The sequence below is a fragment of the Hyaena hyaena genome, unplaced genomic scaffold (genome assembly GCF_003009895.1).
Source record: "Hyaena hyaena isolate Hyena2069 unplaced genomic scaffold, ASM300989v1 scaffold_562, whole genome shotgun sequence".
In the NCBI taxonomy this organism is placed as follows: domain Eukaryota; kingdom Metazoa; phylum Chordata; class Mammalia; order Carnivora; family Hyaenidae; genus Hyaena; species Hyaena hyaena.
Window position 1 is genome coordinate 589237 of NW_024081198.1, and position 72089 is coordinate 661325.

Here is a 72089-nt window from a genome sequence, read left to right on the forward strand (position 1 = left end):
CTCTCAAAAAATAAATATTTTAAAAAATAAATATAAATAAAAATAAAATGTGAACCTATTTAACTTCATTTAGTAAAAGCAAAAATACAGGAATAAGGCATCCCCAGTGGCCTCATTTATTAGATGCAGAGCAATTAAAAAACATTAAGTTTTCCAGTTTCAGTTTTTAGGGTTGGAGAAGAAGGGAAGTTAAAAAAAAAAAAAAAAGAAAGAAAGAAAAGAAACAAAAAGTTAAAAAAAGGAAAAGAAAAGAAACCAGAGCCCTCAGTACCTTGGTAACCGGAGTATCTGCCCAGTCAATGCCCCACTTTCACGGTCAAGGATCTTGGTGGCACAGTTCAGCCCCAGGCAGACCCCTGTTCCCACTAGGTTTAGCAATCTCTGGCTAATAAATCACTCTGAATGCCAGAGGGTGCCACCTGTTCCTTCTCCCCTGGCAGCGACCGAGGGAAACGTCCTCTGCCATGCCCAGTCACCCTATACCTGCCATATCCAACATCAGGAGATGCCCTTTCCAAAGCAGTGTCACGCCCGTCACAACTCTGGAAGTTCTGTACTAATAAAACTGGCTACTATTCGTTAAGCATTTCCCACGTGCCAGGGATTGATCTAAGCCCTTTTAGTCCATGCCTTCAAGAATCTTCCCAGTACACATATGTGATAAGGATTACTATGAATTTCGTTGCATGGCTGAGGGCACTGAGACAGAGAAAGTCTAGGCAATACTACAGACATAGCTTTTTACAAGGCAGAAAAAAGTCTGCTCTTCTGAGACATCCATCCATCCAATTGGGACTACAGATGACACCATTACACCCATCCCCCGCTGAGGGATGAACCCAGCAGATGTGACCCTGAAGCTTTTATTCAAAGCCACTAACTAAGCTGTCCCACCACCTTGTCAGAAAGCTGTCGCTGCTCACCGGCCCACACCTCCTTTGAAGAAGGTAGAGAATCTTTTTCCGCCACACTCTCTGGCTACCTCCAAGACACAGGTAACCAGATGGGAGACAGACCTCTGACTCAGGGTTAAATATCCAAGGGCTGGGGGCATTCATTCAATATTCTTGAAAATCTGATTAACAAAACTGAAAGGGTCAGATGGTCCAGTGCTTAGGCTGAAGTCACACAGACTGGGAGCCGGCTGGACACCATGTAGAAACCAAGTGGCTGAGAGCAGAAGGCAGACCACAGTGACTCAGAACAGCAGGGAGCCCCCCACCCCGGCAGTGAGGCCTTGCTCTCCTTCAACAAGCCCGCTGTTCACGTAAGCTATTTTGAGTGGTCTCTGTTCTTTGAAACCAGAAGCTCCTAAAGAATATTACTCTACTAAGCTCCAATTGCAATTTCAACCCTTTAAGTCTTCTGCTACTTCAAGCCATTTCTCATGAATTTCCTGATAATTCCTTTTCTTTCCAAAAGCAGGTACCCTCATGGAATTACTTGAATTTGTTTAGATATTCTTCCAATAAGGTACTCATTGAGTTTAACATGCATTAGGCCTATCCTTTATACCCACCTACAGACATATATATTTCCTACCTGAAAGACACGGCTTTTTATTTTTTTAATTTTTTAAAAACCTTTAATATTTTTTTTGATGTTTATTTATTTTTGAGAGAGAGGGAGACAGAGTGCAAGCAGGGGAGGGACAGTGAAAGAGGGAGACACAGAATCCAAAGCAGGCTCCAGGCTCCCAGCTGTGAGCACAAAGCCCGATGAGAGGCTTGAACCTACAAACCACGAGATCATGACCTGAGCCAAAGTCAGACACTTAACCGACTGAGCCACCCAGGCACCCCAAGACACAGCTTTTTATAAGGTAGAAAAAAATATTTTCTTCTTGGCATACATACATCCAATCTGGGCTCCAGAGAACACTATTTCTTTAATGCCCATATTGAACAAGGAGCACTCTATATGCAGTCAAGTTCCCAGCAAAGCAAACAAGGGTTTTATAGTAATTACTAAAGATGTTTAAAACCTTTTTTTCACTAATGAACTACAGTAATAAATCAATTGTTCGTTTAATGAAAGGAGGGATAGCAAAGGAAGCACAGGAATGATTTTATCACATTGGAGAAGGTTAAGAGTTTCCTGAGTCAGAGAAGGATGAACTGGATTGGGTCATCTGTACAGTGCCGTGGGAAGGAGTTGGGGAGGGGAGCAGCCGGGATCATAGTGTTTTGGGTGGAGGGAATGGCAAGAGCAAAGGAACAGAAAGAGGTTCAATATATCATAGAGCTTAGGGGCTCAAGGAGAAGCTAAAGGGAAGCAGGGTAAACAGAGGGGCTCCCCAGGCCATGCAAGGAGCTTGGACTTTATCCTGAGAGCTGTAGGGAATCACTGACAGACTTTCAGCCAGATCTATAACTTGACAACTATCATTCTGACTGTATTGTAATACAGGAAGGAATGGCTGTATTATAATACAGGATGGGAAGGGGTGAGAAAGATCAAGACTGGGGTTAAGAAGAAAGGAAATCAGTCTTCTGGAATAAGGAGTCTTAAGGCACAAGGACTAAGACAGCAGACTCAAGTGAAGAGAAATGGAGGGACCACTGAGCTGTTCAGGAGGTGAAGGCCACAGAAGCTGCTGACTGGAACTCAGGTCCAGGGCTCCTACGTGGTCTTTGTGTCCTTCAGGTAAGGAATAAGAGAGAGATGGGTGCCTGCGTGGCTCAGTCACTCAATGTCTAACTCTTGATTTTAGGTCACTCACTTCGCGAGTTTGAGCCCTGTACTGGGCTCTCTCTGGCAGTGTGGAGCCTGCTTGGGAATCTCTTTCTCTCTCTCCTCTCTGCTCCTCCCCCATTCTCTCTTTTTCAATATAAATAAACACATATTTAAACAAACAAACAAAAAAAGGAATCAGAGAAGGCAGTTCTTTTTGACCACCCTGATTTTAAGGTATGTATGGGACTGTCATGTGGTCTCAACAAAGCTCAAGAGAGCACAGAAGGCAGGAGATATGGGAATTATCAGGACAGAGATGATCATTAAATGGACAGTATCACCCAGTGACAGACTGTACACGAGAAGGGAAGTGAACAAAACACCAAAGACCCACACCTTTAGGGAATGGGAAGGAGGGGAGGGATGGGGTGTGAGAGGAGGAAGGCGAAGGAGAAGGAAGGGGGAACAGGAGGAGAGGAGGAGGAGAAATAACCTCCACCACCACCCATGGAGGGGCTGAGAAGAAGAGGCAAGGGTGGTAGAAGGAACCAGCACTTCTGACCCAAAAGGGGAGGGAGCCTTTGAGGAAGGAAAAAGTACTCAACAGGGTCAGACAGTGCTTATAAAGAAGGAACAGAGCATGATGCAGTGACGAGGAGATCTGGGGTGACCTTGGGGTGACCTTGACAAAAGAAGTTCCTGTGGCTTGGTGGGAGATGTAAGCCAGGTGCATGGGGCTGAGAAATGATGAGAGATGAAGCAACAAAACAAGTTCAGGTGGATTTTTCCAGCAAATGACATGAGAGGCCCATGGAGTGGAGGGAGGACTTTGTATAAAGAAGGGATTTACTGTGTTTAGACACTGAAGGGAAAGTGTTGGGAGAGAGAGAGAGGGAAAACATACAAAAGGGAGAATGGATAAAGAAGGTCCTTGAGACGTGGAAGACCATGAAGAAGAAATAGCAGGTCCACCCTAAGGATCAAGGAGGACAAAGTGGGACAGAGGCAGACAAGTGTGGGGGCGAGGTGGTAACTGCTGAGCTCTCATTTTATCGAGAACTCCTAAAATCCCACCTGTATGTGGCATACAGAGTAGCCCCTTGAACTGCGCACGTATTCAATAAATACCGTATAGCACTATTAATGTATTTCCTCCCCCTTACGATTTTCTTAGTAACATTTCCCTTTCTCTAGCTTACTGTAATGTAAGAATACTGTATATAATAGATATAATATACAAAATGTGTATTAACTATTTATATTACCTATAAGTCTTCTGGTCAATAGTAGGCTATGAGTAGCTAAAGTTTGGGGAGGGTCGAAAGTTTTACTTGGATTTTTGACTATGAGAAAGGTTGGTGCCCCTGCTCCCATGTTGTTCAAGGGGTGACTGTAATTTATAAATAAGATAAAAGGGGATGAACAAATAATGTCAGAATGACTTCAGTAAAGCTTTGTGCATGGGTGTTTCTTTGTTTTGCTCACTGAAAATGTGTATTCTCATTCTAATTATTTAAAAAAATGCATAGTAACTCCAAGTATATGCTACTAGAATATAGTTAAAACTTCCATGACGAGCTCTTGGCATTCTCAGAAAAACAAACAGTAATATTTGGTACAGTGATTTCATGGCACAAGGTATTCTAAATAAATGGGCTTTCTAGATAACTGAAGTTTAAATCTCTAAGTCACTGCCTACTGTTGCTGAAATCTTGCCACAAATCAGTGATCCCCCTAAATGCTACTGAATTCTACGGTGTCTATCAGCTGTGCTAACAGGTCCCTGAGCTGCTCATTTTTACAAGACAGTGATGCTTCTCAAGAAACTGCTTTAAAACAAATAAATGCTATTACCTCAATGCTATATACCTAAATGCTATGTCCTCACAAATTAGAGCCAGCTCAAGGATCTCTAAAAATCCAGATGAAATGGACAGACCCAGGCTCCTGCTGACAGACAGCAACTGCTCAGGAAGGTTTTTTATTTATTCTTAGATTAGTAGCTGAATTTCAGATTAAATAATCTGGAAGTATGTGTATAGACTAAGAGGTTTGTTAAACGTACAAAAAAAGCTTTTTGTCTGAAGAAATACTTTAGAACACTCTGATTTCCTCTAATTATTCTCTTCCTAAACAGAGCCAAAGTATCCCTCTCGAGTCACCACCCCACATCCTCCCCCAAAAGCTAACTAATTTAATTAACTGTTAGAATTCAGCCACTTTTGTTTCAATGCTAAGCAAAATTCCTTCTATCAAACTGTGGCAGAAATGGAATTCGAGCAGAATTCAGATTCATTTTGAGTTCAAGTTCACAAAATTTAGATGGATACTATGCCGAGTATATTCATGGTTTGTGGTTTCACTGGAAAGTCATTTCTTGAAAATTTGTCATTTTTTGAAACTATATTTTCAATTTGACAAAGCATGTTCTGATTTGGTACTTTTTAAAATACAGAAACAACGTGTCGCCAGAGATTTTTATCATTAGCATCTTGGCAGATTGTGGAAACACTGTTACTGGCTGAGACGGGTTTGGAAGTTCATGTTGGCTTCAAAGAAATCTGAATAAAACATTTCTATTCTGTGCTCAGGGAAGTAATTAAAGCAGTGCTAGTTCTTCATCCTCCATAATTCAGAACCTAAGATTTAAGTTCAGAAGATGAAAATGAAGAAGTTTTAAAACTACAATAGCTTGAAATAATATTGACGCTGAAGTCTGACATTCTTGTCACATTCCTATTCCACTTATTCATATGCCATGACTGCAAATAATTTCTCCAAATTAAGTTTTAACATCAAACTTTTTCTTAATTTTTAGAATATTATTGCATAGATTGAATTCGACCTATTGATTGCTGAATGAACAGTCAATTTCTGTAAAAGATTAACTCTTGGAATTTCAAGAAGAAGGGCACCTGGGTGATTCAGTTGGTTGAACACCCAGCTCTTGATTCTGGCCCAGGTAATGATCCCAGGGTCACTGGATGGAGCCCCGAGTTGGGCCCTATGCTGAGTGTGGAATCTGCTTAAGATTCTCTCCCTCTCTTCCCCTCTGCCCCTCTCCCACTCATGCTTTCTCTAAAATAAAAATAAGTAAATACAAGAAAGTAATAAGTGCAATACAAGAAATAAATACAAGAAAAAAAGAAAAGAGGAAATAGCCTAAACACAATTTATATATGTATATTATATATATATATTTATAATACAAATCACAATATTGTACACCTGAAACTAATATTACACTGTATGCTAACTAACTAGAATTTAAATAAAAACTTAAAAAAATAAATAAACGCGATTTTTAAAGAAAACTCCAAGGGGCAAGGAGATACATCCAGAGGAAGAAAAACAAAAACCGGCTATTACCGTATAGTATGCTTGGGGGTAAGGGAAGTCCAGGGAAACTACGGGGGCATACAAGGGGGCGGGGGCACCATGTTCAGCCTGAAGCTGGTGCTGGGGTCTTCAGGAAGTCCTCCTGGGGGAAGCCATGACTAATCTGATTCCTTAGGCATTCTTCCACTCCAGAAGTCAGTGAAAAAAAAGGAAGAAAGAAGAAGAGAAAAGCCTAATACTGCTTAACTCGTCTTCAGAACAAAGCAGAATCCATAATCTTTAAAAACTAATTTTGAAATTCTGACAATTCAATCAGTCACGTTTTAAAATCACTCACTTCAAAGTTCAACCTTTCCTCTTTCTTACTTTATTTGAAAATTCCTTTTTTGGAAAAAGATCGTGAATTTTGTATAAATTAAGTTAAATTTTGTATAAACTTAAAAAGAACTGAAGTTATTTCCCTAGTAAATAGTCGCAAATCCTTAAAATAATTAATCTGTAAATTTTTAATCAGAAGTTCCTGGAAACATCTATTTTGATTTTTAATTTCTAATAGCAGTGGCTTAAGTCGCTCTACAATTTAAAATTCAGATTATCTCATCATCTTCTAAAAACTCTACGGGGTAATGGTTGATCAGCAAGAGTTCCCTAAACAAATCAATTATTTAAATAATGTATGAAGAGTGGGCTCCTCAAGGAATAGGATTTATAAAAACAAAAAGTAGAGGGCATTATAAGACCTGCCAATTAAGCAAAAATTTAAAATATATGTACTACTCACAGAGTTTCTTAACCTTCTTTTTAATAACACTCATTTTGGGGCACCTTGGATGGTTCAGTCGGCTAAGCGTCTGGCTTCAGCTCAGGTTATGGTCTCGCGGTTTGTGGTTTCAAGCCCCGGGTCAGGCTCTCTGCTGTCAGCATGGAGCCTGCTTGGGATCCTCTGTCTCCCTCTCTCTCTCTGCCCCTCCCCTGCTCGCATTCTCCCTCAAAAATAAAAATAAACATTTTTTTAAAATTTTAAATAAAAACACTCATTTTTTATCATTTTGATACCCCAAAATAAAACTGTTATCTTGGCCTTCTTGCCTCGATGTTGCTTCCTTTTTTTTTTTTTCTTAATTTATTTCTAGGAGAGAGAGAGACAGCGTGAGCAGGGGAGGGTCAGAGAGAGAGGGAGACACAGACTCTGAACCAGGCTCCAGGCTCCGAGCTGGCAGTCAGCACAGAGCCCGACGCGGGGATCGGACCCACGAACCACGAGATCATGACCTAAGCGAAAAGTCGGACGCTTAACTTGACTAAGCCCCCCAGGCGCCCCGCCTCGATGTTGCTTCTGTATGACAAAGTGGCAATGGTACACCTGCAGTGGTGAAACAGGAAACAAGAATGCAACACGAAGATAAATAAACCCCCTTCATCCTCACACTGGTGCCGCACTTAGCACCAACATGCAGAGAAAGCAGGAGCGTACGTGGGGCTGTGAATTCCGGCCACGTCCAGGAGACAACACTTTTATTTCCTAATCCTGACATTAAATGGTACCTGGAAGAGGAACCAACTATTTGAAACCATGCTATGCAGAGATCTGAAAAGGATTATTTTGGTCAAAGAGAGTTTAATGCCTGTCATTTTAAAACATGCTTGGAAATGCTTCTAAATATCAGCATACTCAACAGAGGATGACGAAATGCAGAGTGAGCTGAACTTTAATACTTTGGATCTATTTACTTACACTTGTATCTGATTTGCCTCCCGCCACGTATTAACTTTCACTTATATTGTGCACCCTCCTGCTTCCTCCTTCCCCAGTGAAGGTAAAACTGCTCCCTTGGTGTAAAAAAGAATGTACACATTTACATACCATCACTTGTAAATAGGATTTAGCGTAACATAAATGACTGGCAATTGATCCCTGGGAACCAATCTGATAGAACAAGCCACGTAAGGGCAGCTGAGAGAACATGAGGAAAAGGAAACGGGTATTTGTACCAAAGACAGGAGGGGAAGGCACCCACCAGTCACAGCAGAGTGTTCCGAAAGACAAACACATCAAAATAATTCCGCAAGGATTTTTTCTAATGGAGATATAACAGAGTACATTGTATTATAAAGGCTTTTGAAAGAATTCAGTTGTGGGGCATCTGGGTGGCTCAATTGGTTAAGCGTCCAACTTCGGCTCAGGTCATGATCTCACGGTTAGTGGGTTCGAGCCCCACGTCGGGCTCTGTGCTGACAGCTCAGGAGCCTGGAGCCTGTTTCAGTCTGTGACTCCCTCTCTCTCTGACCCTCCCCTGCTCACCCTCTCTCGCTCTCTCTCTCAGAAATAAATAAAAAATATTAAAAAAAAAGAATTCAGTTGTTTCATAATCCGCCATGGACATTTAATCTGAAAGCCTTTCTAATGCTCTTACATTTTAATTATAAACTGTGAGTAAATGTATTTTAGAAATCTCAATGTCACACTTCAAAGCCTACTGGATACTTCTCATAGGGGACCTTGGAGGGCATCATTCCACACCTGACCTTCACTGCAGAGCCCCGTTCATTGCTGACGGACGGCCAAGGCACAGAAAGGACTTGTCCCGGCACCATGTTCTCTCCTGTGTGGCTCCCGTGTGGCTCTGACTGCTAGGAGCTCTCCTCTAGCTCCTGGCCATCGGTCTGATTCTCCCCCAAACACAACTACAGAGAAGTCTTCTCACCCAAATAATTGCCAATGGCTGCCATCCTGAGACTTCTCTCCTCTAGGGTAAATACACGAATTCAAAGTACAATATGGGGGCGCCTGGGTGGCTCAGTCAGTTGGCCCTCCGACTTCAGCCCAGGTCATGATCTCCTAGTTCCGGAGTTTGAGCCCACGCCTCGCTCTGTGCTGACAGCTCCGAGCATGGAGCCTGCTTCTGATTCTGTGTCTCCCTCTCTCTCTGCTCCTCCCCTGCTTGCGCTCTGTCTCCTTCTCTCAAAAAGAAATAAAACATTAAAAAACTTAAAAACACAAGCAAAGTACAACTACTACACTTTGAAAAACACTAACTCAAAAAATGACTCTCTGAACAAGACAAAGCATTTCCGATGTGGTCACACAAGTATAGTCTCACGTGCCTATTATCTTTCTCCATCCTACATACTTTTATTAATCTTTCTGGTTTTGTTTGTTTTTAGGAGCCACCCAAGCCACCTCAACACTGTGTACAAAGCCCTGCTAGATATGGCTCCTCGCTATCTCCTTGGCTCATCTTCTGCCTTCCTCCCATACCCTTGAGCTACCGTGGGTTTCCTTATAACTTTCTCAGAGCTCCAAGCCTCTGCCTGCCTGCAGGCTCTCAGCAGAGTTGCTTCTTCTTCCTGGAAAGAGACTCCTCCTCTTTGCCTGGATAGCTCCCCATCACCCTGGAGGGCCTCCTCAACGCTAACCAAGCTCACCCTGTTACTTGTTCTCACAGCACTCTATTTTAATGGCACTTTTTCTTTACCAGAATTATAGTCAACCACTTGGAATAAATAGTTTTTAAGCCATGTTACGGGTTGAATGGTGTTCCCCCAAAAGAGAAGTTGAAGTTCTAAACCCGGGTTCCTTATTTAGTGACCTGACTTGGAAACAGGGTCTTTGCAGATGTTATCAAGTGAGGATGAGGTCACTAGGGTGAGCCCTAATCCAACACGATCGGTGAGCTTGTATGAAGAGGAAAATGTCATGTGATGACGCACACAGGGAGAATGCCAGGTGATGACGGAGGCAGAAATTACAGTGCCAGAGTTGCAAGCCAAAGAGCCCCAGAGCTTCACGGCCACCACCAGAAGTTCGAGCGGCAGAGGGACTCCCCCCTGCAGGTTTCAGAAGGACCCCGGTCCTACTGCCACCTTGATTTGGGACCTCTAGTTTCCAGAACTATGAGAATCGATTTCTGCTCTTTTTAAGCTGCCCAGTTTGTGGTACTTATTTATGGAACCCCTGGGAAACTAATATACTCCTTTAGACTAGAAGCTTCTTGAAAGCAGAGTCTCTACTTTATTTACTCATATTCCCCACGTACTTAGCAATATGGATAGGAGCACAATAAACTTGTGTTCACTGAATGAACGAATCAGACTTGGTGTGCCGTCAACCACAACCCTAGGTTTCTTTTCTCAAAGATGTCAACAGATTTGTCATTTAGATTGGATTTTGTTTCACTGGTTATTTTAAAAGCCAAATTTAGAATTCTATGTTTTATATTATTTGGGATTATGCTGTATTACAAACCCATCAATCAATTTACTAAGTACTATACTTTATGTTGCTGCAAATTTAATAAGCATGTCTTCATCTTAATCCAATGATAAATGATTAAAGCCATTAAACCTGACAGGGTCAAGGGCAGAGTACCATGGCATGCCACCAAGAACATCCCTCCAAGCTGGTATCGACTCATTAATAAACACTCTGGGTATATCGTGCAACTACCCAAGAACCCACATGTCTCTCCAGCTCATCCCAAGGTTATCACAACACATAATGTGGAATGCTTTCTGAAATCTTAATACATTATGTTTAAACTACCAAATCCACCAGCCTAACAGCCATGCAAAAGCAGAGCTAAGAGTCTGTTAGGCATAACTTGTTCTTGGTGAACTCATGCCTTTTGGAAATCAGTCACTTCTTTTCCAACTACATACCATAAACTGCTAAGATTTTGCTGGTGAACTGTGTCCAACTCCCTCGTCTGTGGTTTCTAGGATCTATACTGACCTCTATTTTGAAAAAGGGGTAACTGGATCTTTCCTTTCTTCTGCGCCCTTTCTTGTCCTTCAGGGCGCCTCCAAGATTATATATATGGTCACTTCACACTCGTACCTACAAATTATTTTAGTATCACGAGGCATAATCCATCTAGGCCTAAAATTGTGAACTAGCTTAAAGCAGCTAGGATCGCTGTCAACAATTTGGGCTTTGGGTTCCCATTTAGTGTTCTATCCTTCTGTTTAGATGACCAACCACCCTTCTGGTAATAAAGATAAAAGCCAAACAGGAATAGCAGATCATTTAGGAAATGTTCTAAGGTACAATCAAATGACTTCCTTGTCACTGAAAGACAAACATTTCATGAATATGACCAAAAAGTATAGTTTGTGCAAATTCTTTGAACCTTCTAAACTCTCATACTCCCTCTCCCTATTTGGTTTATCTTACGTAAACAAAGACCAAGTTTGTTTAAGAATCTTTCACAGGAAGGTTTCAACAAATCCTGCTTGCGGGAATGTCCTTGCTTGCAAGCAACAAAACAAAGTTTCATCATCTGTGGCTCTAGCACCATCGAGTTGTTTAATGTACTCTGAGCACAAGCCCACATGCCCCCAGTCATCACCAGTGAGGCACAAAGAATCCTACTGTGATCCTTTGAAGACAAACAGCTCATTGTCAAATTAAAACCCAGGCAAACAAATCCTTCCGGTTTATCACTTGTGCCTTCCTCACTACTTGTCAGTCCTACAGTTCATACCTCTTAACCCCTATCTGTATAAAGTCCTTTTTCCAGGACATTTTTCTGTGAGTGTAAAGATAATTTATTGAGGAATATGAAAAAAAATGCAACAAGTACTAACAATTACAACCATGATTTTGAGCTACTTTCTTGTTTCATATTCTAGAGCTTGTCTGGTTTTTTCCCTTAAGACTTCTAAACACCTTATTTTTTATGCAAATAGAAAAATGTTCATAATCAAAATATCCTTTCTAATGGGGCATACGAAGAGCCTTGCACATCTAAGATAGTCAGTGAAGGATATTATTGAACTTAAAAAGTCAAGGCAAACTTCTCTGGTGGGCTGACAGGCGAATTTTAACACAAATATAGCAAAGATACGAGGGATACAGGAGGCAAATGGCTCCATGTTAAATTACAACTTATCTAGACACAGGGATAGAGAGTCTCCCTCTGACTCATTCGTGATTCTTGACCCAATCAATAATTTTTGGTCATTTCTCTACTTTCAAAAGTTAAAATGCTATCATTACACAGGAAGTAAGTAAAGAGAAACTAGTCACCTTTGCCAAGAACTTCTTCCTAAAAGCATATTGAGCTTCTGTATTCTTCCCTAATACAAACAACATAGAAAAAAGATCAGATGTGAAATCACAACTATGTACATAAATGCATACACATTTCACCCAACTATTTTACTTATTCCAGGAGTTGAGAATGAAGGGGGAAAATGTGGGCCAAGTGCTTTCGTCTGTCCCTTTACAATGGCAATAACAACAAGATGATGATTACTGCCATCCTTCCAGGCATCCAGCAAAAATTTAAGATGGCTCTCATGCAAAATTAAACACCTCTAGAAAATTCTAACGAGTATCAGGTGTAATTGTAACACTACCACACTCATTTGAACCTATAGTTAAGCAATAAAAGCCGATTCCTAAAAGCAACCCAGTGTTGGAAAGCTTGAGAGGGTTTGAGAGGCAGACAGATGGGTGTTTACCTCTCAACCCTTATTTTCTCATTCTCATAAGATAGTTCTGAGGGTCAAATGAGATAATACACGTGAAGTGTCCACCACAGAGCAGGTAGTCAGTGGAAGGTAGTAGCTACTATTAATTAATTTATTATAATATAAACCAAGACGTGTTTGGCATCCACATCTTGGAGCACCAAATATAATCCATTTATAAAAGCCACTTATTTTTATCTTAAAAGATTTGTAGATGGAGAGAAATTAAGATTTAGAGTGAAACAGACTGCTAGTCTAGTACTCTAACGTTTCAAGATGAAAACTGAGACCAGCCAGCCAATGAGACTGGTGAGGATCCAGGTCTCCCCAGGCCCACCATGCTGGAGTGACGATGGCACAGGTACGGCTTACTGCTGCACTCTGTCTCTCACCAGCCTCAACCATACGTGGTGCCTTGCAGGGCTCGGAGAGGAAAGGACCTACTTCCTAACTAAGTGACTGATGTTGTACCAATGCTCAGTGGTTCTCCAACTGGTCCCTGAGGGCATTTTAGGGGAACCCCAGTGAAACCAAGGGGGTAGCTCCCCTTCCATCCTTCTTCCCATCCCACCCTTGTCCCTCAAGAGATTTTGTATAAACAAGTCTACTCCTCTTTATCCAAACTGTCCAAGTAGAGGTATTTTAAGGAGCGGGGAAAAAAAATCCTTGACTGGTGTTCAGGAAGCACAAGTTCTCTTTCTTAACATAAAATTCCCTTGTGCTCAAACATGAACATTCTGAGATCAGATTCTCTTGAAGGTTCTACGACACAGTCTTCTAAAGATCAGGATACCTGAAAATCAGAACTAAATCACGTAGTTAGAAGGCTAACTTGTACATGTCGTAACTGCTTATGGAAAAGTATAAAATCTATCTATACTATTAATTCTTAGCAAGCACATGAGAATTTCTGTTTCCAGAAGTATAGAAGGCTGCATACTTTGAAGCATTATTCTCTGAGAAAACCACTCACTCCTGGATAAATGATAACATAATCCTGGATAAATGACAATGCAGTATGCTAGGGCTGGGAAGAACATGGAAATGCACCAAGGTAAAAAGACAGACTGAGAAACAGAGAAGATAGACATCCATGAGGAAGACGACAGCAGAAAAGCATGTGGTAAGTGCACATGAAGGGAATGAATGCCTATGTAAGTACAAAGACTCAGTCCCTCCTTGGGACATTGAAATCAAGGCTATTATTCTAGGACAGGACAAAGGGGGTTAAACTAGCCCAGCAGCACTTTTATGTACCTTATAAAATAGTCTCCTAGCTTATTTGTATATACAAGTACAAATCCTCTCTCCATAGGAAAGCCCATCCCACTGAAGCCTTCAGGACCCCCACTAAATAAATTTAACATAGGAGCTCACAGCCAAAATTCTCATTTATCTAAGAAATGAAAAACATGAGGAAAATACAGAACACACATAAAACACAAAATAAGATGATAGAAACATGTCCAAAAGTTCAGTAATTAGAGTAAATATGATTGATTCATTTTCCAGGTAAAAGAGTATCAGATAGGATTTTTTAAAATTCCAGTTACAAGTGTTATTACAAAGAAATTTCAAGTCAAGGGCCGCCTGCGTGGCTTAGTTGGTTGAGTGTCTGACTTCGGCTCAGGTCACGATCTCATGGTTTATGACTTCGAGCCCTGTGTCAGGCTCTGTGCTGACAGCTCAGAGCCTGTAGCCTGCTTCATATTTCCTCTCTCTCTGCCCCTCCCCTGCTCAATCTCGGTCTCTCTCTATCTCTCAAGAAATTAAAACATTAGAAAAAATTTTTAAAAAAAGAAAAAAGAAATATCAAGTCAAAAGAACCTGGAAATGTTGGAAGTAGAGAAAAAACAACCAGGCAAATGCCGATAATAAACGAACAGAGACAGGAAAACCAAGTAAATAAATACTAATAAAAAGCAAAGCTGAGGTAGTTATATTAACATAAGATACAATAGACATTAAGACTAAAAACCTTATTAAGTCCATAATGTGAATAGATTCAACTTATGGGGGAGGGGATGGAATTATTCTCGATTTGTATGCACCAATAAGATGACCTAAAATACATGAAGCAAAATTTGAGAGAAAGAAGCTGACAAATGCATACCATAGGAGGAGATTTCAACCTACCTCCCTCAACTGCTGATGTCAAACAAAGAAAAAATCATCAATGCTACAGGCAATTTGAATGTCACAGTTGATTTGACTCAGTTCACTTAACAATCAATAATTAGAATCTGCTGTATGTCAGTCACCATTCTAGGTAATGGAAATAGAGCAGTGAACAAAACAGTGCTTACCCTCATGGGAATCACATCCTAGAGGAGGAGACAATAAACACTATGGAAATAAATGTAGAACATTAACACGCACAGAAGCCTGCATCTAGCAATTACAGAATCCACACACTTTGCAAGCCCATGAGAAACAATCATAAAAACAGGTATACATATCTTTAGACCATTTAAGCAGTTATATAGAACTTTAGACTATTTAAAGTAAATCTCAACGAATTTCAAAGGAAACCAAGTCATACGAATCTCACCACAATGTAGATTGGTCAGGTCAATCACAAATCCATTTTATAATCCAAAGTTTTGGAAGTTTATGAATATACTAAAAAATTAAGAATAACCTGACAGCTTTCACAGCACTGCAGGTTTAGAAAAATCTTCCAAGTTTTAAATGTCTCACTTTTATGAAAAGAACTACATATATACTAGCATAGTTGGGCTGAACTAATATATTTATCCCAGGACTTAACAGTTCCATCCAGTTTTTTTTAAACACTGTTCACCATTTAAAAAGTTATCCTATACTGAAAATGCAAACATCTTTTGCACATCTTCATTTCAACTTTGTTACCACAGTCTCTATTCGTTAGGATTTAGGTTCAGCTCTTCGTGACAGAAAACCCCAGAAAACAGTGGCTTGTATCAGAGACTCATTTCGATGTCATGAAAAGCCTAGAGATTACGTGCCTGGGCTCCACTGGACCAAGGGCACAGGCTTCTTCTAGCTTGTTCTCCTGCCCATTCATTCTCAATACACAGCATTCACTTCATGGTCTAAAGAAGATCTTCAAACTTCAGCCCCATATCTGCCTTCCAATCAGTGAGAAGTAGGAAGCAGGAAGGGGTCTCAGTTTGGGCTACTATAACAAAAACCCCAGACACAGGGTGGCTTAAACAACAAACATTTATTTCCCAGTTTGGAGACTGCGAAGTCCAAGACCAAGACAGGAGCAGATTCAGTGTCTGGTGAGAGCCCATTTCCTGGTTCATAAATGGCCATCTTCTGGCTGTGTCTTCATGTGTCACAGGGACAACGGAGCTCTCAGGTGTCTCTAGGGACACTAATCCCATTCATGAAGGACCCACCCTCATGACCTAATCACCCCCAAAGGCCCCACTTCCCAACACCATCCTCACACTGGGGTTAGGGGCTCAACATATGAATTGCAGAGTGAAGAGAAGACTCCTTTTTTTCTAAAAAAGATACTTCCCAAAAGTCACAAAAGACACTTTTCCTTAATTGATATTAGCTAGAATTAGTCCAGTGCTTCAAGAGAAGCTGAGAATCTTGTCTTTATTTCAGGTGTTCGAGTAGATAGCCAGGTAAAAGCTGGGAAGATATGGAGGCAAAACAGTACTTTCTATTAGATCATCTGAGAAAATGTGATAAAATACAGTTGAGAACACAACAAATGAACATAAGGGAATGGATGGAAAAATAAGATAAAAACTGAGAGGGGCGCAAACCATAAGAGACTCTTAAATACAGAGAACTGAAGGTTGCTGGAAAGGTGGTGGGTGGGGGAATGGGCTAGATGGGTGATGGGCATTAGGGAGGGCACTTGTTGGGATGAGCACGGGGTGTCGTATGTAAGTGATGAATCACTGGGCTCTACTCCTGAAACCAATACTACGCTCTATGTTAATTCACTTGAATTAAAAAATAATAATAATAATCCTGTCCACTCTCCTGTCCGCTGTTTACCAGGGTGATGCAGTTGAGTGTGCGGCACACTCAGGTCTCTGGATATACACTCAGCTGGGGCCAGGAGGGTTTTCAGTCTCTAGGGTCTCAAGTATAGTCTGGATCATTCCTGTCCTGCCTATAAGAGCAAGGTGGTGCTGTGGCAGCCACCTGTCTTCAAAGCACAGTCTGCTAATCTATAGCTTCAGTTAAAAGAACTTAAAAAGGAATTCGAAATACAGTTTCCTGGGCATGACCCAGTGTGTCATCTCTCCCTAAAGAAGCTGCTTCATGGAAAACTTTCAAGTGTGAAATGAAAGCATTAAGAAACTTGCCTTCACATTTGGGTTTGATTTCTTCCTTTTACAACTGGCTGCATGCTAACCACGTATCATTCTGGGCACCCGCACAAGGGAAGAGTTGGGCTATCTTCAAGGCTTTGCCTTGGGGTTTCCTCCTGAGCCAAACAGATCCCAGCACCCCATGCTGATGAGGGACCCGTTGTCTGTAAGCTGAAAGGAGGCCACAGCCCAGAGTCATTCCTTCCAGCGAAGAGAGCTTTTCTGGGGCTCCTGGCATCACCTCTGGGCTGGGTCCGGCCATGGCCGTCCGCACAGCGAGGTGTGTCCCGGGAGCAGGAGGCCCTCAGTGGGTGGCAATCTAGTACGGATAGGCAGGAGCACTCTTCCACTCTCTCCCTTAGTCAAGTTCACACAAGCCACCAGGACAGAATCCGTGTGCCGAGAATGAACTAGCAAGGACCTATAAGAACCCTGCCACGTGAACCTAATGTAAATTCTTCCAGTCCTACACGATCCCCTTCCCACCAGTCACAAAGAACACACACAGGCCATCTTTTCCTTTTGTGCATGGGAAAAACACAGCGAGAAGTATGCCAAACATTGCCTAAGTTCTGTGAGGGTTTCCCTCCATTTTTCTGAAATATAAACATGTCTGTTGACCTCCCTCTATCAAAATATACAACATTGTATTTTAAATATACTTTTCCTAAAAGGCAGGTACCCTAAAAAGGCTCAAGGACTGTAACAAAGACTAACAGGAAAAAAGATGTAGTTACCTCACATATACACATATATTAGCCTAAATAACAGTATCAATAAATCAGTGACAGTAAATATCAGTACAGTCCTATGTGCTCTTTCAAAATCAAATCATATCTAATCCTGGTATAGGTTCACAAAGGTCATTTTAGCTTGAGGTTAAAATTTTAAGTGGGTTAGGGGTGCCTGGGTGGCTCAGTTAGTTAAGTGTTCAACTTCGGCTCAGGTCATGATTTCATAGTTGATGAGTTCGAGCCCCACGTCAGGCTCTGTGCTGACAGCTGAGAGCCTGGAGCCTGCTTCGGATTCTGTGTCTTCCTTTCTCTCTGCCCCTCCCCTACTCACACTCTGTCTCTGTCTCTCTCTCTCAAAAATAAAATTTTAAAAAGTTTTTTAAATGACTTTAAAGCAGGTAACAATTTATTTGCTTTTAAGATACCTAAAATTTTATATAGCAGGTCTCCGGTCACAAATCAATACTTGAATATTAGGGAAAAAATCCTACTCTATTTAAAAAGATATCCTCTTTCTTTGAAAACTTGGAAATTTGTAAATATGAAAATACTAACACTACTGCTTATGGAGACTTCCCAATTGGGCCCAGTGACCTCAGTTTAAAGCATTCTTATTGTTACAGTCTCAGTTCATCTCATGGGCCGCACTTCACAATTCAGATACCACCGCCCATCAAAATACAAGCCCCTTATCTCATCATTCAAAGTCAAAACTGTGAACCTAATCTATATTTCTAGACTAATCCTCATTTGGATTAAATACTACAAGTAAAGGCTTAAAACAGTGCCTGGCACAAAGTATGGACTTAGTAAATGTGAGCTATTACTATTCCATTTCTTTGCCTCTACCTTTCCCCTCTCCCCAGTTCCCTGCCATTCCATCTTACTTCAGTCAAGGTGAATTAGGTGGTATTTGCTGATAGGTCCTATACTTTTTAGAGTCCTTTGCTTATGCTGTTTCTATACCAAGAATGTCTTTGTATCCTCATCTCTGCTACTGGATATCCTTTCTGGATATCTTCTTCTTTCTAGGTCTTTTTCAAATCCTACCTTCTTCATGAAACTTCCTCTCGGTCCCCTCAAGTGGAAGTGATCGCTCTTTGAAGAGTCCATAATTTCCTGTTGACACCTCTCTGGGTATGGCATTCATCACCTGTGCCCTGGACGAGAGTCCCATATGTATGTGGCTTATCACCCTGTTCTCAAAACACACACATCAGATTAACCTGCTGGGCAGAAACTGTGTTCTATGTATCTTTATATAATCCCTTTGGAATTTACCACACCCCCCCTGAATTGAAAAAAGATACTAAAATATTTTTAATTGTTTAACAATTAAATTTCTGCACTGAAGAAGTAGTGACATTTTTATTATAACCAAAAAAACATTTCTGATGTATCTCTAAACGTGATAGGACTCTGCTCTGAAATACTTCACAGAACATGTGCCATAGTAAGAAATTTTCCACCTCTGGTGATTCTTCTCTAAAACACATTTGCTATTTGCCGTTTTAAGATTTAAAACATTTGTCACTCGTTGAAGTTCCAAAATGGCTCCAATTTTAAAATCAATGCCAAATAGTATTCTAACCAATACAGCTTTAAGATATGTGTTTCACTATGGTCATCACTGATAATTCCTTTTTTTTTTTTTTTTTTTTTGGTGACTAATAATTCCTCCTTATAGAATACTCCTAATTTCCCCAATTCACAGGTGAGAAATAAGATGTCTCATTCTATGAAATGTTCCACTGACAATGATGGTAGACTGGAACCATTACCAGGATTCACAGAAGAAGGAGCAGACTATTCCTCTTGGGTCGTCAATCTGGAAGGCTTTATGGAGAAGACAAAGGAGATACTACTTTAAGCAATCAGAAAGAGTCAGCCTGGCAAGTTGAATGTGAACTTTGTTTGAGGAACCTGGCCACTCTCATTCAGAAGACCTGGAGAAACTCTCATCTTCTGTATATAAGTGACTTTGAAGTGAATGAAGAAAACAAGATGCGGTAGCTGGGGAAAAAGTGAAAGAGTGTAACGGGTTTGAAGCAAAACTTAGAGCCACAAAGCAATTGGCAACAAGCACCTATGAATCCGGCAGGGACGGAGGCCAAAGAAGAGCCCAATAACTCCACACCCTTAGCGGAGGCTGACCTTGCGGGGCAGAGCTAGAAGGAACAAGATTCTCAGCAAGCAACTTGCAGTTATCCCAAGAAAAGAAAATGGCAACAAGAATGTGGACAGGGCTTAAAGAAAAGTCAGTCACCAACTTAAAATTTAAGAAGGGTCCTGGTAAGTTCCTGGGATAAGACATGTTCTTAACATGTATACAAACGGATCACCTCTAAGACTCCCTTTTGCTGCTAGTCCTGGTCTCACATTTATCGAGGTTATATTTGGTTTCAGCAGCTGGGCTGAGTGCATTAAATACAACAGCCCAAACAAATTGCCCAGTATCTCTATGAGGTAGGTACTATTACTGTCTTTACAGAGGAGAAAACCAAAAGCTCCAAGACATAAATACTAGCCAGTACCTATGAAAGTCAGGACACAAAATCAAGTCTGCCTGGCTCCCCCACATAATAAGATGTAACGTAAGCACTGGCTTTTTAGAAGCAATGTCATAAAGTCTCACAACTTAAAACCAACAACAACAAAAACTACTACCTCTGTTTTTGCTAATGGTTTTCTTTCATTACAGTCACCGAAGCTTTGGGTTGGTCTGCACCACCTAAAGAGACAAGAATGAAGTTTACATTTCTTTCAGAGCTGGAAGTTTCCCAGGGCGAGGGCTGCACTGAGGACACAGTGGTCTGATGAGCGAAGTGTTAACTACCACATCCCAGAAAGTGAAGCAGGGGCAGTTCTCTGCCAATAAATAGTCCAGTTGTGAAGTCCGCATTCTAAACTGAGCTGAAATACGATCCAGAGTGTGCCTTAAGGAAAGAAACTTGTCGCCACAGCCTGGTTAAAAGCCAATTTTAGCTAACGGTTACATCATCTAGCTCAAGATAGCACGCTCAGGAGAAGCTCAGAATCAATGGGGTTGCAGGACATTGTCCCTTTAGTTTTGGATGTTGTGGGGGGGGGGGGAGGAAGAGAAAAAGGAATAAATATTTGAGACTACTGACAAGGGAGGGGAGAAAAAAACAATTCAAAGGGGGTTCCATTTAACCACAGGCTTTGGGATATGAGAATAAAAAGTATCAGCTGGGGTCATTCAGAGCTCTTCCATTATGTTCTGGGCGCTTGACACACATTCCTTTATTTAATCCTTATAACCACCTCGGGGCAAACACTGTCTCACCTTTAGATGCTGCAACTGCTGCCCAGAGATGCTGTGAGACTTGCTTAAGATCTCAGAGATACAGGGTCCCCTGGGTGGCTCAGCTGATTAAGCATTCAACTCTTGATTTCAGCTCAGGTCAAGATCTCACTGTTGATGAGATCGAGCCCCATGTTGTGCTCTGCGCTAACAGTGTGGAGCCTGCTTGGGATTCACTCTCTCCCTCTCCCTCTCTCTCTGCCCCTTCCCTGCTTGCATACACGCACGCTCTTTCAAAATAAATACACATTTAAAAGATCTCAGCGCTAGATTTGAACCTAAGGGTATGTAGCTCTAATACCCATGCCCATTCCTCTAAGTCATGTAGCCTAGAAGCAAAGAACAATGTGGAATGCCAGCTGTTCCCAGGCTCTTGGTAGACCACCTAACACTCAACTGATGAAAGACAATTTGAAGAGTATCATTAAGATGTTACCAAAAATGGGGGTACCTCATGGCTCAGTCAGTTATGCATCTGACTTGGGCTCAGGTCATGATCTCATGGTCCATGAGTTTGAGCCCTGCATCAGGCTCTGCTGATAGCTCAGAGCCTGGAGCCTGCTTCAGATTCTGTGTCTCCCTCTCTCTCTGCTCCTCCCCTGCCTGTGCTGTCTCTCAAAAATAAACATTTAAAGAAAAAAAAAAAAAGGATGTTACCAGAACACTTTGGGATTTAAAAACCTTACCTCCAAAACAGGAACCCTCCTACCCTGTCGGTGGGAAGGTAAACTGGTGCAGCCCCTCTGGAAAACAGTGTGGAGGTTCCTCAAAAAATTAACAGTAGAACTCCCCAATGACCCAGCAATAGCACTGCTAGGAATTTATCCAAGGGATACAGAAGTGCTGATGCAAAGGAGCACATGTACCCCAATGTTCAGAGCAGCACTCTCAATAATAGCCAAATCATGGAAACAGCCTAAGTGTCCATCAATGGACGAATGGATCAAGAAGATGTGGTTTATCTATACAATGGAATATTCCATGGCAATGAGAAAGAATGAAATCTGGCCATTTGTCGCAATGTGGATGGAACTTGAGATTGTTAAGCTGAGCAAAGTAAGTCAGACAGAGGAAGACAGGTACAACATGCTTCCATTTATAGGAGGATTAGGAGAAACTTAATGGAGAACCATGGGAGAGGAGAAGGGGAAAAATAGTTGGGGAGAGGGAGGGAGGCAAACCATGAGTGACTCTTGAATACTGAGAACAAACTAAGAGCTGATGGGGGGGACGGGAAAGGGGGGTGATGGGCATGGAAGAGGGCACTTGTTGGGATGAGCATTGGGTGTTATATGGAATCCAACTTGACAATAAACTATGAAAGAAAAAAAATAAATAAAAAATAAATAAATAAAAACCTTATCTCCAATAGAGTTTCACCTTTCAAATTCATGAACCAGTACCACCTATGACTGAAACTGTAATAGTTATTAACATGTAAGCAATGGAGAAAAAATGTTAAGAGCATCATAATTTACGTCTACATTAAAAATTTTAACATATATTAAAACTCATTTCTTCTAGCTACAAAATCCCCTAATGATCTAATAGAAGAAAGCTTCCTGCAATAAAAAAAGGAAGACTTTTACTGCTTTTACTAAAATATACAACATTTGCTGAAATACCGTATTCATTTATAATTTATCTAGTTCATTCCTTATCCATGTCTTGGTTTCTCAAATATCTAATATTCTCAATTCTCATATTTCTAAATTCAAAACATTGTTTCAGAACAAATGAAGTCTTTAGGTTCTGCAAATCACATCTTTCATGTTTCCATTTTGCTTAGATTTTATTCCAAATGGCCTCTGATAACATCAGGCACACCTCCCTTCTATTACCAAGTTTTTCTGTGGCCTTGTTTTGTGCCTGGGAATAAATTGATATAACTCAGCAAAAGTCAACATTTTTTTAATCCATAGAAGGAATCCGTCCGATGGGATGAAAAGGGGGAAATGAGCAGCAATGTTAGATATGGATTTGATACACCATTTGGAGTTTTACAGGGAATTCCCACTTAACTCCTTAATGGCACCGAGCCTGCTGCTCTCTCAGTCTCCTGTTTCAAGCTTCTCTTGGGTGCTGCCCTTGGGGGCTGGGGCCTCAGCTTCAGCATAAACCCTCACGATGCACAAGCTTCATGAGGACAGAGATCCCGTTTGACTGCTTTGTTCACTGGTATACTCCAAACACTTAGAGAGCGCCTGGCACACAGCAGACACTCAAACAGTGCCTGAATGGATGACTGCTTGGCTGTAGCTGCCATCTTTTCTTTAATGTTGACAAAGTATGTCCAGTAAGGAGTGACCTGGATAGGTTGAAGGGTCTGGAAACCATGTCACCACTTGAACAATTAAAGCAGCAGCAGGTGGTGGGGATAAAGAGCAAGGATGTAGAGGGGCCCAGAGAGAACCCTGCTCTGAGCAGAGCCTATAAGCCTGAGCGTTACCAGCCATGTATCCGGGCAAGTCACAGGAGTTTCCATTCTTCCATCTTTGAAACAGAATTGCTATGAGGATTAGATAACCAAGAAAGCTGTCTGGGAAAAAGCAAAGGGCTTATAAAAATAAATTGGTATTATTTCTACATTTTGCTTCTTTTAGCTCTTGGGGGAAGAAAAACAGAGATGGTAACTTTCTTCCATGGCAATGCATAAGAAGACAATAACACTATCCATGTTATATTAGGAGACAAAACTCCAAATAAAGGCCATAATACAAAAAGAGTAAAATATTGACCCAATAAACACCTCCACAATGAAGAGTTTTTCTACCCACAAGAAGCTGTCCACCAATAACAGTGTCAGATTTCTGTCATTATTTAAAACAGAGGACAGGTGATTCAGAAATCTGCAGAACCATGTTTAGTTAAAAGGGTTTTAGCTAAAGTAACTGCCAACTCAGATTCTATGATTTAATGATATTTCTTTCTCTGTGGCTGAAAAACTATATTTTTCACAATTCTCTGCATCTATGTAAACCAGCCGTCAGATTACACCAAAGTTCATACTGCCAAAAAACTCCCACCCCAGTCAATATCCTTATCTTTATCCTCCTCAAGAAAGCCAGTGGTGTCAGATCACAGTGACTAGAAAATAAAAGACCCCACAAGGTATGTCCTCATTACACTGATGCACTTTGGAAAAGTGTCAAAGGGTATTACACCAGTACATTTCTGCTATTCAGATTAAATAAATATTGATTTGGTAAACCTTTCTTAAGCTTAAAGTTCACCTGATGCAACACGTCTATTTTAGGGCTGACAACCATGATTGCTTTCTTTCCCCTTTCCTCTGTAGAGAATATTTAATTCACAATAGCAGGACCTGCCTTTAATAGAAGCTCTACCAATGTACCTGCAAAAACCAATGTCCTACAAGACCAGGGGGGGAAAAAAACCTCTTAACCTCCTAGCCCAGACGATGACAATAGTAAACACCGGGAATATTCACATCACACACTAACAGGAGATTGTCTTTCTCATTTCAGTAAAATTTATCAGAGTCTCTCCTGCCCATATCCTCATTACTGTCATGCTTCTAAGACTTAAAGTAGTTGTGATTCATGAATTTGAAAACATAGAATCTTCTGGAAGATGAGGTTTTAAGTGATCATCTTCACAAGGCAACATTTTGGACTGAAACAAAGGATAGCAAGGCTAGCCTAAAAGGTGAATACTGAGACACTAAGAAGCAGGAAAACAATGTTCTACCCAGGCAAGGCTGAACTTTGTTCGCACACTGACTAGCTTTCAGAGAAAAGAGAAATCTGGAAAATTCAAAAGTTTAAGTTATCCTGGAATTAAATGCAAGGAGTCAATTGCCATCAACTGCTGCTGCAGATTTCCCAGGTTTGTCCTTCCTATGTGCATGTTTAAGAAGGGAAAAGATATTTGGAACTGCTTTATATATAGCGTGTTCTGACATATTTAAAGAGAGCTAGAATAAAAACAGGGGTTTTTTTCTGGGCTGCATTCTCAGGCCACATCTCCTCTTTCCACAATGTCCAGGACTCTGCTGACTCTATGAGCCACTCCTCCCAATGCCCAAACTGTGTTTCAATGCATGTGGTACTTCTAAAAGATGTGCCTTCTCGTTCACCACATGCCTTACTGTTTTGCACTAACCTGTTTCACTCATTTGCATCACATGCCTGGACCCAGGGAAATGGGATCAAATCAGTGGGGAGGCTCATGAGTGTGCAGAGGGGTTTTTGTGCCCAACCAATCCCGTAAGCGTAGAGCATGTACATCCTTACTCACATGCTCTTTGTGGGTTGAGACAAGCTCAGGGCTTTCTGTATAGACCGATGCTACTACGTAGATGTATACAAAAGTTAACTTATCCTGAGAATAAATGGAAACTTTTTAAACCTTAGAAAAACAACCAGGCAATGTTTAAACTTCTTTTTGTGTGAATGAAAGCAACTCATTTTATATTTACTTATTCAGTTTGGAGAAAATTTATAATTATAAAAGCACTCTAACACTTACTGGGATGGTTATTAATTTTAAAAAATAAAACAGAATATAGTAAGTGTTGTCAAGGAGGGAGAGAAATTGGAAACCTTGTGCACTGTTGGTGGGAATGAAAAATGGTGCAGCCACTATGCAAAACAGTATAGTGATTCTTTTTTTTTTAATTTTTTTTAACATTCATTCATTTTTGAGAGAGAGAGAGTAAGTGGGGGAAGGGCAGAGAGAGATGGAGACACAGATCTGAAGCAGGCTCCAGGCTCTGAGCGTCAGCACAGAGCCTGATGCGGGGCTTAAACGAACCACGAGATCATGACCCAAGCTGAAGTTATACACTTAACCAACTGAGCCACAGTGATTCGTTAAAAAAAAAAAACAAAACCATATGATCCAGCAACTCCATATTTGGGTATATCTTCAAAAGAATTGTAAACAGGGACTCAAAGCTATATTCCACACCCATACTCACATCAGCATTATTCACAATAGCCAAAAGGTGGAAGCAATCTAAGAATCCTCTGACAAATGAATAGATAAACAAAATGTGGTCTATACACACACTAGAATATTAGTCAGCTTTAAACAACAGGATGTTCTGGGCGCCTGGGTGGCTCAGTTAGTTCAGTGTCTGATTCTTGATTTCAGCTCAGGTCATAATTTCACGGTTTGTGAGTTCGAGTCCCACGTGAGGTCCTGTATAGACAGTGCAGAGCCTGTTTGGGATTCTTTTTCCTTCTCTCTCTCGAAAATAAATGTTTATTAAAAATCCAGGATATTTTGACACATGTTACAGCACGAGTGGACCTTGAGGGCATTATACTAAGTGAAATAAGCCAGTCACAAAAAGACAAATACTGTTGAACTGCACTTATATTAGTTACCTAGAGTAGTCAGATCCATAGAATGATTGCCTGGGGTTGAGAGGAGAGAGAAAAGGGGAGTTGTTCAATGAATACAAAATTTAGTTTTAAAAAATGAAAACATTCTAGGAATTTACCCAAGGGATACAGGAGTGCTGATGCATAGGGGCACATAGCAGCACTCTCAACAATAGCCAAAACGTGGAAAGAACCTAAGTGTCCATCTACTGACGAATGGATCAAGGAGATGTGGTTTATCTATATGATGGAATACTACATGGCAATGAGAAAGACTGAAATCTGGCCATGTGTAGCAACATGGATGGAACTTGAGGGTGTTATGCTGAGCGAAGTAAGTCAGGCAGAGAAGGACAGATACCATATGTTTGCACGTATAGGTGGATTAGGAGGAAGTTAACAGAGGACGATGTGGGAGAAGATGGGGAAAAATAGTGGAGGAGAGGGAGGGAGGCAAACCATGAGAGACTCTTGAATGCTGAGAACAAACTGAGGGCTGAGGAAGGTGGGGGACAGGGGAGGAGGGTGATGGGCATGAAGGAGGGCACTTGTTGAGATGAGCACTGGGTGTTATATAGAAATCAACTTGACAATGAACTATTTAAGGAAGAAAAAAAATGAAAACATTCTAGAGATTGGTTATACAACAAAGTCTGAAATGTGCACTTAAAAAAATGGTTAAGGGGCACCAGGGTGGCTCAGATGGTTAAGTGTCCGACTTCAGCTCAGGTCATGATCTCACAGTTCGTGGGCTCGAGCCCCATGTTGGGCTCTGTGCTGACAGCCAGCTCAGAGCCTGGAGCCTCTTTCAGATTCTTTATCTCTCTCTCTCTCTGACCCTCCCCTGCTCATGCTGTCTCTCTCCCAGAAATAAATAAAAAACATTAAAAAAATGTTTTAAAAAATGGTTAAGACAGGCAGGGTGCCTGGGTGGCTCACTTGGTTAAGTGCCTGACTCTTGGCTCCAGCTCAGGTCATGACCTCACAGTTTTTGAGTTTGAGTCCCATGTCAGGCTCCATGTGATGGTATGGAGCCTGCTTAGGGCTCTCCCCCCCCTGCCCACACCACGCCCCTCCTCTGCTCGTGTATTTTCTCTCTCAAAATAAATAAATAAACTTTAAAAATTTAATTTAAAAAAATGGTCAGGACAGTTAATTTTATGCTATGTGTATTTCAACATAATTAAAAATTTTTTTTTACAATAAAGGACTTTAACAGTGTTGATAAAGACTATTATTATTTACTCCAGAACCTCTTGGGGTTCTATCTTTTAATGATAGATATTGGATTGTGTGTCTTTAGGGCTTAGGAAAAAAAGCCATGTCACTTGTTAGTCTGTTCTGGGTATAGAGACACCAGTAAGTATGACTTTGAGTATAAATTCTAAGAGCTCAAAGAAAATATCCCTTTTTAAATCTGTGACTGTATCTAAATACATAGAAAAGTTCTGCACTTAGCGGACATTCCATAACTACTGAGTGGCCATATGTTTTAAAAGGAGAAAAAAGAAATTATAAAATAGTTTAAAGTTTATCTTTGGGCCAATGAGCCAAAGATTTCATTTCCTTAATGAAATGGTTCCATATGAACCATTTCCAATGAAATGAAGTGGTTCCACAGTCACAGTTTGTCAAGAGGTGGCTTGTGAAGGAACATAAACTCTGGTGGCCCTAGTATGGGTTCAAACGCTCTAAATTCTAGCTTTCAGAGTCTAAGTTGTAAACGGGAAATTCTTTCAATGATGGGTTGCTGTTTGGGCTTTGTAAAACCCTCAATTTAGTACCATGTAACAGCAAGTCCTTACAAAATGGTTTTTATCCTTGAAAATACTGATCTAAAATATGTTCTGCCAGTAGATGTCTTTTAAATTCAATACTTTAAAAATATATAATAATTAATGCTTTAGAGACAAATATTACTTGAATACAAATCTAATTTGCTGAATTCTATCCTGTGAATAATTTCAACAATAACAAATGTAGTAACAGGATTTCAAAAAGCAGTAACTATATTGCTCTAATTCAAGCCATAAACTAGCTCCATTTAAAAGTTACTTGGAAAAGCAATAACTAAAGTGATGACTCACAGAAGAGCTGACTTCCTGAGAAAACACATTGGCTTTTTTTTTTTTAGAGTAACTACAAGCTGTTCTTCCACACAAAGTTAATGTGATGCTATAAATGAAGAAGCAGATTTTTCTTTAAAAGTTATTAATTACCCTCCCTATATTCACTGTTCATTTTTATACTCTGAAAAGGTTGCCCATTATCCTAGAGTTTGCATTTAGCATCAGGCTTGAGGGAAAAGGAGTATACGAAGAGAATGAGGGAGAGGAAGGAAAGCAGATGCTGAGGCCAGTTTCTTCACACACCAGCACGCTCCCCAAAGCCTCTGCCAAGTGCCGGTTAACAGTGTTCTTTAAGGCTGATCTCATCCAAAGGAGAAAATATACCCTACGTGCCAGGGACAGCAGACAATGAAGGATGATACCAGAGCATGGTCCACAGAAGAGCTCAGACTTGACGGCGAGTCTCTGGAGGTGGGGGAGACGGAGGGGGTGCAGGGGACGAAAAGAAAGGAAGACGGGGGCTAAGTGGGGTAGCGGGGAGGAGAACCCCTGCAGCCTGCTGTAAATGCTTCCTTGATGGTTCGCTGACTGATCTGAAGTCCTCACCCGGTGCCACTGCCCCCAGAGCATCGCAGCTACACAGCAGGTCCTGAACACCTGAGTGCATCATACCTGATACGGTCACAAAAGACATCAAGAAGCTCTTGGTGGGAAAACCTAGGGAATAATAAACAGGAACTTGCTATTTTTCTTCTAGAGCAGGAAAGGAGCTTAAGGGATCTTCTGATGCTCTAAATCCTTCTTTTCCTAAGCACTGAAACAGAGGTGGAAAAAAATCAGCATTTAGTACTGGGAATTAAGAAGGAGAAAATGCTGATTTTTCTAGAGTTATAGATATCATCAACATTTTATTGTTTTTAAACACAAAACTATTATCATTTATGTTACTAGTTAGGAAATTTTGGCTTTTCTGCCCATGTGTCTGCACACATACAACCTCCAGCTCACTCTTACACAATACACCCGCCTGTTAGGAGTGGTTAGGCAAGATTGTGTTTGGGATGAAACGTGAGCCCAGACTCTCATGATTTATTAAAACCAGCAATGCTGTATATTATGCTTCAGGAAATAATTTCAGTACAAGTTTTGTTGAAGTGAACCCCAGAGAAAAATTATCTTCTCTGCCTCAAAACATTATTCTACATACATCATTTTGTTAGGGGCAGAAAAAAAAAATTAAGGATTCTTGCATCATTCTTTTTTCATCTCTTATCTCAATAGAAATTACACTTGGTTCAATTCTTCCTTTTCTTTCACTTCTTGAAAACAGCCTGAATTCTGATTGATGCATACAAAGTTAGAAGTGAAATTATGTAGTTTAACTGTACCAATTTCCCTGATAGGTAATGCATTAAAATTATGTGAGATAAGGGATGCCTGGGTGGCTCAGTCAGTTAAGCGTCCAACTTTGACTCAAGTCATGATCTCACAGCTCCTGAGTTCAAGCCCTGCGTCAGACTCTGTGCTGATAGCTCAGAGCCTGGATCCTGGTTCAGATTCTATGTCTCCCCATGTCTCTGACCCTCCCCCACTCATGCTCTGTCTCTGTCTCTCAAAAATGAATAAACGTTAAAAAACTCTTTTTAAATTATGTGTGATGAAGTAAAGTTTTCAACTGAGCTTTCCATTACCATCAACACCCACAACTGCAGGTGGCGTCTGCAACTCCTGGCTGGTCGAGTCACCTCCACGGCAGCGCCGTCACCCTACCTGCCTCACGCCACCGTCACCTCCACCGTTTGACGCCACACGAGAATTAAGCAACAATTAGGAACAGGATGGTCGATCAACAGAAAGTCAAACATTAGACAGCCGCTATACTAAATAATTTCACAACTGGGGGATTAGAGGAATGATGCGGTTCTCAAGGCTTTGTTTCATGATTAAAATCCTGACAAAAATTAAGTTACTACAATTTCAGTGCAGTTCCAGGAGATAAAAGTGCTTGCAGTTTCCAAAGTCACTGGAGCAATTTATCAGTTGTGAAATTAGGGCCTGCAACATGCCTAGAGTTGTGCTGTAGTAAAAGAAATAAGAAACATTTTTTTTAATGTTTATTCATTTTTTGAGAAAGAGATAGAGTGCAAGCAAGGTAGGGGCAGAGAGAGAGGAGACACAGAATCTGAAGCAGGCTCTGGGCTGGGAGCTGTGGGCACAGCCTGAGGTCAAGCACGGGGGGCTTGAACTCATGAACCGCGAGATCATGAAGCTTAACTGACTGAGCCACCCAGGCACCCTGATACTGGACAGCTGTTAAAGCGGCAATGCCGGCTTGATTGGCCTTCACATTTATTTTGCACTCCACAGCAGGGAAGATCAGAATAACATAAATATGCTATTCATTATTCAGAAGATTCATACAACCCATTTCAGTGAGATAAAATGCACAATCAACAGAAATTTTATGCAGAGTCTGCTCTTTGTTTGGTTCACTGAACTAAGTGCAAACCATCTGTTACCTGTGATAATCAGAAAAAGTAAAAAATCAAACAGTTTTTTCTCTAGATAGCACAAAAGCATTCCAAACAGAACTTATTTGCTTAAAAGCACCACTTAGGAGGTTTAAATCCTAATGACTTTAGATACCTTAGAACCCATATTTAAAGTCTTTTTATTTTTAGGCTAAGATTACATTTTTTCCTTTTTTTTTTTTTTTTTGGCAGGATAGGAGGTAAAAACAAGCCATTTAAAAAAAATAGTTCCCATCAAAAGAATGCCACTACATGAAAACATCTTATTCAAATATGCTAATTTCCAAGAAATTTTGAAATCTAAAACTTAAGTTAAAAATTGTACTCTGATTCCCATTTATAAAATTCCTGACCATGTAAGAAGTATGTTATAGTGATTATGATGTCTTTTCATAAGAGCAGACTAGCCTGATATAAATCAGTGCTTTTGCTATGTCAAAATAGGGAAATCAAGTCTTCACTCTGTCCCTAGCTGTTTAACCTCAGGTAAGTTACACCTCTTAATATCTCAGTTTCTTATCCTATAAAAAGAGAACTCTAACGTGTCATTCTTAGGAGCTTACCTCCTTCTCCTCCAAACCTGTCTAGCACTGTGCTGGGTTGGCATATGCTCAATGAGAGGAACTCAGAAAACGGTCCACAGCCAGGGACGCAAGAGCTAAATGCTTCCAAAGCTTCACAAATTGCCCACAGGACAGTTTTCAATGTACTGTTAAGTGTAGGGTTTGGCATAGAAAAACCAGCTATCACAGCAGTATCTCACCATTTTTATAGTGGCAGAACCACATTTCTGGGATACGGAGCCTTACGCCTGTATTACCATCTAACAAAAAAGTGATTTTGTTTTAAAGGTGAATCTGTTTCAGGAGAGTTTAAAACAGGCACCAGCCCATGATCTGTTTTCAAAGCTCTAGTACTACAAATCTTACCAACACCCACTGTTGCTTCTCAATGGCATGTAAATGTGCTTGGTGTTCTTGATGAATGCTGCATACACAAGTCCCACTCCACCTACACAGCCACTAGGGCACAAACGTGATGCATTTACAGAGGGCTCTTTGCAACGAAACAGTGCAAACCTTAACCCCTTATAAAGAAAGTTTTGCAAAAGTCAAGTGTGTCAGTAGAGAGATCCCCTTTAAAATTCTCCACTCTGCCTTGCTGTTATTCATTAGGCACATCATTAAGTAGCTGCAGTGATGCAGGCACTCTTTAGTTCTGCATGACCGCTTCAGTTCCATCACACTGAAGTGTATTAACTTCCAGAGATTTCTAGAAGATCCCCAGACTGACACTGAGCCATAAGTTGAATTTCAAATGCCACTCCTAAGATACTCCAATTTTAGATAAGAAGGCACTGACTCTTCTTATGTTTTTCTTCCCATTTATGTATATATTTACAACCATTCAATTAAAGTGATCTCAGCTACATCTAGAATCAAATTTATTTCCTGGTGCATATGGAGACAGAGAAATCTAAGGATTTGGAAGAGAGAAAGATGAGGATGCTGGAGACAGTGAAGTCCAAAGTAATCTTTGGATGTCAGGTGACCACTTCAGCCACGGCACAAATGAGAGCCGGCATCATCGTGTTACTGTCACAGCCTTCAACTCAGAGACCCCGCAGCCACACCTACCTCCGAGCCAGATCTCAGCTCCTCCGTGGGCCACGAGCAGCCTGACATCAGCAAGAAGAAGCGATGTCGGAACCAAGAAGGATCCATCCTGCCCCCAAACGGTCCCTCCTATGATACTCTTCGCAGGAGTTGAAATGGCTTCCTGAACTGCAGGGTTCTCAATCTGGGTTCCTAATCACTGAATTCAGGGCAGCTTATACTGCCAGATATATTACAGAAAATTACTGGGGCATTTGTATTTTTCATGCATATATGTGGTTCTTCCTTGCATGAAAATATAAACTTAATCAGAATGGACAGAAGAAGGAGGCACTCTATCAAAAAACTGTGAAGTACCATTAGTTCAAATAGAGTTGATGCAAATTATATGAAACTTGTCATGAAACCTTCCATTGGAAGAAATAGTAAGTTGGGGCACCTGGGTGGCTCAGTTGGTTGCGTGTCCAACTTTGGCTCAGGTCATGATCTCAAGGTTTGTGAGTTTAAGCCCCACGTCAGGCTCTGTGCTGACAGCTCAGAGCCTGGAGCCTGCTTTGGATCTTGTGTCTCCCTCTCTTTCTGCCCCTCTGCCATTCATGCTCTGTCTCTCTCAAAAATAAACATTAAAAAAATTGTTTTTAAAGAAAAAACAGTAAGTTGGGGCACCTGGGTGACTCCGTTGGTTGTGTCTGACTTCGGCTCAGGTCATGATCTCACGGTTCATGAGTTCAAGCCCTGCCTTGGGCTCTGCACTGAAGGTGCAGAGCTTGCTTGGGATTCTCATCTCTCTCAGCCCCTCCCCCACTTGCTATTTTTCTCTCAAAATAAACAGACAAGGAAAGGAGCAGAGAGGAGGGGAGAGAAGAAGAGAGGAGAGTAGGGGAAGGGAGGGGAAGGGCACCTGGGTGGTTCAGATGGTTTAAGTGTCCAACTTCAGCTCGGGTCATGGTCTCATGGTTCGTGGGTCTGAGCCCCACATCTGGTTCTGTGCTGACAGCTCAGAGCCTGAAGCCTGCTTTGGATTCTGTCTTCCTCTCTCTTTGGCCCTCCCCCACCTGTGTTCTGTCTGTCTCTCAAAAATAAACATTAAAAAATTAATTTCTCCCATTTGATTTACATGTCCAATCTTTTACAAGTTGGACAGTTAAATTTCAGAGACTGCTCAAACAGCACGGACCTCAAGTTGGAAATATTACTATGATTCTACTCTAGTATGATTCCATTAATACATTAACATGATTCTACTACCTTCCCCTCCAAAACTCTTCATGTAAATATGTAATACAGATTGAGCAGCCAAAGAGGAGAAGATGTGGTAGGGAAGTAACACTGAACACCATCAACTTCCACAAAGATTTAACTGTGACCCATTAGGGTAGAGATTCACCACATGGCACATCCTCTCACGGCACACAGTGGGTGCTTGATCTTTACTCCACGCTGGAACTCGCTAAGAAACTCAGCAGTGCTGTTTGCTTCAGGTGATGAACAAAACGAACTCTCAGTGGGTTCCGGACGTGGATGAAGTTTTTTATTCTTCTGTCAACTCCTTCATATATAAGTCTACATCAATGCAAAATGTCACACCTAAGACTTAAAATTGCAACCTCATTTTGCTTGATGGAACATAGCCAATTTGACATCATTTTCTTGCAAAGACTTCCCTGGAAAAAAGAGTTAAATTCCTAACATGGCCAAGATAACTCCAGAGTGTTAATGAGACCTCAGGAAGTCCACCCCTGGCTCCTTCTTGGTCTCAAAGAAACATCTCCTAAATGCTGGCTCAAATAACAACAGAATGAAAGAAACAGAATTAAAATTTCCTGTTGGATTCAAACAAAAATATAAAATTGTGGTGTTTAACATAATCATTAAAGGCAGATAAAACATCATACAGACTAGCCTGACTTTAGGGGACAGAGAATATTCCCAGAGGAATTCATACCTACATTGATACAAACTGTCAGTTATGTTTTCATTTAGATTTTTATCAAGTTGCAAACATCTTGTAGCCTACGAACCCTATGCAAAAATAGTAAGTATTCTTTGCTTCAAGAGACCAGGAACATTACGGGAGTGAACACTGAGTGAATTTAAGGAGGGGGAAAAAGTCACTCTTTAAGAAAACTGCCTTTCTGAATGAAAGGGGAAAATTTCATTCAATACAGCTGTTCTCTACTTGAAGGAAAAACACAAAGACATTTGTAAAGATTTTTATTTGCTAATTTATTTAGAAGAAATTTATGTAAAGTTTTGTTTATTCATATATTATTCTAAGATAATAATACATTGAATATCCACACCCCATCCAACCCAAGAACTTGGAAATAATGCTTATTGGTCATATATGAGCCCATCAGCAATGACATGACACCAGTGTGCTGCAAAGGAATAACTAGGATTAATGGAATTCTGAGCACCTAAAGTCCATTAAACAAAAACACTATGAAGTGAGTTTTACCTAGTAGAAATGGAAAGATTTGTCTAGTAAACTAAAGATGCAAATTAATTACCTATCCTTCCCACCTCCACTCCTTCTCAGGAAAAATGATCAGATTTTTTTTTTTAATGGGATTTTCACAAGAACCTGAAACCTGGAAGGTGAGGCTGTGGCACCAACTCCCTCTCTTCATGGAGACCTTCCTCGTACCACATAAGAGCCATGTCCCACAGGAACTGAAGACTATAGTAAATATCCTTTGGGTTACACAATCTCAGTATTATTGGATCGAGCCCCATGTTGGGATCCACCCTCTCTCTCCCTCTGCAACTCCCCTGCGTGCTAGCATGCGCTCTCTCTCAAAATAAAACACACACACACACACACACACACACACACACACACACACAATAATTTTCTAGATGCCCAGGTAATAAATGATATTCGATTTTGCCAAATAAATAGTAAGTATTATTGCGCCCCCCCAAATGCGTATTTTGGTGAATAACCACTCAGCCAGAACTCAAGTCCAAGTGACTCAAGTTTTATCAAAAAGCAACTAGAGAAAAAGGAAGAGTGGTATTAACAGCACTAACAGTAACTATAATGATGATAATACCTAAACTGGTTGGGCATTTTGTCTATGTCAGAAACACAACAGAATTTTTTTTTAACTTTTAGAACAGATTGTTACCTCTCTTCCCAATACCTCCAGCTTTTTGTGTCACCCAGATGACAGCTTTATCATTCTCTTTCCATTGTTATGTTTACTTGTTAACTCCTTCACTGGGTGGTCAATGCCCAGAGAACAGGAACAAAGTTACTTATTTTTGCTTCTCTACAGACTGGAGATCTGAGCAGTAAATATATACAACACATATGGGTCCAAACTGGATTAACTAACCACTGTTCATGGAAGACTCCAAATAGAGTTATCTCATAGGATATTCTTAGAAGCAGTTACAAAGTACTATTTCCTATTCCAAGAATCCTTATGTATCAAAACAGTATTAAGTAACTTGGATGCACACACAATTGCTAAATACGATACATTTTGCATATGAGGTGTGGTAAATTGTGCCTATTAGTTTCAAAAAAATCAAATCCAGCTGTTTCCACCAAATGCAGAACTTCTTTTGGAAACCAGACAGCATGAATGGGGATGGGGAGAAGGATGGAATATAACTCACATGCTTTGGGAAAATACACTCTGCATATGAAACAAAAAGGACTTCTCACTCCCACCACTCCAATATATTTAAAGTTCTAGAGATTTTAGTGTGATTTTTTAAAGTTTACTTTTATTTATTTTGAGAGACAGAGAGAGCACATAGCTGCACACACACCATGCCCAAGCAAGGGATGGGGAGAGGGAAAGAGAGAATATCAAGCAGGCTCCATGCCATTAGTACTAAGTCCAACACAGGGCTTGACCTCACCAACTGCAAGATCATGACCTGGGGAGAAATCAAGAGCCAGAAGCTCAACCGACTGAGCCACCTAGATGCCCCTTAGTGAGATTTTGTAAAGTATAAATTGAATTGCATCCTGAAAATCTGCCCTGTGTTCATATTCATAAAAAATAAGGCTGAACATGCAAAAAGACCCCATTTTTTCCTTAAGGTTCAATATACAGTCACTTAATTCCCCTATCACTAATTCCACTGGTGACTGCCATTCACCAATATGGCAGCTAGATACCCAGAGCCAAGGCAAGAAAAGATCCTAACTAACCAATCTTTATTCTTCTAATGATCAAGTACCAACTTCTATAACATATTTTGGCCTATACAGAAGTAAAATAAGTAAGCTTTAAGGTATACTTTCTTACTTGATTTTTTGAAGAGACAAGCATTTGTTTTTAAGTAGAACGGATCCACTTATCCTAGAATCTTAACTGAGAAAAGTGGGGGGTGGGGAGCAAAATAGAAGTATCAAATGAGAGACTCTTAATTACAGTATCATTCAGCATCCTTGATGACATGAAGTTTTATCCACCATGATCACTAGGTTCACTAGGAAGTAGGCTTTGACGGCAATAAACAGCATTGTATTACATATAATTGTATAAAGACCTAGGGAGGCTTCCTGAAGCCAGACTGGGTTAAGGAAAGAAAAGAATTTTCCCTAGAACTGTGGGAAAAACTAGCAAGAATCAACAAGGGAAATAAAAATTCTTTGCTGTGTATTGTTCACAAAATATTCCAAAAATGAATACAATATAGGGTTGTTTTTTTTTTTTAAACTCCTGGAAAAAAAGGTTAAGGAATGTTCTTATATCATCTGCCTCACTGCAGAATCCTAGATTGGCTCACATTCTAAAGAGAGGTACTAATATGCAGCACCAGAAATGAACGTGTGGGTGTGGATTTTATTCTTATTTTATTTATTTCTTGAAGGGGGATGGAGAGAGGCATAAAATTAAATTTATAACATCTGCAGAATGAAATCATCACATAGAACACTGTAGCCTGATGATTCCATCTTGGATGTAAGAACCCCAAGTTTTTCAACCACGTATATCCATACACACCCAGAAAAATAGATTTTTAACATAGGTCCATACACACCCACAGATTTCTCTGAACAGAGATCCAAAGTAAAAGTCTGAAATAGCAACAGAAAGAGATGCAACCCATCTATTTAAATCCAGCATTTTAAATAAAAAGCACTTTACCTCAACTCTTAAAGTCAATACTACTTGTACTTGCCAATAAAAAAGTTAACTAATGGCAGCAGAGGTCATTCCTAGAAACATTTGAAGTTTCAGTCCACAAGCACAAGAAAAATAGTACACTGTTTGCTTCCAGTGTACTGGATTAATAGTGTTATGTTTATTAAGTTGGACATGAGAAATTAATAGATAAATCATGCTCTGATTATCTTAACTAAGTTACTGAGAACCTGGTCAACTATTCAGAGCCTGGCGAAAAAGAAACCTAGCTGTTGGTTTGGTTTTAAAGGCATCTACAACATTTCCACAGCCACAGACAATAATCTAAGACAACAGCCAAAAAGGCAAGTCAAAGAATATATAAGTAGAACCAAGACAAATTTGTTACTACCAATAAAACAAAAACACCAAGCACAGGTACTTTGGATGATGGAATAGAAAGCAGCGTCATTTTCATGTTAGAGAGCATCTTCCTTACTTGCTTTCTGGTACAGACAGTACTCATGTCATCAGTTTATAGGTGCTGTTACTTTATATAAAATTACAACCAAAAAACCTACTGATAAATCCATCAGTGAACGGTTTCCCAAATGTAAAACTAATTGAAGAATCCTTCCAAAAATTAGAGCCACACATAGCCTTTGGTTGTCCAGGGTCTGGAACAGAGTAGGGATTTTCAGTGAAGGAAATTTCAATGACAGAATATACAAAGACATAGATAACACCCTTTCTCAGATTACTGAAATCAGTGGCATTCACTCAACAATAAGACATACTGAGCATGTATGTGTACAGACACTGTGTTAGGCAGTAGAATGAAAAGTTATTAAAACAGGAGACAATGAAAAGAATGATCTCATTAGTTTCTTTATCAAGGCTTTATCAGTAGGTTTTTGAATATTCAGATAAAAGGTGTAGTACGAGTTAACCACACAGATTTTGCACACCATTTAGCGGAGTGGTCTCACAGAAGTGCAATGTTACAGTTAATGGAGTTTTTCAGTATTCAGTTGGATGACAAAACATTCAAACGAAGGATACAGTATTAAACATGCGAATGCATAGAAATATATTCAACTGAAAATTCTGCTTTTGTTCTAAATGTCTACCACCCAGTAAGTGGCTTCTAAGAAGCCAGTCCTTAAAAATCAATGTTTGTTCCTATCATGTTTGGGGAAATAATAAAACAAACAGCAAGGTAAGAGGTTTTCAATAATCTCTTCTGAAAGTTGGTCGCTGAAGGGCATCAAAATAAAACCAGCAGATGGCCCTGAACACTTAAAAAAAAAAATACTTATATAGCTATATAGGGAAAGATCTATGGAATAGGGAGCAAATAAAACAGAAGGGAAGACATTAACTAGGCTAAGTAGAGAGGTCACCAAAGAAAAATGATCAGAGAAAGCCCATTTGAAAAAGAAGTGGACTGAAACCGCCATAAATGAGGGGCCAGGCAGGTCTCGCCAAAAACGCCAGAAGCATTGACACCTTCAGCAAGAAGCAGGAGAAGACAACACGAAGTGGGCCACCTAGAATGGAAACGCACTCCCACTCTGCAAACGGGAGCACGCTCACGGCGGAAAGCAGGAACTTCAAAATTCTTCAGGTGCATATGTTCAAAAACCAAACAAATGAGACTATGGGACAAAAAACTCCAGACTATTCTCAGTCTTTTCAAACTCCAAGAGCCACCTTGTCTCCTCTCCCAGCCTCCTTTTAGAGACTCTGAATCCAGCGATAAGGCTTAGAGACTTTGGAATCAGAAGGGCTTTGCCTACCATGCACTACAGAGGCCAAGGAGTCTGCAAACTGAATCCCGGGAGATACCAGACAGTTTTGCTCTGGTTCCCAAGGCCACGTCGCACCCTTAAAGATGAAAATGCCTTCAGGTGAATGGCATTCCCCAATCAAGGCGAGATGTGAAAACAAGTGAGACGCAAGGGTGAAAACTGAAAAAATCCTAATAAATAATGTGGCCTCCCAGCACTGTCGCCCAAGTAGGGACTTTGTAGCAAAGCAAAAAAAAAAAAAAAAAAAAAAAAAAACCTACCTTCAGAACAAATAAAATTAAAAAAAAAAAAAAAAAAAAAAAAAAAAAAAAAAAAAAAAAAAAGCCTACGCTGCCCTGCAGTACATTTCATATTAAGCTTCAGTGCAACTAAAAGGAAAAAAAAGGGTTTAAGACTACAAAGGGGTAAAGCGACTATAAGAAAGTATATAAAACTATTCTTATTCTGTCCATCCCTTAGAAAAAAGAGCACAAACACTTGTGCTTTCCTGGGGAGATGATTATTATTAGTGCTTACCGGGGAAAGAGGGGGCTCAAGTTTTGCAAGAGTGCAAAAGTCTCGAGTCAGAGGTCACATGCACGCTAACTTGATCCGCCAGGCCCCCGCCAACCTTCAGGACGCTTCGTCTGAACCCAACCTGCGATCCTCCCTCATTCAAAGGATGAACGTTTCTGCCCTGGCGGCTGGATAAACCCTATTACCAGCCCTAAGCGTCCCCTAGGCGCTTCTGCAGGCAGTTCTGCACCAACACTGGAAAAGTCTGAATAGGTTGCACATTTTTATTCTGGAGATCTGGGCACTGTTTCCGCTCGCAAAGACTCCTAGAACTCCGTGAGGGTGTTTTTTGGGCTCTTTAAGATACCGTCTTTGAACACGTTGCTCCGGGGACTGGATACACACGCTGGAAAGTTCTCCGCTGGAAGGGCACTGCGAGGCGATGGGCTTGGCGGTTGCCGAAGCATCAAGAATGGCGTTGCGAGTTCAAGGCCGAAGACTCCATGCAGCAGGCTTAAGAGTGTAGCCCGTCTGGGACGCACTTAACACCGCACCCCTTTACTTCCAAACGCACCCCGCGACGGGCCGTTTACCTGTCCCGCCCGTCCCGCTCGGGACTCGGACGTGAAAGGGTCCCACGGCTCCGAGCGCGGTCTACACTTAACCCAAAACTCTCCGGAAGGCGATTTCGGGGACCCCTCGGTGTGCCCTCCCGGGGCCGGGCGCCCAGGTGACCCCCACGGGGCCCCCGCAGGGTCGCGGTGCCGGCCGTCCCCCAGCCCCCGCGACCCGCGCAGCCTCCGCGGACCCCGACGCCCCGCGGCACACGCGGCCGCACGGGGCTGGCCGGGGCGAGGCGCGGCCCCAGGGACGAGGGTCCGCGGCGGCACCCCCTCCCGCGGGCCCGGGGCTCTCCACCCCCGAGTGGCGGCAGCGCGGCCTCGGGGCCCGCGGCGCCCCAGCCCAGCCCTCCCCGTCCGGCGCCTGCTGTACGTCCGCGCCACCGGACACTTGGCAACTTACTGGGGCGGTGCTGGGGCCGCGCCGAGGGGGCGGTGGTGGGCGAGGGCTCCGGGAGGCTCAAGGAGCGGCCGCCGCCTCGCTGGTCCGCGCGGAGAGGAGCGCCCCGGGCCGCTGCGCTGCAGAAGGCGGGCTGGGCACGTGGGCGCCCCTCTGTGTAGCCGTGCGGGGGGCGGGGCGCGGGCCGGGGCGGGGCCGCCTCCTCCCACCCCACACCCCCCCGCCCCGCGCCGGCCGCCCCCCCGTCCGGACCGTCCCGGCCGCGCGGGCCAATCCCCGGGGTAGGCGGCGCCCGGCCGCTGCGCCGCGGGGGCGCTCTGCAGCCCCGAGCGCCGGCTCCGCGGCCGGCCGCTGCCTCGGGCTCCGCCCGGTGGGCGCTGGGCGCGCGGCCGGCTCCGGGGCCGTCGGGTCTGGGAAGCAAGGGTCCGCTCCGACGAACGGTGGATTCCTGCTTTCCTCGGGGGACCCAACCTCCCGGGCGTTGCCAAAGCTCTAAGGGGAAGAGTTCTTCCAAGTGGGGTTTCTGTCCCCCTGTTCACTTGTCATGCGGAGAAGAATTTGTAAATAAGAGTAATCGTAACATACTGATGATAATGATAAATGGAAGCCCAGACGGGCATACCCATGCTTTGTCAAATAGTACTACTTCACCAGTAAAAACCATGGAGGTTTCTAAAAATATGCAGATGCTATTCTGAAAATTCCAGTAATGTGAATAAGTTGTCGTGACACTTTGAGGGTGGGCAATAAGAAAATGACATCTGCTATTTCCAAAAAAGCCAGAGCAGAAGTTACACAATTCAAGGTTTCTCATACTGCGCTGTTGTTTACTTTAGGAGTCTCTGATAAGATGGAAGTCACAACGTGAAACTCTGTTAACTTTCATCCAAAGGAGGCAAAACATTGGCCTGAAGTGAACAGTGAGTGTATATTATTATTTTTGTTTGATAGAACTATCTACCTTATTTTGTTTGATAGTATGATAAACATCCTTTTTATTCATGTCCTAATTAATACTGTTAACTTTGGCAAAGTGCCAGATTCATATTGATGCATTGCATATATTTTTTTAATATGATGTTCAAAATCATTCTTAACTTCTTTAAGATGGCCGTGTGTTCCTAACAGAATCTCATTAAAGATTTGGGACTCCACTCCAAAAAATGTTACAGGCACAATATCTCAGTGACTATTTCCGGTGTTGAGCTACACCATGACCCAATCAACAGAACCCAAGGAAGAACTAGAAGTCTAAAGTGAACCGTGGCCACAAGAATATTTGTTTTCTGTTCTAGTAAATGTCCCAAGTTTTTATCAATGTAAAGTTAGCTTTACAGTATAAAACAGATTCCTTATGCAAATAATCATTAGTGATAATGAAAGAAATGAAACATGTTGATTATGACACAAATTTACTGAGTCCCATGAGGGTTGGGAAGCATTACACGAAGAGGTGAATGAGACTTAAGAGATTGTGTCTAATTTCTAAGGGTGAGGGATCTGATAAAAAAATTTTCTAACCAGTTTTTCTTAAGACATAAATAAAGGTTGCTATTTGAAATTTAAGAGATTATTTCCCTACATATTTTTATCTAAACGCCCTGAAGGGACAGTCTGTGATGAGTTTGACAATGATTTGAGATAAACTAATCTATGTGACATTTAAAAACCACCAATTTAATCAGAATACCAGTCTTTGAGTTTATCTAGTAATCTGACTATCTGATTTCGGTGCTTCCTGAAACATGAACACATCGTGTGCATGTGTGTGAATAACAAGCTATTTCATCTCTAAACAAAAATGAGCAAGTCCTTTCTAATAAGCGCAATGTTTGGTAGCTATCTTGATGCACTAGTCTTTGAGTTAGGAATTCCTTTTCCTGTCTGAAGTTATTGATTAACTATTTTTTTAAGTGTTTTTTTTTTTTTCTAGGAGAGAGAGAGAGAGACAGCGTGAGCAGGGGAGGGTCAGAGAGAGAGGGAGTCACAGACTGAAACAGGCTCCAGGCTCTGAGCTGGCAGTCAGCACAGAGCCCGACGCGGGGCTCGAACCCACGAACCGCGAGATCATGACCTAGGTGAAAGTCGGACGCTTAACCGACTAAGCCACCCAGGCGCCCCAAAATCCAGTCAGTTTTATAAAGATGCATGCACACATGGCAAAACTCTGAAGCCCTTCTGACAAAACCTCTGAACTTAGAGAAGACATTTTTTGCTTTTTATCTATAGTAAGAAATGCACTATAGATCATCACCAATATGCATCTATACACATAAAANTTGATTAACTATTAATCCCACACCTCATTTTTGGTTACTTCTCAACTTTTATAATGTATCCAGATGAAGAAAGAATAGAACGATCACAGATCTATTATTTTGAGTCTTTACGATGGACTATGAGAGACAAGGGAAGTAGCATAGTTAGAAACAAAGTATTTGAAATGGATGAAGCAATTTTGACTTCATCTGTGTTTCCATTTACACTATTTTATTCCTGCTACGCAGAATGGAATTTGCATCCTCTCCCCCCTTGGACGGTGTTTTCACCCACCTCCTTCATTCTGCCTGTAGACCACACTTTTCCCTTTTATCTGTCTACCTTCCTCCTTAGGAAGGTTTCATTTGCATGAAACAGCAAATCCATCTTAGTCATTTTCAGCAGTGGGAGTGATCTACATTGTTGTCTTCCAAAGATTTCAGAAACATTTGTGCACATCCGAACTGCTAAGTTTTATGAAATTGCAGGGAATTTCAAGGGACTTTTGTAGCTCAGTAAATTCCACACCCTTTACTCCGACACTTGCCAAATACAGCCCAAAGGAAATCTCATGTCCATGAATAAGGGAATTACTTGTAACTACCAAACCCTGACTTCATTCTCATTGGTTCTAATTTGACTCCGTGATCCAGAAGCTAGTTGAGCAAAGGCAAAAAGCTAAGATCCACCCCCCCTTTTTTTTTTTAAATTCTTGGATACTGGATACTGTGTTACAATGGAATTGGCTTGAAAGAGGAAAAGGATTGGATCTGAGTTTCAGGCCACTAGAGTTTCCAGGACTTTTCAGGCCACTGTTGTTCTCTATCTCCCTTTCAAAAACGTGTAAAAACTTAAAGGCAATTTTCCACTGGATACATTCCATGTTTGCCCATCCCTGAAGATAAGTAATAAAATATTGAAAAAATGGTTGGAGAAAAAAAAACACAGTAAGTCCTTACAAATTATCTTTTAAATTTGTATTTTTCAGCTTGTCTTTTAACTAAGACCAAATAATGGTTTCGCAACGATTTTTCAGTCCTGCACGGCTCTCCCTATGAATTTCCCTGCATCCTGTCACTTGGCCTGTTTCTGGGATTTCTTTACATTGGCCATTAATCAAGAATCACCCAGCGCTCCACCCGCTCTGTGCGGGTCTGTTTCCTTCTGCCAGGATTCCTACTGGGACTGTATCTGCTGGAAAAAGTCAGCTTTCTCAATCCAAACCTCTTCAGCCGGCCTATTGGTCTAAGGATTGAAAACCAGGAGTTTGGGAGAGAGCTCAGCTAATGCAAATCCTCTTTGTTCCTTCAGCCTTGAACAAGGTTCTAATTGCTTCTGAGATGGCTTCCTAAGCACGTCCAATGGACTTTTCTCTGTCCTCATCTGCCTCAAATTCTCTCCTGCTTGCTGTATGTACCTTTCTGTTTTGAAATTGTCTCCCCCACCCTCTTGACTTCCAATCTGTCTTCATTTTCTTCCTGCCATCCTTATAACTTTTTGTCCTGCTTGCTAATTATGAACTCTTAAAGTTAAATTTTTGAATGCTTATGATCTCTATCTGCCTTCACAATCTTAAGATCCTAAGGTTCAACCAACTTAATGGCATTGATCCGAAAAGTTACTTTACCAGACCTCATCTTTCATCCTTGCTCCAAACTGTGTTTCTGGTGAGATGAATTTCCCAGTGCCTGAAATTATATGGTTGAAAACGAATCCCTCTCTTTCTTAGACTGGTCTTCCTCTCTGACTTCCATCTTACTATTCTCCTGATATTCTAGGCTTAATACCTTCAGTTATTATTTACTTGTTTCTCTCCTTTATTTATTTATTTTTTTGTTCCATCATCCTCAAAGTTCTGCTACTATTCCTCTGGTTATTCTTTATCATGGAAACAAATCCTTTCTTTTGATTTCTATGAATTTGTATCCTTGATCTCTGTCTTCATCATGTTAAGACATGCTATTGCAGTCTTTTAAAAACGTTCTATTGATTATAAAATCAAACTAAACTCATTCTGTCATGTAAGACTCCATCAACTGCTTCAGTACATTTCCGCAAACTATGATTCAGACCTGAGCTCTCTGATATGGTAGCCACTGGCTGTGTGTGGCTCTGGAACACTTGATTTGTGACTCATCCAAATTGTGATGTGCTGAAGAGTAAAATACACACTGAATTTCAAAGACTTAGTACAATCAGAATCATGGGAAACTGTCTCATTAAGAGTCTTTTTCCCATTGATTACATGTTGAAATAATATTTGGGATATACCTGGCTAAGTAATGTGTATTATTAGAGTTATTTTCACCTGTTTCTTTGGATTCTTTTCAATGTGACTGCTAGAAAATTTTAAATCACAGATGTGGCTCACCTTATATTTCTGTTGGACAGTGCAGCTCTACATGGTCAGCAAGCCAGCTCTGGGCTGGACACTGTGAAACAGAGCAGAGGCAATTTTTAATAAGAAAAGAAGAATCCAGACAGCCCACTTTTCACAACCCACCTGAAGAGACAAGACATTGAGAGTCATTGATTGATACAACCAGAAGGCAAACCCCCGATGACAGAGGATGATTCCTCTTGCGGGAGCTTAAAGGAGAGAATTGGTCCGAGGTACCTTTTCTAAAGAAGCAAACTCTCAAAAGATCCTTGCAGGGTAAAGAGTATTTCTTTTCTGCAGCTGTACAAGTAAAAAGAAGGCATTCTGAGAGAGAGGAGGTGGAAAGCACTGAGGAAGCCTGGGGTAAAATGCATAGACCAATTTGTCTGGAATGAGCAGCATGCCCTGAAAGGAACTCAGATCCACACAATCTCCCCTATCTCAATGCACTCCATCACCTCCAGAATGACTTCCGCCTGCTTTTCCTCAACTCCCGTCCTGTGGCTTCCTTCCTGACTTTACCACACTCCAGACCTGAAGCTACAAACTAAAAGTACATGCGTGTTGCCTGCCAGATCTTTACCCTGCTTCTGACCAACCTTCCGGAACTCATGCTTCAAATGTATGGTCCTGGACAATGGCAAGGCATGGTGTTTTCACTGAGGAAACATTCTCCTCCAGCAGGTAATCCTTTGAATGGAAAGTCCAACCCATGTAAAGAACAGGACTCAGTGTTTATTTAAATTGCCACCTACCTAGGTTGACCAACCTTTCTGATTTGCCTGGGATGATTCCAATTTCAGCACTGAAAGTCCTAGGCCTCAGGAAACCCTTCAGTTCCAAGGAAACTGAGATAGTCAGTTCACCTCACCTACTCTGCCATATTCTGGGCTCTGACTTTGTTTCTCATTTCTAAACACCGGCCTTCTGCTAATTTGCCTTCTTGGGCCACACCAGTGCTGACTTGACAACATTTTTGCTTAGCCTTGGTTTTGTGATTTCTGTGTGAGAGGGAGAGGGTCACCATTCTTCCTATTAAATTCATTCATCTTCCATTTTAGAAACATGTCACTGCATAGTCTGTGGAGGAAAGGCATTCTACACTTGGTCAAATGCAGGAGAGATACTTCAGTTCCAAAAAATGGGAACAGAAGTCCTATATGCAAGTAGACTTAATCTTGTCATTGGAACCTAATTATCTATGTCACTTCCATGTCCTCCTCAGACCACTTCCTGCACCTTTGAAGCCATGCTTCTCTTGTGAGTCCTATTCTTGTTCTCAAGGGCTATTGGCTAAGGGGCAGCATCCAAATGAAGTGAAAACCCCTAGGTAAGAAATTCAGAAAAGCAGTTTCAATTATAAGCTGTGACAGCAAAAGGGTTACATGGTTAAGAAATCTCCAAGTCCAAAGGAATGAAGCCACAGTGATGAAAAGGGAAGGTGGTGGGTTTGAGCTTTTAAGATACTGAACTGTAACCTTTCCGATCATACCACCAATGTCATGGATTCATAAAACTAGCTGAGTCACTTAAGTGTCCAGCTTCAGCTCAGGTCATAATCTCATGGTCCCTGAGTTCAAGACCATGTGCTGACAGCTCAGAGCCTTCAGCTTGCCTCGTATTCTGGGTCTCCTTCTCTCTCTGCCCCTTCCCTGCACATGTTCTGTCTGTCTGTCTCTCTCTCTCTCTCTCTCTCTCTCTCTCTATCTCAGAAATAAATACACATTAAAAAATTTTTAGAAACACCCACCCCAAAGTTCTAGCATCAGTCTGAAAAATATCCAAATTCCAATTTCCACTTAGAAACAACATCTTGCACAGGGCTGTGAATTCCAAGTGGCAAAACCTGAGTCTCAAAATATTCATGTGGAAAATGTTACTGTCTAGCACATTCCAGGGCTTCTTGGTAGCCTCATCAAAAAGTTAAATTCTTTGAGGGGCTCCTGGGTAATCAGTCGACTCTTGGTTTCAGCTCCGGTCAAGATCTCAGAGTTTGTGGGATCCAGCCCTGCATCAGCCTCCATGCTGGGCACGGAACCTGCCTGGGATTCTCTCTCTCCCTGTCCCCACCCCTCAATAAATAAACCTAAAAAAAAATTAAATTCTTTGAGATCAAACAATGAAAAGTAAATGAGCCTCTGGTGGTGGAGGGAAGGAAGGGAGATGGACAGTTGGCTCCCTAAGAAGCATGACTTTGATGTCTTTCACTGTGGCTTAGACTCACAAGAGCCATTCCTTTAAAAGCTCCATGAGTTGGCAATGCTTCCTGAGACCTCAGAGGCTGCAGTCCTCAGAGAGGATAGTTCAAAAGATCCCACCTGTTTTGCTTTTGTATTTCGATTGGCATGAATTGGTGCCTCTTGGCTAATTGCGTAGTCTTCCCACCCCCCGTTTTGTGTCCCTGGCAGGGAGGCAAAGTCTGGTTAACCTTGAGCAGTCTGGCCCACCACGCTTCCTCCTAACAAGTCAATGCTAGCTCCCTCAGGGAGACGGAGAACACCTGGGACTCTCCCTTAATTACACAGGAGAGTCGGAACTGTGCGCTCTCACGTGGCTTGTCTCCTAATCTCAACTATCATGTCAGACCATACGGTGCAGAGCAACTGTGCATTCTTCTCCAGATGCTTAAGAGGAAACCTGACCTTTTGTGTTTTTGCACGGAACTAGAGGGAGAGCTCTTTTGTTTCTGTTTAAATATTTTGTTTATTTTGAGAGAGAGAAGAGAGTGTGAGCATGCACGTGAGTGGGAGAGGGGCAGAGAGAGAGAATCCCAAGCACGTTCCATGTGGTCAGTGCAGAGGCCAGTGCAGGGTCCATCTCATGAAACGTGAGATCATGACCTGAGCCGAAGTCAAGAGTCCGACACTTAACTGACTGAGTCACGCAGGACCCCCAAGAGAACTTTTACAGCCAGGCTAAACCTGAGTATGATTCCGGCCTAATTGGGAAAGCCCTCCAGTTATGCTTAGGTTAATTTTGATCCTTCCCAAAATTTAATTGTGTGGCAAAAGATCATGAAATAAAAGGATACAATTGCATACAGAGGTATAGTAAAAAGCACAAATCAATCCTATTGGTTGCTGATTTAACTAAATGTATGATGTTGAACAAAAAGTTCTCAATTGCATATTTTCAGTTTCTTTTTTCTTTGCAACAGGGATAATACTACTTTAACTTCTTCAAAAGATTGTGAAGAAACACACAGGTGAGCAAAAACACTGTAAACAAGTTAAGTCACTGAGGTTTTTCTCCTGCATATCAGTTCATAACCCCATCAGTTTAAACTTCGGTTGCAGAAACAATTTAAAATTAAAAATCTACCAGGGGACCTGGGTGGTTCCGTTGGTTAAGTGTCCAGCTTCAGCTCAGGTCATGATCTCAAGGTTCATGAGTTCCAAGCCCACATCAGGCTCTGTGCTGACAGCTCAGAGCCTGGAGCCTAGTTCGGATTTTGTGTTTCCCTCACTGTCTGTCCCTCCCTCACTTATGCTCTCTCTCGCACTCTCTGTCTCAAAAATAAACAAACATTTAAAAAAAAATCTCTCTCTTAATTCTTAGGCTATACATGTAAAGCATGTAATGTAGCATTGTCTTTAACATTACATTGAGACAAATAAAATAGGGTTTTAAAAACTGACCTTTCAAACCAAATTAATCTGTCCAAGTAAGTCCTTCAACAATGGTTCCGTCTTTGGTACCATCTTGCGTTGTAAGCAGCAGTGACTGCACAGTGTGACCCGGGACTCCATGAACTGGCCAAAAGAACTTCACCATGCTGGGTCATGCTTCACGCCCTTCTTTTCTTTTTTATTTTTTTTAATTGAACTATAACTGACGGACATTATATGAGTTTCAGGTATACAACATAATGATCCAATATTTGTCTCCATTGCAAAATGCTCACCACCATAATTGTAGTTACCATTTGCCATACAAAGTTATAAAATTCTCTTTCTTGTGATGGGGAGTGTTAAGATTGACCTTCCCAGCATCTTTCAAGCTTAGAATACAGTATTATTATTGACTCTTCTCACCATCTGTGTGTTACATCCCCATGACCAATTTATTTTATAAATAAATAAATGATCCCTACTGCTTGATCTTGATCCCTACTGCTTCCCCTTCTCCTGGCCCTGTGTAGACCTTCTTTCTAGTCTTCTCACAATTTGGAGAACCTTAGTGCAAAAGGTAACTAACAGAAGAAAAATAGGAGAGGAGGAAAAATCTTGAAATTACAACATTTTAATTTTAAGCTCTCAAGTATATCAGAGCCTCTGCAGGTATGTAACAACTTCTGCAAGTATACAAAAATATGTCTGTATTTTGTTTTTTTGTTTTTGTTTTTTAATAGTTTTTATTTATTTCTAGGAGAGAGAGAGAGACAGCGTGAGCAGGGGAGGGTCAGAGAGAGAGGGAGACACAGACTCTGAAATTGGCTCCAGGCTCTGAGCTGGCAGTCAGCACAGAGCCCGACGCGGGGCTCGAACCCACGAACCGCGAGATCATGACCTAAGCGAAAGTCGGACGCTTAACCGACTAAGCCACCCAGGCGCCCCTGTATTTTGTTAATACATGCATGTAAGCATGGCTCTCAAAAAAATCTATGGGGCTTCCAGTTCTATGGTAGAGGCTGCCATGTCAGCCTTCCAGGGAGGCCAGGCAGCGAACACCAAAATGTGAATCCAGATGGGCCATCAGACCATGATGAGGTGGGGGAGGAAGGCGAGGGAACTAAGAAAGCATTCCAATACAAAAATTTAAAAACACTGAGCCAGATAGCAATACACAGATGAGTCTGAATTATACCTAAGGGCTACACATTTTCAACATCTGCTCTAAGGTTTCCTTACGTAATCAAGAAGTCAATAGAGGGGCGCCTGGGTGGCTTAGTTGGTTAAGCATCCGACTTTCGCTTAGGTCATGATCTCGCGGTTCGTGGGTTCGGGCCCCGCGTCAGGCTCTGTGCTGATGACTGCCAGCTCAGAGCCTGGAGCCTGTTTCAGTCTGTGACTCCCTCTCTCTCTGACCCTCCCCTGCTCACGCTGTCTCTCCCTCTCTCTGCTAAAAATAAATTTAAAAAAACATTAAAAAAAAAAGAAGTCAATCGAAATCATTTATCAAAATTATTTTTTAAGCCCCATTCAGTACAGGCTTAGTGGGTATTTGGGTATTTAGTATTCTGTAATATTCTAGTATGGTATTCAATTGAGGGTACTGTTTTATTTGTCAATTTTTAGATGAATACAAAGTTTAGTATAAATTTCTTTCAGAAAGTTACATAACATTTCCCATGAGAAACTCTACTTGTTCATGTGGGAAACTTACAACAGAGTTTTTTAGCAGTAAGATTGTGCATGATCATCAGAACAGCAAAGTGATCTTTTTAAACTGAGTGCATATTCTAATCCGCCTGTATGAAATATGTGAATAAAATCCTTGAAGTATTGTTGAGGAGGTAATCTTGGCTAAATTGAACTTGACAGAGCCCCTTTATCTAGTTCCAATGTGATTATACTTTGAGGCACATATAGAATCATAGAGAATACTGGTTTAAAATATGATTCAAAGAGTACATTCCGGCATTAGGTAAAGCAACTTAGGACAATGAAAACAGCATTGAAGAAAAGGAAATTTGACATCAATAATTTAACATTAGCTTTGTGGGGGAGGGTTCAATGTGACAGACTGTTTCACATCATTTTATATTTAAGTAATTTGGCAGTAATATCTAAAAGAGCTAGCATTCACTTTATAAAACTATGTGCTGTAGACCCATAAGATCTGGTTGTACTGTACATAACCACAGGAGGCGCCATTCATGTGAACAACAATGTAAAAGCCACCCCTCTATTCAGAGTGCAATTTACTCAGAGGACATAAAAGCCTCACTGATGATTCAGGAGTTAAGTAAGCTGTTCTCCTAGGTACAATTCCCAAAGTACAGAAATCTGTCCATTTAAGTACCTAAATTTAAAGTGCCTGTGTGTCTGTGTATATACATATAAATGTATTTTTTTAAACATTAGTGTACAATTTCCTGGAACGTTAAAGAGACTATGCAAAAGGAATTGTCTTAAAGCTTTGGGTCAGGCTTATGAGCACGTCAATAATTAGAATATTGTCTTATATGTATTATTCCACTGGTTATTGAAGTGAGCATGGTTAATGACATCTTCAACAGTCTTTTTTTTTTTTTAAGTTTTTTTTTTTTTTTAATTTCTAGGAGAGAGAGAGAGAGACAGCGTGAGCAGGGGAGGGTCAGAGAGAGAGGGAGTCACAGACTGTGAAACAGGCTCCAGGCTCCGAGCTGGCAGTCAGCACAGAGCCCGACGCGGGGCTCGAACCCATGAACCGTGAGATCATGACCCAAGCGAAAGTCGGACGCTTAACCGACTAAGCCACCCAAGTGCCCCTTCAACAGTCTTTTAAAGAATGGTATTGACATGTCTTTAAAGAAAAGACAATTTTCAAGGATTCTACCTTGGAATTTCTCAGAAACAAACACTGAGGCAAGGATTTGACCACAAGTAATTTATTTGGGAAGAATAAGGGAATGAGGAATTAAGACAGGGAAGGAAAGGGAGCAAATGAAAGGTGTGTTAACAAGAGTAGCCCCACCACAAGTGGAGGGGCCCCTGGGTGGCTCAGTTGATTAAGCATCTGACTCTTGATTTCAGCTCTAGGTCATGATCTCAAGGTTTGTGGGACAGAGCCTCGAATCAGGCTCTTCACTGTAGGTACAGAGCCTGCTTGAGATTCTCTGTCTCTCCCTCTCTCTCTGCCCATCCTCTGCTTATGTGTGTGCACTCTCTTTCTCTCTCTCTCTCTCAAAATAAACAAATAATTTTTTTAAAAAATTACATCACACAGAGACACACGGCACTGATTCTCATATTGGAGAGCCCACAGACCCCAGTTGAGAAATTGCTGTGCTGAACTGGCAGCGTTTTGTATCCATTCTAAGGATGTACAAACTATTACCGGCCAATGTGGAAATTATGGTTACAGAATAGACCATGAATGATATAAACCTTGACAATATAAAAATATAATGTAATGAATCCAAACAAGAGCGTGTGGCTAAAAAAATGCAAATGTCTAGCTATAAGTGCTAACTTTATCATTTTTCATGACATTCCAAAGTTATCTGTAGGTATCTAAAGGAATTCCGTATTAATAAATAAGTGATAATAAATGAGTGCTAATAAAGTATCTAAAGGTACCAATAATATCATAATCATATTGTGACATTAAATATTATTCCAACTTCTTAAAGATTTCTATTTTTTCTTGGTTTTGGAGAAATTTTTAAGAAACATTTTTAATAAAGAAATACTGATCTCAAATTTATCAATTCTATCAGTTTGTCACTGCTAACATTTTCTTTGGTTGAATTAAAGTTATACTGAATACTATTAATTAAAAAATATCATGGGGGCATCTGGGTAGCTTAGTTGGTTAAGTGTCAGACTCTTGATTTTGGCTTAGGTCATGATCTCAAGGTGGTGATATCAAGCCCTAGGCTGGGCTCCCCACTGAGTGTGGAGCCTGCTTGAATTCTCTCTTCCTCTCCCTCTCCCTTGACCCCTCCTGTGCGTGAGTGTGTCCATTCTCCAAAAAAAAAATAATAAATAAATAAAAGCATTACTGACTTTAAGAAATGACATGCATGACCATGATCCTAGTTTTGGTTTTTGTTTTTTAATTTACTTTATCCTTCCCCTTCCTTTTTTCTTTCAGCAGAGATAGATGACTGGAAGTTATTTACTTCTGACTGTTTAATTTTGGCTATTTTATTTCTGGGTGATAGGAATTTGGGGATTTTAATTTTTAGATTTTTCTTGAATTTTTATAATTAATGCATTTTTATAAGATAAAATCAGGAAAAGTATTGGGGAAAATAGTATAATTAAGCTTAATTGCCATTATTTGTCTTTAAGTATGTCATAGCTTCTGTACTGATCTAAGATCCAGATATATTTTTAACCCAATCCTGATTATTAAACAAACCTAATTTCCAGAAGCCAAGTGGTCCAGCAACAGTTTTATATTCATTTTTTTTAATAGTTCTTTTTAGCTTTGGGGGTTAACCAACTGAGATGAATCTCTTCAGCCCAAAGAAACAGAAAACATTTCTTATTCTTTATCTAGTTATAGTTCAAATCTGTGACTCCTCTGTGGCTGAACCCACCGTTTCAGCCCCTGAAATCTATTGCTATGCTTAGAGCTTATCGAATTAGCAAACCAGAGCCAACGTGACCCTGTGTCGGACTGATCTTCTAGCAGCCATGGAAACAGTGGTTAACCCCCATGTAGTACTTGAAATGGAACTGGATGAAAATCAAAACCATATAAAGGAAAAAAGCAGTTTTAGGGCAAATATGGGCTCAAACCTCAGACATTAAAGTTTTGTATGCTGTGAAATATAATGTCCTAACTTACATTCCTTGCCAATAAATAGGCAGCAAGAAGCAAGAATCTAGAAAGTCCACACAACTAAACTACCATTTTACTCGAAATAAAATACCTGCCTCAGCTACAACTGCAAGTTCCCCCCAGTTCAATTGAGGTTAAATTCAGCTGCAAAAGTTCAGAGCAAACAAGGACTCACATCTAGTAAAAACAGCCATCTGCCTGGAATTCCCAGGTGCTGCTGCTGCGTCAGCGTAACAGGTATTAAGTGGGATTTTTCTTGTTGTCTCAGAATTGCTGTTAAAGCCCAACCCTGAGGCAAACAGGGACTGAGTATCATACATTCTAAGTTCAGAGACACCAACAGTTGGGTCCTGGGTGAAAGATGTGGGTTTTGGGAGGAGGTGATATTCATGGGAACGAGTGATTCCCAACCTTCTCTAGAGCCAAAGATGGGGATGACCTAGGAAAATCATTTCTAAAGACGGGAAGGAGAGATCAGCACAGATGTTTGCTATTTAACACATATCAGGCCAACAAACTGGGCGACCTGACTGGTTGCTGGCCTAAGAGAATAAAGAGGTAATATTGGTGTGGGGCTGAGATACTCAGGGAACTAAAATCCCACCAGAGCCCAGGCTGAGTTCTTGGTTTGAGAAGAGGACAGAACTTGACCTTCCTGTGCCCACTGACCAGAGAGCAGCCTTGCAGGGTAGACTGGAGGCATTTCTAGGACCATGGCAGTGTTGGGGGCAAGGAGGTAGACACGTAGGAACAACTTGATATAAGGTGACCAGCTGGCTGGAAGTTATGACCAGCTCTTGAAAGAGGCAACCGATGACTAAGGAAGCAGTTCCAAAATGACCTGTCTTCACCTGTTGCCACCAAGAGAGTGAGCTAGAGCAGCAGTTAAGGTGGTCTACAGAGGGGCGCCTGGGTGGCTTAGTCGGTTAAGGGTTCGACTTTCGCTTGGGTCATGATCTCGCGGTTCGTGGGTTCAAGCCCTGTGTCGGGCTCTGTGCTGACTGCCAGCTCAGAGCCTGGAGCCTGTTTCAGTCTGTGACTCCCTCTCTCTCTGACCCTCCCCTGCTCATGCTGTCTCTCTCTCTCTCCTAGAAATAAATAAAACATTTAAAAAAAAAAGGTGGTCTACAGAAAGGGACACGGTATTAAATGTCTGTCTGTCTCTGATCCTCTCAAATCAGAAGTCCATCTCATGCCTCCCTCTGTTCCATAGCCTGGCTCCTCTGGTGAGGTGGAGAGAGATGGCTGGCTTTGAAAGAGATATGAGACTAAAGTTTTGAGATGAACTGGATGGGGACTTCTGGCCAAGATGCTCAAAATTGTTTTAGTCATTATGAAAGTGCAAATTAAAACCAAAAGTACTGAGATACCAGTACTTTCCTATCAGAATGACTAAAATGGAAAAGATGAACTATTTCACACATTGGCTTGGAGGACTTGGAGGAACTAGAACTCTCAACCCTTTGGATAGGGTTATACAACTACGTTGGTAAACAATTTGGCAATTTTTAAAAATATGTTAAGCAAACGCCTATCATATGACCCAGCCATTCCTCAATTAGGTATTTATCTAAAATTTTAAAAGCACAGGTGCAATAAAAAATTAAAATGTAATTTAATTTAAAAGGGGGCACCTGGGTAGCTCAGTCACTTGCGTATCCAACTCTTGATTCAGCTCAGGTCATGATCCCAGGGTCGTGGGGTCAACTTCGAATCCGGCTCCATGCTGAGGGTGAAGCCTGCTTAAGATTCTCTCTCTCTGTCTCTGTCTCTGTCTCTCTCTCTTCCTTTGCCCCTCTCCCTCACTCACGTGCACTCTCTGTGTGTCTCTTAAATTAAATTAAATTAAATTAAATTACATTAAATTAAATTAAATTAAAAGCACAAGTGCCCATCTAAAAACTTGTACACACATTTTCACAGCAGCTTTATTTATAGTAACTGGAAACAACCCAAATGTCCATCAACACACGAATGGATATACACATTGTGGTATAACCATACAATTGAATACAATACGACAAGAAAAAGAAATGAATTATCAGTACACACAACAAAAATTTTTGGATAAACCTCAAAATATTTATGCTGGGGGTAGGAGATATGAGAACAAAATGACTACATGCTGTTTGAGAGAAAGAGGGGTGGGGAAGGGGTACGAGTGAGAGATTCATAGGGGCTGGATGGAACTTTGGAGAGTGATGGTTGTATTCACTACCATGACCTTGGTGACAGTTTCACAGATGCTTGTATGTGTCAGAATGTATTGAATTGCACCCTTGAAACATGTGCAGCTCATTCTATGCCATAACACCTCCATAAAGCTGATAAAAAGTAAAGAATTATGATGTGGCTAAAGGAGCTAAAATGAGACTGATCTAATAATCAGAAGTATTGGAAAGTTATAGAATTGGCCTGAGAGAGAATTGAGTCCCTCCTCAGGCAGAAATGGAGTAGGTTAACAAACATAGTTTGGGGGACTGCTATTCTTTATATTCTAGTGAGCTGAAATTTTGCAATACGTTGGTTACAAAGCCAGCTGTTCATTTGCAGTCACCAAAGGCTACAGCCAATCCAGGAGCTCCATTATCCTATGGTATCTTGATAACCCTGTGTTAGTTCTGTTGGTGCATTTTCAAGGTCTTTCGCCAATGTGTCCGTGCTCAGGCTTGAGAATGTTAAGGTCAAAATATTATCTTTGGTTCACTATAACTGAATTGGTGAATTAGCTTGGACCAAAGGTTCTACACCTCCACTTATGATTTGAGTTTATCTTACCGGCACCTGGACAGCTGAATTTCCTCCTCACGTTTCTCCCTTCTGCTCCCCATCACCAAGGCTGTAGTAGAGTCACATAAAGAAACAGGTGGAGGGAAAGATTCTGTCTGTTCAGGTACTAATAGAACACTAGGATGAGCTACTCAAGAAAATATTTGGAATTATAGAATGAGTCAAATGTCATTATAAGCCTCTGTCCCCTGCAAATAAATAAGTGGATTGGCATTCAGGTGCTATGCTTTTTTATTTTGTTTTGTTTTTTAATTTGCTTCACACATTGCTAATATCAACAATAATCTCAGTATGTGTTTTTTCAGCTGATATCTAGTTCATTAAATATCCTTTAACTGAAATATACCTTCTCGGGGTGCCTGGGTGGCTCAGTTGGTTAAGAGTCCAACTCTTGATTTTGGCTCAGGTCATGATTTCACAGTTTGTGATTTTGAGCCCCGAATTGGGCTGGGTGCTGACTGTGCAAAGCCCTGCTTGGAATTCTCTCCCCCTCCCATCCCACCCCTCCTCTACTAACTCCCCTCCCCTCAAAATTAACATTTAAAATATAAAATGAAATGAAATGTATCTTCTCCTATAGCAAAGGTGTCTAATACACTTCCTTCACATATGTGTCAAGAGCTCCACCATAGTTATTGAAGTATAAAGCAAAATATGACAGATAGGAAGACATGCACAGGATTTGCTCTTTCATTTTAAAACACACTGATGCAGGGCACCTGGGTGGCTCAGTCAATTGAGCGTTTGACTTTGGCTCAGGTCATGATCTCATGGCTCGTTGGTTCGTGGCCCACATCAGGCTCTTTGCTAGCTCAGAGCCTGGAGCCTGCTTCAACTTCTGTGTCTCCCTCTCTCTCTGACCCTCCCCTGCTCACACTGTCTCTCTCTCTCTCTCAGAAATAAATAAAAATATTTAAAACACGCTGATGCAAAAGTGTTGCATCACTAGCCCATTTAATGTAGGGATATTCAGCCCTATTACAGAGAGAAAGTGAGGGGGAGGAACAATTCAATTAGCACAGTTCAACCTACTCTTCTCAGTCTTTACTCACCACGTTAAGCATGTGATGGGGGCTGGGAGTCTGTCCTTCACTCCTTAGCTGCTCTCGGATCCCATGTGTCTCATATCCCCCTCCACCAGGTATGACTCTGTGGCTTAAAAGTACGTATATTTTGTATACTGTGGTCTCTGAATGCAATCTGTCCAGCTCATGCAGTGTGGACCAAAAAGGAGTGACCTGTCCCAGCATTGGAGGAAAAACTGGTCTTGTAATGAGTAAGAGATTATTTGTCTCTTACATGGTGACCATTGGCTTTCCACCATCAACATCCCAAGAGATTTTCAAGGGGAGTGCTATTGCTTTGCCTTTTGTGCTACCTATTAACCCGAACCCCTAGATAAGACAGAGTGTCTTTGTAATATTTGCCATTCACCGGTGGTATTTAGTAAAGAGATTTGGGGAGGAGATAATTCTATTTTCTCTCAGCATAATATTTGCCTTCACCTTCGTAGCTGGTTTGCCAAGCTTTATTGACTTATATGTGAGGCTTACCTATTTTTTGTCTCTTCTACAAAGTACAATTTCGAATACCTTTGTATTTTGTTCTCTTCTCCATCTTTAGCAACAAAACCAATCAATTTTATACTAGAAGGTATTATTTTGTACTTGTTCTGGAAATAGAGTCACCAGAGGGGTCGTTGAACTTTTTGTTTTAAGAATACAAGAGTGTCCATGGCTTCTTGCCACTCTAACCAAGTTTTATAACAAACAGTGACCTGGGGACTATGGGTGGCAGGGTTGAACAGTGTAATAAAAAAATTTTCAGATATTCTCAAGAGCCTTCTTTAATTTTCTTTAAAGATTCTTGTATACTTGTCTTTTGTAGCTACTTCTACAAAATCATCTTGCAGATTTATCTGTCCCAACTCATGCAATGAATATTCTATATTCATGCTGGTGTGCTGTGTTCTCCATTCGTAGATCTGAATTTTCTTGAAATTAAATGTTTAAAACATTATTTATTTATAACATTTATTTATTTATTTATTTATTTATTTTTGAGAGAGAGAGAGAAAGAGAGAGAGAACAAGTGGGGGAGGGGCAGAGAGAGAGAGGGAGACACAGAATTCAACGCAGGCTCCAGGTTCTGAGCTGTCAGCACAGAGCCTGACATAGGGCTTAAACCTATGAACCGTGAGATCATGACTTGAGCCGAAGTCGGATGCTTAACTGACTGACCCACCAAGGTGCCCCAAAATATTGTTTATTTTTAATAACTCATTCTTGGGCTGTCAACCTATTTTTGATTGATTAAACTAATAACAACATAACTTTAATAGAATTTATACCTTTACACTTTTACTTGTCCTCACATTTGAGGTTATTGTTGTCAAAATTTACATGCTTTGGGTTGAGTACTAACAGAATATAGTAGTTTCCATTGGTTTTGCTACATTCTTTTTTTTTTTTTACTTTAAACTAGAGTTCTAAGTGAATATGTACCACCATTACTATATTGTAGAATCCAACTACGACTATTTACCATTACCAGTGAGATTTATACTAAAGTGTCATGTTTTCATGATGTTAATTAACATTCTTTTACTTCCACTAGAATTCCCTTTAGCATTTCTTATGAGGCAGTTCTGGTGGTAATGAACTACCTCAGCTTTTGTTTGCTCAGGAAAATCTGTTATCCCTCCTTCATTTCTGAAAGACAGCTTTTCTGGGTATCAGACAGCTTTTCTGGCCTGGAAAGCTCTGCTGAGAAATCTGCAAATTATCTTACGGGGTTTCCTTGCATATAACTTCTCTCTTTTCTCTTGCTGTTCTTATAATTCTTTCTTTGTATTTGACTTTTGACAGTTTCATAGTAATGTAGCTCAGTGTAGCTTTATCTGGGTTCAACCTATTTGAAATCCTTTGGGCCTCATGGTTCTGGATGTCTGCTTCTCACCCCAAGTTTTGGAAGTTTCAACCATTATTTCTTTAAATATGCTTCCCACCCCCTTCTCTTCTTCTGGAATTCCCATAATATGAATACTATTTCTTTTCATTGTGTCCTATAATTTCCACAGGTATTCTTCATTCTTCATTATTTCTTCATTTTGCTCTTCTGACTGGATAACATCTAACATCCTAAACTCCAAGTTGCTGGTTCTTTCTTCTGCATGGTCAAGTTTACTTTTGAAATGCTCTATTGAATTCCTTGGTTCAGTTATTTTCTAACACCAGAATTCCTGTTTTTCTTGCTTGAGTCCCTTCTTTCTTTTTCTTTCTTTCTTTCTTTCTTTCTTTCTTTCTTTCTTTCTTTCTTTCTTTCTTTCTTTTATGGTTGCTATTTCCTTGTCAAACTTCTTTCGTTCATACTTTGTCTTCTTAATTTTGTTTAGTTATCTGTCTGTGTTTTCTCGTAGGTCACAAAACTTCTTTAAGAGCATTATTCTGAATTCTTTGCCCCATAGTTCATAAATCCCCATTTTGGAACTTCATTATTTCATTTGGTGGTATCATATTTATCTGACTTTGTATGTGGGTATATTCCTTAAGTCCTTACATTGATATCTACACATTTGGGTAATGGGACTGCTCTTCCATACTTCATAGATTTGCTTTAGCAGAGACCATTCTTTATCAGTCAACTTTGTTTGGATTTCTGAGTGTGTCTACTGGTAATGTCGTTGGGGAAGTGGGACTGACTACTATCATCGTCTATTTTGCGCAAGGCAATTGTTTGAGCTCTGAGGACAGGAATGGGTTGGGGGGTGGGGGGGGATTGCCACTGGCTAAGAACACTTGCCTAGGGCTGCTAGCTTTGTTTCCTGCCAAAGTGAGCTGAAAGATGGGAACCATGGTTGGTTGGATTCTCTGGCTAGGCTTACTCGATGGTCAGCATTGGGTACTATACTCAATATTAGATGAGACTATTTCTTTTTGGTTTATTTTTGTGTTTGGTGTGAGCAATTGATCCAGTTCAAGAAGATGTGGTTTATCTATACCATGGAATACTACATGGCAATGAGAAACAATGAAATCTGGCCATGTGTAGCAACATGGATGGACCTTGAGGGTGTTATGCTGAGCGAAATAAGTCAGGCAGAGAAGGACAAATAACATATGTTTCACATATAGGAGGATTAGGAGGAACATAACTGAGAAACAAGGGGGAGAAGAAGGGGGGAAATGGTGGGGGAATGGGAGAGAGGCAAACCATGAGAGACTCTTGAATGCTGACAAAAACTGAGGACTGATGGATGTGGGGGGGAGGGGGGATGGGCATGGAGGAGGACACTTGTGGGGATGAGCACTGGGTGTTATGTGGAAACTAATTTGACAATAAACTATTTGTAAAAAAAAATATATATTAGATGAGACTACAAATTAGCTTCCCTGACTTGGCAGGGCAACAGGACAGGACTCAGGGCTTGCAACTCATTGTTTGGGGGCCCGAATCAGACCAGAGCATGCACTGAATTCCATGGTCAGGTGAGACCATTGGTTTTGCTCTGCAGATGGGGGAAGCCATGAGATATGTTCTCTGTTCAAATGTTGCTGCATGTAAGGCTGTTGAATTGGCTACACAGCTGCCCCTGTGCACTGGTTATTTTCCCTTGTGGAAGAAGCTAAAGGCTATATTCAGTAATTCAAGGGTCTATGGATTAGATTTCCTGCCCCTACACAGTGGGGAAGTGGCTCTAAACCTAGTAAAGCTCTTTATTGTCTTTTCTCAAGCCAACCTGAATCCCAAGTTCCTTGGTCAAACAAGGCCACTGACTTTGCTCTGCAAACTATCTGCTCTGCCTGCTTTTCTTGAGCCTTGAACACTGCTGAGCTGCACAGCTTCTAAGAGTTGTCACCAGCCCTTCTGATCAGAAAGGACCAGAAGACACTCTCCACAGTGGGTGGGGCTGTGACTCCACTTCTTGCCTGGGCATGGAAAAACTTGGCTGTAAGGACAGCAGAATTCCTTGCTTGAAAATCCGAGCCAGGTAGATATGCACTTTGCCAAGTACCCTGGTTGGAGTGAACCTCTGACTCAGTTGTGAGGAGAAGCAAAGCTGCTGGTTGGAATTAATACCTAAGCACTGCGGGTGTGGAGTCCATCTGCCAAGATCCCTGTGCTGGTTGTTGCAAGCCCCTCCCCTCTTCTCCTTCACAGTCAGATTTCCAGTGGTTGAACTGCCAGATTCCTCTGCAATCCCCATGGTGTGACACCAGAGTAGGGGCTCCCACAATACTGGAGAGGGTTGATGGTAGCCCTTGGGTTTTCTTTTCCTCCTGTAGGAACCAGAGGCTCAGGAGAGAGCTTTCTGTGGGGTTGACGTGGGGGAAGGACAATGCTGGCACCTTTAGCTACTTCTCCTACCCTTAGAATGCAGTCTGTCTGGGTCTCTGTGGTCCAGGAGATGTTTGGCCTCACCCCTGTGTTCTAGGATTCTCTAAGTGGTGATTCGTTCCTGAATAATTGTTAGTTGTTTCTCTTGTGAGGGGGAGCGAAGTCAGGAATGACCCATGTTGTCCTTGGTGTCTCTACTACCATGACTGATTATAAAAAGAAATCTAATCATCCAAGGAAAAACCTCATCCACACATTTTTCTCTGGCCCCTACTCTCCAGTGAACTTTGCTGATGGTAGAAAAAAGAAATGTGCAACATTTTCAATACTCTAACAAGTGTGTGCCTATGTGAGCAGGTGAGTGGATATTTCCAAGCTTGGATTAGATAACTTAAGATTATTCTTTATGTTCTGGTTCACTATTACCTCCAAGAAAATGAGGCAAGTTGCACCCCAAGGTGTCAGAGGGCAGTGGAGAACCTGGGATTTGTATTCTTCTGTTCAGTGTTCTTCCTGTCCATTGGTAAGCCATGCTGTTGTCATAGAAACTTTGAAAGCCAGAGCTACAGGGGGCTCTGGCTTGATCCTGTACAGCTATTTCACTTATCAGAAAAGGAAATAGAAAAGTGGATAATTTAAATTGTCTTTCCCAAGGCCATAAGCCTAGTTAGTAGTGGAAGGTGGGGGGGGGTGGACACCAGAGTACATGACATGGTTTTTCCGCTATCATGTTGCTTCTCAAAGTATCATTTTACTTCTCAAAGCAAGTCCCATGTCATTGCCTATATGTAATGTAGGAAAGTTCTCTGGAATTACTCCAGTCAACTGGATATCTTGACTCCGGGGAAGAATGTAAATGGCAGGAGAAATGCACCACCAGTGCAACACCCCTTTTGTGATGAAGATGGTGGGTGTCCTGTGTGTCAAGGTTGAAGCAGTTGGCACGAGAGTGGCACCTGCCTCACACACGCTTCAGCACTAGACAAATACGGGATTTCAATACTTAGGACAACTTGTCCTTTAACCTTGCAATTTCAAACAGAGATGTGAATGGAAATGTAGGTAGGGAGACAGCAAGACAATGACTAGGCATTTGTCAAAACCATTTGTCAACTAGCTGAAATGTGCCCCAAGCCCATACAAGTACAAAAAATAAAGTACCTGGGGTAAGTTATTCTAAAAATGCTAATTTTCTAACATCGCTTTATCCATCTCTAATGTACTGCTTGATTTTTCTCCTAAAGAATTAAAGCTATGTCTTTTTAATGGTCAGAAGAGGTTAGGGTAGGTCTCTCCAGTTAGATGAGGTTAAAAGAGAATATTATACAAAAGGCAAAGCTTTAAACACAACTTAGGAAAAATAGAGTAAGGCTAAATTATTTTATTGTCCCATCTGGCAGACCTGTGATTAGTGATATCAAGGGGTGTGTGGAGGGGGTGTGTGAAGGGGGCGTGTGGAGGGGTGTAGCTAGAGAGCTGCAATCACTGCCTTCTATCTGGTGTTGACGTAGGTGTCAAAAACCAGCTGACAAGCTTGATGTTGGGCAATTCTTGTGATAACTTAGTTCAAGCTTCTGCTCTTAGGCAAACACAGTGAAAAACAGACAGTCAGTGCCCACCAGCTGGAAATTCCAGAGACCAATCAGGTTTGGCTGCATGTATGGTATACATTTCATCTCAGCTGATGGCTAGGCTGGGGCGGTGCAAGGAAAGGTGTGCCTTCTACTTCAGAGACCCACCCACGATGAATTCTCTGGTTTATACCATTCACTGTAGTTTAATGTGATTATGAAAATAAATGTTGGGCTAATATTAAATAGCGATTTTAGGGAACTACATCACAGTGGTCACCTGATTTTGTGAGTGTGAAAGACACCTCTTCTGGGGTTTGAATATAAAAATTATACTTAATCTGCTGTGATCATACAGTTAGCTATCAAAATCATTTCAAGAATGTGCTTTTATACTTCTCTGGAAAAAAAGTAGATCCTTCTAAAAATGATAGAGAATACATACATAGACAATTTCTTTTCCTTTGGGGTACAAATAAAGTTTTCCTTAATAAAAAAATAAAAGATAATGCCTTGTGATTCTGAAGTATAACTGATATATATATCTGGCACTTACAAAATTAAACTTTGTAATAAAGGAAGAAAGAGTTACTGGGGTTTTGAGTTTCTTTGTTAATAATCATGACTCTTATAATGCTTAGAAAATTCTGTAAGGCAACTGCATTGGTCACTATCTGGTACATAGAGAAATATGGGGCTTTAAGGAAAAAAACAATGTACAAGCAGATAAAACTTATACGGTCTACTCTCCAAGAGCTTTCAGTTGAAAATAATAATCAAATCAATGTGTAGGAAAAAAAATCAGATATGAAATATTACAACAAAATAGGGGTAGTGTAGCAAGATCTATATACCTGAACCTCCTTCTTTCAAACATAATAGTTGATTTTATATCAACAATTTTTTTTTTTCCGGGGCACCTGGGTGTCTCCATTGGTGATGTGTCTGACTCTTGGCTTCAGCTCAGGTCATGGTCTCACAGTTGGTGAGTTCAAGCCAGTCATCAGGTTTGGGATTCTCATTCTCCTTTTCTCTCTCTCTCTCTCTCTGCCCCTCCCCTGCTCTCTCTCAAAATAAATAAGTAAGCTTATAAATTTTTTAAATAAATAAATAAAATTTCCCCTCCTACCAGCTCATTAATTCCTAAAGGAAAGACATATAGTTAACTTTTTGAATAGAGGACTTTTTTTTTCTTTTTTAGTTTCATGTATTTAATAGAAAACCATAAGCAATACAATAGTGAACCATAAAACCTAAAATTAAAAAAAAAAGGGGGGTGGGGTGGTAGGAGCAATCCTCAGATGAGACATTAAAATAAGGGGAAAAAATTCAACCTCGTGCCAAGTTTTGGCTAGAATTCATTAAAGGATACAAATGAAAAGGATTTCACGGAGTTTGGTTGAGGAAAACACTGCACCATGTTTTTCCCAGAACATATGTTTTGACAACCACTGTTCTACTTGACTTTTAGGCTTATATGTATTTCAAAGCAAATGAAATTCATATGTTTCTGATTCACGGGCACTCAACTCAACAAAATGTAGCTGTATAAGCTTCTTGAAGTCTGAGCAGCTTCTAAACCACACTTATCTTTCTGAAATGGAACTCAAAGACAGAACTGGATTGCATTTAACTATATAATTATTTAAAACTATCTTATTTAAAACTATCTCGGGAATTTCGCTGACTCATGTGGCTTAATACACATTATTATGCTATCTTTTGGAAATAGGCACGCGGTATAAATTGTATAGCCAGAGAAATCCTCACCATCCCTTCTGCCCACTGCCTCTTTGCTGGCATTGTTTGAAAGGGAAACAGAAAGCATTTGGCCTGCAAAGAGCAATCTGTCCTCTCCTCAAGCAACGTAAAACATTCAATTGCTTTGCTCTCTAATTCTTCACATAAGCAATAATGCTTGTCAGCTGCGGAGTCAAGTCATTCTCATTTCTAGTTCTTCGCTGGACCTCTGTTCAGGGAATTTTGGTTAGAATCTGATTATGGTTTATAATAACCTAAAGCGTTAGAGACATGACTGGGTCCTCAGCCTTGCTGCCCACATCCACACAAAAGACTGTTAGTTGAAGGAATGAGTATGTCTGGTTTTGCCAAGGTGACTGGCAGCCTACTGTTGGTTCTTTGGTCCTGGATAGAGTATAAGCAGCCCTATATGTATGTATAGTAGGCATGCTTCAGAGATAATGTAAAGACCTAACAGTAACTCTGATACTGGGTTTTGCTGATGATTTAAAACATTTTAACCACTCAGGTCATGACATCATCGAAAATTCCTCAGGCAGCCTTTCAAAACTGAAGTAATATAACCAAAATGAGATTAAAGAAAGTCACCTCCCCCCAAAAAATCCATAGGCTATCTTTACTTTGGCATCAGTAACATTCCATTCTGCCCCAAGAGAGAAGTTTTTCTCCAAACACAATGCTTCTAGGGCTGGGGGTCTCTCTGTCACTTCTTCACCCAGCTGGTGGTGGCTGGAGTTCAGCCCTCGTTAAGTCCCTTTCCTCCATGAAGCTTATTCTACAGATGACTCCACCTTTATTTCCCATCTAAAGGCGATTTTGTCATTAAATTCTTTCCTCTCAGTAGGGCTTACGATGCCAGTGAGATGTAGACGAAAACAAAGTATTTACGGTCAGACAGATCTGGGTTCCCAAAGAAACTGTACCCGTGGGGAAATGGTTCAACCTCTTTGAACTTAAATTCGGTTATTTCAAATGAAATTATAAGAGCTAGCTTGAGGGCTATAATGAAAATTAAATAAGAAAATATGCACAGTGCCTCGCACATAATTGACTTTCAAAATATTAGGGTTTTTTTCCACTCTATTCCAACACTCTGAAGAGCATCACAACCACCTATACCTTCGTATTTATTATTTCAGTGCATACTTGTCAGATGCCAACTGTGAACTGGGCCATCTGTCGGGTGACTTGAGCCCCGGAAGTGCAGATAAGGGACATGACCATGTTGTCTTGGGGTTTCCAACTGAATGGGAGAGAAACTTTAAAACATTATACAAATAATATGTACTTGCAAATTACACCACGCTGCAAAGGAACAGTAGAGATCTGTAAGCACTGTTACTACCTGACACGTCTCCTTCATAACACCCAGTGCATTTTCATGGTCCTAGCCACAGTCACATGCGATGCTGTCAAATCCCATTCAATTTTTATGAAGTAGGGAGGGATAAATACTTGTGTTTATAAGACACATATGAACACATACAAGAATTAACATAGACTATCATTGTTTGTTATAAACTGCCAAATTACTAATGGATTTGCCCCTAGAAGTCTGTGAGTCTGCTTGCCCTAAGGATATCCTATACTGCCCAAAAAAGGCAATGTTCTTTTCTTTTATTGAGATGGACCATATATGTAAAAATTTGCATGTATTTAATGTCTACATGTTGATGAGTTTGGACATATGCATATACATGTGATACCATTATCACAATTAAAGTAATAATCACAGGCATGATCTCCAAAAGATTTGCTGTGTCCCTTTGCTTTCGTGTGTGTGAGGTAAGAGCATTTAACATAAGATCTATCTTCTTAACAAATGTTTAAATGCACAACACTGTACTGTTAACTGTAGGCGCTGTGTTGTAGAGCAGGTCTCTAGAATTTATTCATCTCCTTTAACTGTAAATTTACACCCAGTAACCAACTTTCCACTCCACCACCAACCCCCATTGTCTGGCAACCAGAACCACCCTTCTATTCTTCTATTTTCTGCTTCTATGAGTTTGACTCCTTAGCTACCTCCTATAAGTGGCATTTTGCAGTATTTGCCCTCCTGTGACTAACATTTCTCTTAGCTTAATGTCCTTTATGTTGCTGAAAATGGTGGGATTTCTTTTTTTAAGGCTGAATAATTTTCAGTGGCGTGTATATACCACATCTTCTTTACCCATTGATCTGTCGATAGACTTTTGGGTTGTTTTCATATTTTGGTTATTGTAAATAATGATGCAATGAATATGGGGATGTAGATACCGCTTCAAGAAAGTTATTTCCTCTCCTTTGGATATGTATCCAGAAGGGGGATTGCTGAATCATATGGTCTTTCAATCTGTACAGAGGCTGAGGAACCTCTGTACTGTTTTCCGTAGTAGCTTTTTTTAATTTAAAGAAATCTTTTTTTTCAACATTTATTTATTTTTGAGACAGAGAGAGACAGAGCATGAGCTAGGGAGGGGCAGAGAGAGGGAGACACAGAATCTGAAGCAGGTTCCAGGCTTTGAGCTGTCAGCACAGAGCCTGATGTGAGGCTCAAACCCACGGACTGCGAGATCATGACCTGAACCGAAGTCAGATGCTTAACCGACTGAGCCACCCAGGCGACCCTATACTTTTCTCTTCTTAAGGATGCTCTCTCTAGAGGTCCCAAATGGGAGACTTCTAGGTAAGAAGTTTGGAAAAAATGTATGCCAGCTGGTTTTTCCCAGAAGACTGTCTCTTTGAAGTGCCCTTAGAAAGGCGTGAGAACACCAGCTACACTTATTTCTTGCCCATCTCACCTACCACCTTGTTTTTCAAAATCTTTCTTTTTTGAAATATTTATAGCTTCACAGACATCTGCAAGGAAATGTGAGGAGAGGTTCTGTGAAACTTTCGCCCTGCCTCTTCTGATGTAACATCATGAAAAAGGATAGCAAGTTTTTATAGGAGTATGATATCCGAACCATTGACATTAGTACAATCCACAGAACTCTGTGTGTGTGTGTGTGTGTGTGTGTGTGTGTGTGTGTGTAACTCAGTGCAATTTTTAAACATTATTTTAGAGAGAGAGAGGAGTGCTAAAGCAGAGGAGGGGCAGAGGGACAGGAGAGAGAGGATCCTAGGCAGGCTCCATGCTCAGCTCCAACTCAGGGCTCAGTACCACAACTCTAAGATCATGACCTGAGTTGAAATCAAGAGATGGACACTCAATGAACAAAGCCACCCAGGCTCCCCACTCTGTGCAATTTTGTCATACATGTAGCTTCATGCAACCAGCATCACAATTATGATACTATGCTATCATGGCAAGACTCCTCCCTACTATCCTTTTATACACACACCCACCTCTCCTCCCCCACCCCTAACCCATGATGACTACTAATCTGTTCTTCATCTGTGTAATTATATTATTTCACAAATGTCACATAAATTAAATCTTAACAATATGTATTCTTTTAAGGGTATTTTTCATTTTTCACGCTTCGTAATTTCCTTGAAGCTCATCCAGATTGCTGCATGGATGCCTGTACCTTTTATTGCGGGGTAGTGTTCTATGGTATGCATATACTATAGTTTGTTTAGCCATTTACTCTGTAAAGCACATTTGTTTAATGGCTAGGTTTCGACAATTAGGAATAAAGCTACTTATGTACAAGTTCTTCAAGCAAATGTTTTCATTTCTTCGGAATAAATGCTATCAAATACAATTGCTGGGTTGTAGGGTAATTGCATGATTAGTTTTACAAAACACTGCCAACTGTTTTTCCAATATGGCTATGGCATTTCACATTTCTATCAGCAATGAATGGGTGATGAGTTTCTCTGCATCCTTGCCAGCATTTTCTGCCATCATTATTTTTTTTATGTTAGCCTTTCTGATAATTACATAGTGATATCTCATTATGGTTTTAATTTGTATTTCTCCAATGGGTAATGATATTGAACATCTTTTCATGTGCTTATTAGACGTCTATTCATGTCTTGTGTCCATTTTCTTTTTTTTTAAATGTTTTATTTATTTATGAGAGAGAGAGAGAGACAGCATGAGCAGGGGAAGATCAGAGAGAGAGGGAGACAGAATCTGAAGCAGGCTCCAGGTTCTGAGCTAACTGTAAGCACAGAGCCCGTCGCAGGGTTCGAACCCACAAACTGTGAGATCATGACCAGAGCTGAAGTTGGACGCTTAACTGACTGAGCCACCCAGGCGCCCCTTGTGTCTATTTTATAACAGAATGTTTTTAATGTTCAGTTTTGAGAGATTTTTATGTATGTATTCTCTGTATAAGACCTTTGTTGGACAAGTGATTTCCAAATATTTTCTCCCAGTTAGTAGCTTTTATTTTTCATTTTTTTAACAAGGTCTTTCATTGAGGCACAATTTTTAATTTTGATGAGATCCAGTTAATCAATTTTCCTTTAATGAATATGCGCTTATCATCAAATCCAGAATTTTTTGTCTAGTCCTCATTCCCAACGACTGTCTCCTATTTTTTTTTCTAGAAGTTGTATAGCTTTACATCTTATTTAACTCCATGATCCATACTGAATTCAATTTTGCATAAGGTGTGAGGTTTAGGTTATAGATTATTGTTTTGGATTTTTTTGCCTGTTTTTTTGGGATGTCCAACTGCTCTAGCACCATTTATTGAAAAGGCTATATCTTCTTCATTGAATTGCTTTTGCTCCTTTGTAAAAACTTAAGTTGAATCCATATTTGTGTGGATCTATATCTGGGTCTTTATTTTGTTCCACTGGTCTGTGTGTCTATCTCTCTGCCACTACCACAGTCTTGGTCTACTGTAGTTGTATAGTAAGCTTTACTCTTGAGAAGAGTGATTCTTCCCAGTGTATACTTTCTCAAAATTGTTTTGGCTACTCTAGGACTTTTATTTTTCTACATAAATTTTAGAATAAGCTCATCTATGTCAACAAGAAAAGTTACTGAGATTTTGATAAGAATTGTGCTAAGCTTATAGATCAATGTAGAGACAATAACATAACATAACAATAACATAACATAACAATCTTTGTTATGTGTAGTCTTCCAATCCATGAACCTGGTATGTCTTTCCAATTATTGAAATCTTCTTTTATTTCTTTAATCAGTATTTTGTAATTTTTATTAACTAGATCTAGCACCTGCTTTGTTAGACTTATACCTAAATATTTCATTTTCTTTATAAATGGTACTGCATTTTTTAGTTTGGCTTTCATGTGTTCATTGTCAGTATATAGATATTTAATTTATGTGTATTGATTTGCATCATCTGACCTTACTAAACTCACTTTTAAGATCTAGGAGATTTTTTTTGAAGATCGTTATTTTTATGTAGCTAATCTCATTGTCTGTGATAGGTACAGTTTTATTTCTTCCTTTTTAAATTGCATGCCTTTTATTTCTCTTATTTGCCGTGCTATTATGGCTGCAACTTCCAGTAAAATGTTGAATAACAATGATGAGAGTATACTTCCTTGCCTTGTTCCTGATCTTTTAGGGAAAGCAATCATTCTTTCATCATTAAGTCTGATGTTAACTACAGGTTTTTTGCAGATGCTGTTTATGAGGTTGAGAAAGTTTGATTCTCACTGAACTGAGGGTTTCTTTTTTTTTTTAATCAGGAATTGTTGTTGGATTTTATCAAATGCTTTTCTCATATCAATTGATATAATCATATGATTTTTCTTCTTTAGCCTGTTAATATGGTTGATGGGTTACATAGATTGATTTTTGAATACTGAACCATCTTTCTATACCTGCAATTAATTCTACTGAGTCATGCTATATTATTCCTCTTATACATTATGGGATTGTTATCCTTTTGTTGGGTATTTTTGCATCTAAGTTCATGAGAACTATTGGTCTATATTTTTTTCTGTGTGTTCTTGTTGTCTGGTTTTGGTATCAGGGCTACAATAGCCTTGTAAAAGAAATTGGGAAATATTCCCTCCTCTCTCTGAAAGACCTTGTATAAAACTGGCATTAATATTTGAATATTTGGTAAAATTTTCCAGTGAAAACATGTGGGCCTCGATAGTTCTTTCTCAGGAGCTTTAAAATTACAAATTTAATTTCTTGAATACTTACAAAATTATTCAGGTTGTCTATTTCCTCTTGTCTGAATTTTGGTAGTTTGTGAAGTGCAGGAAATAGGGGAAGGAGATAGTATTGGGGGAAAGGCAATGCTACCACAGTGTTAAGCAAACTATATCTGGAAGTCAGCCCCAACCTAACTTCCTGACAGATACCTCCTGTTACTTTTCTCATGAACAGAGATTCCAAACTCACAGATTTTCTAAAGGATCCATTTTGGTATTTTTTCAAGACGGCATATGCCTACAGTGGGTCACTGTGGCATATCTATCAGTCTTGTATGTATAGCTCAGAAATCATAGGCTCACGATCAGTTTTGTAGCAGTGCCCGCTCCGAGGTACTTGGAAACTTAGTCATGTACAGGCACTGGGTGGTGACCGAATATCCAAGCATCTGCCACACAATGAACTAAGCTGTAGCAACCCCAGATGCCTCAGAAACAAATAAATGCCTTAAAAACCAACTCTAGGAAGTATGCTTTTTAACTTCAGTCTGGGAATATTGATTACAAAAAGAAAGAGAATGGCTGAAATGTATTTCTCCGGGAGATTGGTCTCAATGTTAATGAAATTGTTGTTGATTATCAGGAGCAGCAGATCCACATCCACTTCCTCCTCTC